This window comes from Benincasa hispida, chromosome 9 (genome assembly GCF_027475165.1).
Source record: "Benincasa hispida cultivar pf3 chromosome 9, pf3_genome.v1.1, whole genome shotgun sequence".
Lineage (NCBI taxonomy): Eukaryota > Viridiplantae > Streptophyta > Magnoliopsida > Cucurbitales > Cucurbitaceae > Benincasa > Benincasa hispida.
In genome coordinates this window covers 96204069-96276157 of record NC_143486.1, presented here as the reverse complement: position 1 = coordinate 96276157, position 72089 = coordinate 96204069, and the positions used below count along the sequence as shown (strand labels likewise).

At 35.7% G+C, this 72089-nt stretch overlaps 1 protein-coding gene and 1 non-coding gene across 2 annotated transcripts; one reads left to right on the top strand and one right to left on the bottom strand.

Annotated features, from left to right (window-relative positions):
• The first annotated feature begins 24260 nt into the window (after positions 1–24260).
• On the top strand, positions 24261–24363 carry LOC120087372 (small nucleolar RNA R71). The gene has a single exon (XR_005484510.1). It is a non-coding gene; the product is annotated as a small nucleolar RNA R71 (small nucleolar RNA).
• Positions 24364–51250: 26887 nt separating this feature from the next.
• On the bottom strand, positions 51251–55650 carry LOC120086854 (gamma-glutamyl hydrolase 2-like). Its single transcript, XM_039043672.2, has 10 exons — positions 55175–55650; positions 54646–54732; positions 54443–54532; positions 53835–53929; positions 53592–53652; positions 52652–52741; positions 52400–52462; positions 51760–51848; positions 51519–51611; positions 51251–51405 (listed from the first exon to the last, which is right to left on the bottom strand). The coding sequence occupies exons 1-10, from the start codon at positions 55577–55579 to the stop codon at positions 51372–51374; spliced, it is 1107 nt and encodes a 368-aa protein (XP_038899600.2). The 5' UTR covers positions 55580–55650; the 3' UTR covers positions 51251–51371.
• Positions 55651–72089: the final 16439 nt, after the last annotated feature.

Genomic DNA, 72089 nt, shown 5'->3' with positions numbered 1-72089 from the left:
CGTCAAAACATGAAACATGAAAATAAAAGTAACATGAACGTAAACCTGTCGGCTCACGCATGTCTAGCGGCCCGTAGGCATACTGTTATGCATGAAAATAACATGAACGTAAACCTGTCGGTTCACACATGTCTAGCGGCCCGTAGGCACACCGTCAAACATAATAATAACATGCGTCAAGGCGAGACAATAAACCGTTCTACTGGTCTATTCATGCATCGCATATATTATATTAGTACTGATTAGAAATTTGAACATGCTCATAATACTTGTAACTTCCATGCAACTAGCAAAACATAATGTCAAACAAAATCATGCTCCAGAGTCCACCAAGTAACTTGATAGGTCTAATCTAGGTCGCCTGGCACGAAGGCACCGGTAATAGTATCACTTACCTCAACTTGGTAAGAAACGCAAAACAAAATCTCCTTAGAACTTCTTTAGCACACTTGAATCAACCTAAAGTTGTGGCTTGGTCTAAGACAAATTCAAAAACTTGATTCAATTAGCCAATCTGATTAAGAATTAAATCCAAAATTAATAACTTAATTTTTGCACTATTACTCTCAATCCAAAAGAATAACCATCCAACAACTTACAAAACTTACCAATCTTCACCAATTTTCTGCAAAACAAAATTGTCTCTAGCTTGATGGTCAATGCCTCAAAACTTCCAAATCTTGAATCTAAGATTTTTCTCAAGATTCCGGCAAAGATCGGGCAGTGGCGGCTGATGGCGCGTCGGCTCATGGCTACCATAGATAGGCAGCGGGTGTTGCTGTTGGACGACATAAATTTTTAGGCTTGCGACTAGTAGTGAGGGTCTTGCATGAGGAGGGTTTGCGAGAGTGAGAGAGTAAGGAAATTTCTAGTTCTACAATGGATTCAAGTTGAGAATCAGTTTTTGGGTCAGTTTGAAGTGTTCAAATTGACAAGAGGGAGTTCGATTATATATGATATAATTGAACTGGTCAATTATATATTGACATAATGTATGAGATACATTAATTGGAGGAAAATGATATATATATGATTTATATCTAGTGGATGAGAAAAGACTATGGTTCATATGTTGCATTTGATGTGAATTAAACCATGGGTTAATAAATATAATATGATTATATTTATTATTTAATTTTGATAATTATAGGATAATTGTGCCGGCTTTTTCTCCATAATCGTGAGATAGTGGGAGGTGCATTCAGTTTTCGTAACTAAAGGATAAAATGAAAATAAAAATGAAAATAATTTTCATTTTGCAAAGGGATTAGACATTCGCTCACCTTTAGTGTATACTGCCTATCATATAGCAAATTGAGAGCCTACACAATAGCTCAACGTTTCTAAATGATCATATACACATGCGCAGTTTATTAAACGATCACATGGGATTTGCTAAACGATCGTCTAGCTTTTTCCTAAACGATCACATGTCCGAGCGTTTACTAAATGATCGTCTATCCGATTGCGACCCTTTTACTAAACGATCGTGTACCTATACCTAAACAATCAAGCATTGTCTATACGATAGACACCTAACTTCTCCCACTTGCTTGGTCGTGGTATACGATTGTCCTTCCTCCTTCCCTCTGCTGAATCCACAAGAGCCCACACCTCCTGGATTCTCACATCGAGAATACTGAGGGTTTTAAGTGGTAGTGTCTGCCTCGCTGCCGAGTTTGTGTGAAGTCCGTTCGTGGGTAGACAATTTGGTGGACGATTTACTTGGACATTCTCAGCGAGAGCGAGAGGAGTAGTCTTTGCGAGAACGAGTTTTTTTTGTAAAGAAGGGTTCTTCAACTGGTACGTATTTCGTTCTCTTTGTTGTTTAAGTTTCAAAGCATGCTTGTAATTTGTTGTATAGTGCATAACTAGTCTGTTGAATCGTGAATGCGATAATTTTGTCACAATGAGTTTGGAACGATCTTGCTTCCACTCAGAGGTACTCTTTGATAAGAGTTCCTTCACTTGCATTCTTAGAGTTGTATTATTGGGCTTATATTTTTGTTGCCACCCCAAAAGGCCTAGGTGATACGTGTTAAGTGACTGAAAGCTCAACCTAGTAATTCATGCCTAAGTTTTTGCCAAACTCTTATTTTGTATTGTAAAAGCCAAGTGTAGAGTATGTAAAAAGAAAGTTTGTAAAAGGCAGAGCGTGTTGTAAAGTAAAAGCAAGTATGTATGTTATTTTTTAAGGGGATTACTCCTCTTTCTTGGGTTATGATTAACTTGGGGTGGCTATGATACCCGTAGTGTCACCAGGATAAGGTATCCCTCATTTATCCTTATACTACAGACTATTTAGATTATTATTTAAGGCATGATCCACTTGTATGTCTTCACATACATGCTTAAGTTACATGAAATAACCACGAATCTTAGTTTATTGGATTGAGTAAATACTTATAAAATAACACTTATTTTATTAATAACAATATGTTTACAGAGTGTTTACAAACTACAAGACCACCAGAAGAATTAAGACACCAATCCCAACAATCTCCTACTTGTTCTTATGCCTCGGGAGATTAATGTACAATACAACAACAATACAATGTACAATAAGCTAGGGCATACTCTATACCTCAGTATCATCTCCCACTTGCTAAGCTAAACAACCTTTTTAGTAGCTTTACAAGCAGCTACGTATTTGGCTTCCATAGTGGAGTCTGTGATGCATCCCTGCTTGATGATTCGCCAAACTACAGCCTCTCCATTCAGAGTGAACATTGACCTTAATGTTGATTTTCGAGAATCTCTATCAGTCTGAAAGTCAGAGTCTGTGTATCCTGTAAGGATCAAATTCTTATCTCCATACATGAGCATATAATCCCTCATTCTCTAAAGATACTTGAGGAGTGTTTTGACCGTCATCCAGTGATCTAATCCTAGATTGGACTGATATCGACTGACAATCCCTACTGCATAGCAAATGTCAGGTCTAGTACATAACATTGCATACATAAGGCTACCAACAGCCGATGCATAGGGAATTCGTCTCATTTCCTCAACCTCTTGAGGTGTCTTAGGACACTGTTCCTTAGACAAAACAATTCCATGGCTGAAAGGTAATAAACCCCTCTTGGAATTCTACATCGAGTTCCTGATCAACATCTTGTCAATGTATGATGCCTGAGACAAGACCAACCTTTTGTTCTTACGATCCCTTAAGATCTAGATCCCTAGAACAAACTGCACCTTTCCCAAATCTTTTATTTGAATTTGGGCGGCTAGTCAATTCTTAATGTCAGTCAGAAAACCTGCACATTCTCAATGAGTAGGATATCATCCACATACAACACAAAGAAAGCTACTGAGTTGATGATTTTCTTGCAAACAAAAGGCTCATCAACATTCTAATCAAAGCCAAATGATTTGATCGCACTATCAAATCTAATGTTCCAAGATCTAGCTGCTTGTTTCAGTCCATAAATTGACCTATTAAGCTTGCAAACCTTTTGCTCTTGATCTGTATCATTGAACCCTTCTGGTTGAGCCATGTAGAAGATCTCCTCAAGATTACCATTCAAAAAGGCAGTCTTGATGTCCATTTGCCATATCTCATAATCATAAAAATGTGGCTATGGACAGGAGAATCCTGATAAACTTCAACATGACAACAGGTGAGAAAGTTTCTTCATAGTCCACTCCCTCAACCTGGGTATAACTCTTTATCAGAAGTCTAGCCTTAAAGGTCTGCACCTTTCCATCTACACCTCTTTTTCTCTTGTAGATCCACTTACAACCTATAGGTTTTACCCCATCAAGTTGATCCACAATTTCCCAGACGAAATTGAGGTATATAGACTTCATTTTCAGATTCATGGCTTTAATCCACTCATCTTTGTCAATATCCTCCATTGCTTGCTTATAAGACAATGCATCCTCAATCCCATCATCAGATATGATGCTTTCGGCTTCAGTCAAACCCATGTAGCATTTCGGTGGGTTTGCAACCCTCTCACTATGTTGAGGCAGTCTCAACTCTTGAGATGGTTGACTAGATGAACCGACGTCAACAACTCTTGTTGATTTATCAGTCTATTCAACAACTCTTGTTGAACTCTCAGTAGTCTCATTAGAAATCTCATTCAAAACAAGCTTACTTCATGGTTTATGATCCCTTATGTGGTCTTCTTCCAAGAAGATAGCATTTTTTGACACAAACACCTTGTTCTCACTTGGATCATAGAAGTATCCACCCCTCATTTCTTTGGGGTAACCTACAAATAGGAAAACTTTCGAACAAGGTTCCAACTTTTTAGGGTTAACCATAAGCACTTGGACCGGTCATCCCCAAATCCTGAAGTGGCATAAACTACCTTTACAACCTCTCCATAACTCAAAATTATTTCGGAAACACTCTTTGAGGGAACATTGTTCAAATTATGAACTGCAGTCTCCACTACAAATCCCCAAAACGAGTCTGGAAGATGAGCATAACTCATCATAGACCGAACCATGTCCAACAGGGTTCTGTTTCTTCTTTCTAATACACCATTCTACTGAGGTGTACCTGGGGCTAAGAGTTGGACGTGATTCCATGGTATATCATATAGTTGTGGAATTCTAAGTCCATAAACTCTCCACCACAAACAAATCGTAATGTTTTTACCTTCTTACCTAATAAGTTTTCAACTTCAGCCTTATACTCCTTGAACTTTTCAAGAGCATCAGACTTATGTTGCATTAGGTATAGATACCCATATCTTGAATAATCTTCTATGAAAGAGATGAAATATTCATACACACCTTGTTCTCTAACACTCATCGGACCACAGAGGTCTGAATGTATAAGCACCAAGGTTTCCTTGGCTCTATAACATTTTCCAATAAAAGGTCGTTTGGTCATCTTGCCTTCAAGGAAAAATTCACATACTGAAAAAGAGTTTTCTTCTAAACCATTTAGAAGTCCACATTTCACCTTTTTAATCCTATTGAGACTAATGTGACCTAATCTTAGATGCCAAAGATGGGCATTTTCCATAGAATAAACCCTTGGTCTTTTTGCAGTTATCGTTGTTTTGAACATTTCAGTATTAAACAAGGCTTTTATGATTAACGGCCTTAGTATATACAAGTTATTTTCCATTGAACCAAAATCAATCTCCATACCATTCTTAAAAATAAACACTTTATTCTCAGAATAGAAGATGAAATAACCTTGTTCAATCAGACAAGAAACTGAAATTAAGTTCCTCTTGATATGAGGAACAATATAAACATTATCCAGTAGCGTTTCTTATAAAAAAAAAAAAACAATAAATTACATATTGCTTCCTTAAAAGAATGAATAGAAAAGGGATAGAGTATGAAAACCTTTGAAGAACCTTTCTTCAAGTATCCCTTGATCGTTCAACAACTCGTTCAACAGTATGAACTCGTACACAACGATCAGAACATGATCTCTATGAATGTCTAGAAAAACCTCGATCACAATCGAGTTCAACTCGATCTTCGAAACTCGAATGGAACTAGAACACCACCACAAGAGTTACCTTGATATTCTTAGTGTGAGAATCCATGAGTTGTGGGCTCTGTGTGACTTTGGATAGAGGAATGAAGGAGGTAGACGATCGAGTAAGTGGTAGATGATGAAGTCTATTGTATAGACTAGATACTGTTTAGTAGGACGAAGCCTATCGTATAGACTTTGCTACTCGATCGTGTAGTACCGAGTAATTGAGTAACTATCGTATAGTAAACTCAAAACTCGATCATGTAGTCTCTCTATGCTATCGTTTAGTAAAACGCTTTTACTCAATAGCTTTTCTGGGAGATCAATCCGAATGAATACATCAACCTTTTGAATTTGGAAAACAATTTTCCTTTTATCTCACAGTTACCATAAAACTTCCAATAACCTCCCACTTAAATCGATTATTAAAGAAAAAGGATAATTATCATATAATTAAGGGTTGTTTTTAAATATAGAAAAATAAACCAAAATATTTACAAGATATAACAATATTTTAGAGCTATCAATGATAGACGCTGATAGACACTAATAGAAGTATAGACACTAATAAACTTCTATTAGTGTCTATCAATATCACTGATAGACACTGATAGAAGTCTATCAATGTCTAGCAACGTCTATCATTGATAGTTCTAAAATTAATTGAGAAAATTAATTATATATAATATAATATAATTAAATTAATTATATGTGATATAACTAATATAATGTATTCGATAATTTATAACATAAAGTTTATTTTGAGATGAATTAAATATTTGAATATGATTCAAATGAAGGAACTTTAAAACTAGAGAACCAATGAGCGGAAGCAGATCGTTCCAAACCCCATTGTGAAAGAACATACACATTTACAATCAAACAGCCACAGTTATGCATAACATCTAAATTACAACATGCTTCATAAAATTAACACTAAGAGATCGAGTGAACATACCTTTGAAGAACTTTTCTTCTTGTATTTCCTCGATCCAATAGTAAAGCGTCCAACAACACGAACGCAATGCGAACAACACACCAAACAACACGAACGGGTGAATCTCGAACACAATCGAGTAACACTCGACCCTTGACCCTCGAACAACAACTTGACACTACCACGAGGCTACCTTAGTATTCTCGGTGTGAGAATTCAAGAGGTGTGGGCTCTATATGGATTTGGTAGAGGGAAGGAGGAACTGAACAATCGTGTATAGAGCATCCCCGCTCGCATGTTTAATACATGAATGGTTAGGATAAAACCATTTGTAGCACTATACAACACTTGTAACATCTACAAAGTGGGTCACACTCGTAGCGTTACTAGGATAAGGTTTCCCTCCTTTATCCATATACTACAGGCCATTTAGGTTATCACTTAAAGCATGATCCACTTGTATGTCTCCACATACATGCTAAAGTTACAATGATAACCAGGGATCTTAGTTTATTGGTTTGTGGTTAATGAAACTAAAATATCTCACATTTCATAGACTAATGTGAATAGAAGATCTCATATTATAAATCACCAAATGTTTGTTCAATCATGTGTTTATAAACTACAGGACCTTACGAGATTTAGGGCATCAACCCCAACAATCTCCCACTTGTCCTAAAGCTAGTGGGGTTGTTACAAGTACAATCAACACCCTGTTTCCTCTTGTAGATCCATTTACAACCTATAGGTTTAACTCCATCAGGTTGATCTACAAGATCCCATACTGAATTCAAGTACATAGACTCCATCTCAAGATCCATGGCTTTGACCCATTCATTTCTGTCAACATCCTCCATTGCCTTCTTGTAAGACAATAGATCCTCAACCTCGCCATCGACTACCATAGCCAGGATTTAAGTTAAACCCATATAGCAAACAGGTAGGTTCGCAACCCTTCTACTACGTCGAGGTTCCCTCAACTTTTGAGGTGAATTTGACCTTTTAGATGAACTTCCATACAACTCTTGTTGATGTAGCAAACTCTTCAATAACTTTTGTTGAAGTTTCAGTAGTTTTGTTGGAAAGCTCACGTAACACGATTTTACTTCTTGGACTGTGCTCCCTTATATGATCCTCCTCAAGGAAGGTAGCATTTGTTGATACAAACACCTTGTTTTCCTTAGGATCATAAAAGTAACCCCCTTGTGTTCCTTTGAGGTAGCCTACAAATAGGCACAACCTCGAACGTGGTTCCAATTTCTTAGGATTAGGCTCAAGCACATGTGCTGGGCAACCCTAGATGCGGAAGTGACACAAACTAGCTTTATACCCGTTCCACAACTCTAAAGGTGTTATGGCTGTTGGAATATACCATTGTGCAACGAAAGTGACAATGATCCATAAACACTCTAATTCATTAATTTTGGCAGAAAAGAAAGCATGCTTCAGCAAAAATAAATGGGTTTCAAGACATACCTTTGAAGAATTTCCTCTAAGCCTGAAACCAGCTGTTAATCACCTCTGAATCTTGTTGTAGACCACCCCAAGTTCTTCCCTACTATCTCTTGGTGCTCTAGATTGAGTAGTGGGACTCAAAATAAGTATGAATTGTGGGAATTCAGAGAATGTTCACAACAACAACCCAACGTGAAGAACACCCTTCTTCTCTCAAAATTTTCAGAAAAAATTGATCGGTTGCATTTACTTCAAAACACTCCAATCTCTTCAATATATTACAGACTTTCATGCAAAGAGATTTGCTGCATGAGATGTAGCTCATGCTTGGAGTTTAATGAAGCTTGAAGTTGGTTGTTAGTGAGCTACTTTATGAAGAGAATGGAAAATGCCAATTTTCCAACTTTGTGATTTTTCTTCTTTTTCTTCTTTTTCAAATATTGATTTCATAAATCAATTCTTTTAATAAAATTAAAAATATTGTTAATTTTGCAAAATTAATTTCATAAATTAATTTTCTTAATAAAATTAATAAATAATTATTTAAACAATTTAAACAATTCTAATTAATTTAATATCAAATATTAAATTAATTTTACACAATTCCATCTTCAAATATTTAAATCATATTTAAATATTAATTCTCCAATTTCATTTAATTCTAATTTGAACACTTCAAATTAACTTATCACGCTACTCTAGAACTAATCCATTTATGAGCTAGTAGAGGGACCTCGCGAACCTACAGATCATGGGCTCCTACGATCCGAGATTAATCGGCTAAACTCATTAGACCGATCTAACCCCCATTTGTTAACTAATGGGTGATTCCACTAAATGCCATAGCTGAACTCCTCTCATTGTAGATATATTATGTCCACTCGATATAACCATGATTAGTAAGTTAACCCTTCACAGGTTGTTCGTAATAATGGCTGGGTCGAATCTCTGTTTTACCCCCAAAATTACTTCTTGTTCCTTATGTCCTACTGATCTCCTAATGAACAATTGATTTGTGATCCAATCAGCAAATCAAATTCCTCTTAGGCCAATGAGAGGGTGAGACCTCTTGTTCAAGACCTAGAACTAGTACTTGAAGGGAATAACCTCTCTACTAACCTTAATCGGGTATGAGTGAATTCCGTCTTGCACCCTATATCCCCAGCTATTTATCCGATCTTATCCCTAAAATGAGAAGCTTATTGAGCAGAGACAGTTGGTCTACTTACACTGTTTGCAGATCAAAGGATAATCCCAAGTAAACAGGAGTTCATAGTTAGCTCAGGATTAAGGTCAAGTTACCTAGGTCATCGCTTTGAAATGGTCAGTCTTAAACCGTAAACAACGTTATAAAGTAAAAGTGACTGGTTTCATGGTTCGATCTTGCACAAAACTCATTTGCATAGGACACCCCCACTCTTCATGTTCTAACATGAACGAATTAGGATCACTTCGTTTGTAGCACTTTACAACTCTTTGTAACAACTATAGAGTAGGCCACATCCAATAGTGTTACCAGAATAAGGCACCTAACCTTATTCATATACTATAGATCATTTTGACTATTTACTCGAACCTGATCCACTTGTATGTCTCCGCATAAAGTTCAAGTACTTATGCAATAGTCAAGGGACTTCGGTTTATTGGATTTCTAAAAAAACAATATATTCAATAACAACCCATTGAATTTTCAAAATTAGTTCTATTGTTTACAAACCACGAGTTTTAGGACATAAAACCCAACACGGGCAACACTCTTGGAAGGAACATAGTTGAGGATATAAGTTGCAGTCTCTACTGCAAAACCCCAAAACGAGTACGTAAGGAAGCGTAACTCATTAATGATCAAACCATGTCCAACAAGCTTTTGTTTCTCCTTTCCGATACACCATTCTGCTGAGGTGTACCAGGTGCTGAGAGTTGGGAAATGGTTCCATGTTCTATCAAATAGTTCTGGAATTTAGAATCCAAAAACTCTCCACACCAATTAGATCGAAGTGTTTTAATCTACTTATCTAATGCGTTTTCAACTTCAGCCTTGAACTTTTTGAACTTTTCAAAGGATTTCGACTTATGTTACATTAAATAAACATAACCATGCCTCGAATAATCATAAGTAAAAGTGATAAAATACTCGTAGCCTCCCCTGACTCGCACATTCATCGGACCACAAAGGTCTGAATGCACTAATTCTAGAGGCTCTTTGGCTCGATAACCTTTTCCAGTAAAAAGTCTTTTAGTCATCTTGCCTTTAAGGTATGACTCGCACACATGCAAATAATTTTCTTCTAACTCGTTTAGAAGTCAATTCTTCACCAACCTCTCAATCCTATTGAGATTGATGTGCCCTAATCAAAGGTGTCAAAGTTGGGCATTTTCTTTAGGAAAAACTTTTAGTCGTTTGTTTTAAGTTACGGCAGTTTTAAACATCTCTATGTTATGGAGGGAATTTGTTGTTAACGACCTTACATATACAAATTATTTTCCAAATTAGCTGAACATATCTCAACACCATCTTTCAGAATAAATACTTTATTAACTGAAAATTTGAAAGTGTATTTACATTCAAGCAAGGACTTTACAAAAATCAAGTTCCTCTTTAACTCGGGAACACATCATTCAAAATGATAAATCTATTATGTAAAGTCAACCGGAGGTACCCCACTGCCACAGTTGAGACGACGTGCCCGGTGCCAACTCGTATCGTCATCTCACAAGTCTAAAGCTGCTGCTAGGATTTAATCCGCTGAAAAGAAGAACAAACACGGTTAGTGGCCCCAAAGTCTATAATCCAAACAGAATCATCATTCTCCAATAAACAAGTCTCCAAAACCATTAAATCATAATTACTTTGATTGGCGTTGGCCTTCTTCTTCTCCTTCAACCAACGTGTGCAGTTCTGCTTCCAGTTCCCATCCTGGTTGTAGTGGAAACATTTTTCCTTTTCAACTGGTGATGGTCGCCTACCCCGAGGAGTGGTAGGTTGTAGGTTAACAGGCACTTTCCCCTTCCCCTTACTACCCTTCTTCTTCTTTCACTTCTTAGTGCCAGAAGAAAAAGATGCAGATTTAGTTCATGAGGTTGAACCTTTGAGGAACTTTTAGATGATGAAGCAACATTTTCCTCACCAACCTTCTTATCCTTGCTTTTCAGAAAGGATTGGAATGTCTACAACTCGTTGAGGAGAGTTGTAAGGGTGTAAACAACCCTGTTTAGAACAGCGTTGCTTATGAAGTGCCGAAAGCTTTCTGGTAACGTCTCCAGAATAATGCTAACCTGGTTGCCTTCATCAATGGGAGCCCCGTTCATCTTCGCCACATTAAAGTGGACCATCATGTTCAAAACATATTCTCGAACAGATGTACCCTCCTTTATTTTCGAGTTGAAGATGAACTTTAAAGCTTCATGCTTGAGCTGCCCGGACGGTTGTCCGAACATTCCCTTCATGGACTTCATGATCTCACAAGCAGAGACCATGGGCTTATGCTTCTTGGCCAAGATGTCGTTCAGGTTGGCCAAGATGTAAGCTGGGGCTTCTTGTTCGTCTATGTTCATTTCTCATAGACCTCTTGAACATTTTGAGTGGCGATTTGAGTTAGAATATGAGGACACTCCTCCGTAAGGATGAACCGAAGGTCATCGATTATATGTATTGTGTTTATCATGTTTTTCCAACTAACGTAGTTATCGCCAATCAATTTGTCATTTAAAGTTGCTAAAAACAAGAACAAACTTAATAAGTCTATTTGCATTTCCACTTTTAACACCAATTTGAGGTTTTAGCAAAATAGTTCTATTGTACCCTAAGATAAGTGACACCTATTTTGCAATGAAGCCCCAGTGAGGCAGGACAAAAGTCACCATTGGGGTGATCAAGTGCCCCTTCACTGGGATGAGACATCCTCAACCATTAGACAGAAACAACTCTTGTAACTGACTCTAACGGTCACCATTGTTTGGTCCATAATTTGTTAACAACCTTAACAATTCCTCGTAAGTGTAACCCCTCATTTTAGGCCCTAGAGTCCTGCTCCAATGCGCCCACTGTAGGGAAAAAGCATATTAAGGCAACAGACTAAAGCAACCTTATCCTTTTTAGGAGATCAGATAAAGAGTTGTGCAAGTACTGTCATCCTTTAGAGGGACACTCCCAAGGTGCCTCGAGACGATCACAAAACGTTATCCAACCTAATGAGAGAGACCGTGGGATATGTTGTCACATGTCCCACTCCCACTTATTATGAAATTCTCTCCATTCACCTTGGTATTGACCTATCCAAATAGCATCCTTTAGAGGGACACTCCCAGGGTGCTACGAGACCGATGATAGATCTCACGATGTGAACTTTTAGGAAGAAACGTGTAGAGGTTTAAGTGAAGTATCGTATACCCCAAGTACCTCCCACTGAATGTTTTACCTAGGTTTTCATTAACTTAGATAATCTGGCTACTGATTTTATCTAAGTATGAGTTTAATTTGCTAAAAAACAACTCTTACTTTTGATAATAAAATAAGTTCGATTCAAGTCATAATAAACAGTTTAACAGCCTATCATCAAATTTGCATGCATGCAGCAAATCTATCTAATTCACCTTTCTAGGTAGGTTCTCAGGTAGGGGTGTTCCGTTTCCGTCAGCTTAAATACCCCAGCCTAGACAAAACCCACCTTAGACAAAAGGTTCCTTATAGATAGATTTGGTAAATATTTAGTCTTTTATTAGTCAATTTAATCCTATTAAACTGATTAAAAGATTAAGTTTAGGTTTCTAATCTCATTAGAACTGTGATCTTAGGTCTATCTCAATCAAATTTTAAAACTCTTGTAAAACATGATTTAAGCCTAAGTTTGCATGCATGTCTTTCTTTTTTATTTTAGTTCTAATTTCTTTAATTATAAGTCTTATAAAGAAAGAAACAACTAAAACCATTCACATTGCTAAGCTAGACTGGGTATTTATTGTTGGGGTTGATGCCCTAAAGTCTCATGTCTTGTAGTTTGTAAACAGTTTGTACGAACGCTTATGTTGTTAATATATGATATTTACTTCACATCTTGTATTTTTGCTCAGTTACTTGTTTTATTTGTTTTACTACAAACCAATAAACATAAAATCCATGGTTATCTGTATGTGACTCAAGCATGTATGTGGTGGTATACAAGTGGATCATGTTTTCAGTGATAACCAAAATGGTCTGTAGTATATGGATATAGGAGGGAAACCTTATCCTGGTAACGCTACGGATGCGACCCGCTTTGTGGAATGGTCACAAGTGTTATGACTTGTCACAGATGGTCTGATCCTGATCATTCGTGTTGGGGACATGCGAGCAGGGGCGTCCTATATAAAGAGTTTGTATAAGACCTGACCACGAAGTGTTAATGTTTCGTTTATATAACACCGTTCATGACAGAGACTTCACTTCACTAGGATGACCATAGGTAACATGACCTCAATGCTGAGTGAGTTGGGAACTCCTGCCATTGAGGGTGGTTCTTTGATTTGTATGGGTGCGAGTGGCCAAGTCGCCAATTTAAACCTACCATTTTGGGGATTCATCTGATTTGGGAGCTGGGAACTCAGTTGCACAAGATGGAATTCACTCTTTCCTCGAAGTAGGGGTAAGTAGATAGATGGCTTCCTTAAGGGCTGATTTTGGGGCTTCAACGATGTGGCACCATACACCTTCTCCTGGCCCGAGAGGTGTTCACACATAATTGGACTATGTTGTATTGTTCATTAGAGGAATCAGTGGTACTTAAGAAGTGAGATGTAACTACAGAGGTAAAACGGTAAATTGGCTCAGCTGTACTTACGAGCATCTGTGAAGGGTCATCGTACTCATGATTGGTTATATCTGATGGACACAGAAATATATTTATGGTAAGAAGAGTTCAATTGTTAGTCTTTAGTGGAATGCCTGACAGTTAACGAATGGTGGATCTTGTGGCTAAAGAGTTTAGTCAGCTATTCACGTACCGTTGGAGCTTCGAGCCACAGATTGTTCGTTGCTATCGTGATTTTTTCTAGGAGTGTATTGTGGAAAATAAATTGGAGAAATAAGTTCTAAGTATAAGTGATGCGTTTATGCTTCGATGCGTTTAAATAATTGTAACGCGTTGGGCGTTAGATATATGCACAGAGCGCACACAACTCCTTCTAATGACGTTTAAGTTTTCCTAAACCAGACCCAAGATAAATCTAATTTAGATTCCTGGTAAGTCCAGGGTCGAACTTAGGGATTCAATTAACCAAACACAAACCTTACGTTGTATCTACTATAGGGGTTTTCCTAAATAAATGTGAGAAATGAGTTATTTACACTAAATTGCTGTGCCGGTGCAAGAGATGAAAAAGAGTTGAGTGGTGAATGATGGATTATGTGAAAATGGAGTTTAAGGTAAGTGGACGCGTCGGTGTAAGATGAGTGTATACAACTAGGATGTGATATGAATGAGATGTGATGATTTTCTTATCTTTTGTTTATGCGTCAGACTTCATTCAACATTTCTCAACGCGAATAACATACAAAGCCTATCTCTAGGATGCATGCGTCTAACACAAAATGCAATAGACACCAGTAAGTCTATCTCTAGCTGTACTAGGCGTCCTACTTAATGCAGCTTAGTTATTCTTTCGAACTATCTAAGTTAAAGATGCTTTTACCAATTTGTCAAGTTGGCTTGAGCTTTAGAATGAAGTTGTGCATAAAGTATTAATGCATTCAACATAAACAAGAAATAAATAATGGTAAGTATGATGGATCAAACATATGAATTTTATAACGAAACAGAGAGTCTTTACAAAAGCAATATTTAATCAAATGGAATGAAAGTGATAAATGAGAAGAAGGAAAAGCCAAAGAATACAATCTCTTGTATTTATTTGGCTCAATCTCGTTGTGTACAATCACTTGTTTAGGAATTGGATGAAGTGTCTTTCTCAAGATTAACTTCCTCCGCTCCCTGATCGGCGGTGGTGGTGGTTCTCAACCCTTCTGATCGTCTGGCACCACAACACAGCTTCTAAGAACTAAAACTATGACTACAATATACAGAGAGTAAGGATCTTGATAATTTTCGAGCTCTTTGACTCTAGAGGGACTTCATCTATTTATAGGCATTGGTCACGTCCACTTGGTGAATGGGCAGCATTAAAGTCCATGCCTTGGTCAGCATTAAAATTCATGCCCTGATTAGCCGCCTGACTCTCAGAAGCTTTTCAGACGCCACCTACTGCATGGAAGTTTTTCAGACGTGACACAATCAGCTTGGAACAATGAATCTTCTTTGCGTTGAACTCCCTCCAATGCATGACCCATGAGTTAGAGCTTTTCCTGTGGTACTTGTCTAATGCGTTAGCGTTAATCCTTACGTTGAAATCCTGCAATACAATGCGTTAGTGCCGCGATATTTAGTAATAAAACTTCTTTTGTATGAGTTTGCTAATGTTTGAATAAATCCATGCGTTTCTTCTAAAAATGAGGAGAATCTATCATTAAAAACCTTAGTTGTTCCAACTTAAGAGCAAAAATAACTTGTATTTCTACAAGTTATCACCACCCTCAAATTTGAACAATGCTTGTCCTCAAGCATTCCAAAATAATTCTTTGTTATCTCCTTTGTCTTAAGTGTGCAGAGTTCACCTCTCATCATATTTAGTCTTAAGCTTGAGATAAGAGTTTGGAAAATATAACTCAGATTGACTCTTTTCTAAAAGGACTAATGTTTAGTTTCAGGTGTAGCAAGCCTTTTTATCACAACTCCTTTCATTTCTCAAAACATTCTCGTTTTTTCTAAACCAACAATGCGTTAGATGCACTTTTTAAGATAAATGCCGGATAAAAAGAAAAAAAATAATTATGAATTTTTACTTTACCCATGCGTTGTTCTAGGTATCCCACTTTCGTTTTGGCTTGCCCCCACGGGTGTCATGCGAGCATCCAACTACGGGTGAGAACCTTTCACAACTAAACTCATATCTAATATTTATGCGTTTCAAGATATGATTTTTTCAGGCTAGATAGAGGAGTTATATGGGACGCGTTGGTCTAGGAGACTTAACTTCGTTTTGGCTTGTCCCCATGGGTGTCCGCGAGCATCCAACTACGACTAAGTGCCTGTTCCAACTAAACTCATGCCATTTTAAGGTTTTTCTTTTGAAGTAATGACAGAGGAGTCGCGTTTAATATTTTTCTTATTTTGTCCCCTTTTCTTTATGATGTATTGGTTTGATGCGTCTTAACTTGGATTTCCCTCATCCCCAAATTTGGAGATGAGCTACCCATCCCAAATTTGGAGACGAGCTAAATCCTCATTGCTAAAAGAGAAACAAAATTTCAAAAAGGCTTTGAGAGTCTGAAAGGAGTTTAAGACTTAAAGCTTGCACGCGTTAGAAAGTAGACATAACCTTTTTAGAGAAGTTTAGGCCTTGTTGATTTTCCTAACGCTTACTCTATACTTATAGATTTCATATAGTTGATATCATTGAGGTCAGGGAGAGCACAAGCTTAGAAAATATCTAAAGAACAAAAATCAAGTATGCCAAGGTCAAATGCAAGGAACAAAATGATAGGAATTTCTCATTCATTTTCATAAATTCACATGAAGTAAACAAACAAGTCAAGCAGATACAAAAGAACAATTAAATCAAAATACAAAAATAACCAAACACCCCAAAACTCTATTGTGCTGACGCATCATCTCTACGTTCTTCCTCAGGATCTTCATTCATAAAACGCAAGGGGTTTCTAAGATGGGCGGGCAGTGGAGGCAGAGCAAACATTCCAACCAAGACCTGATTGATGTATTGCATTGTGTAAACAAATTGGTCTCGCATCCGTCTTGTTTGTTAACTTAGATAATCCCTTAGAACCTGATTCTACTGCTGAAGACCTTCGATAGACGCGGCCAGTGGTTTGAGCTGATCACTGATAAAAGTTTTCAACTCTTCTAAGTCTGCGCTGTGTTGAGGTGGTGTTGGTTCTTCATTTCTTCCAACTGGGTCGTCAAAATTTGCTGCGTTGCTTGACCCTAGCTCAGTTGGCTAAAAAATTATTGGAGGATACACAAAGTTGGGAATTGGACTTGGTTGGGGCGAAGGAAGGGAATAAAGGATGTCTTGATCTATATGAGTTGGTTCTTGATGCGTTTGATCAAGACTCCCTTCTGGCGGGGCCAATGGTGAGTCATGGAAAGTAAGATTAAGGGGTGGTTGCGCTTCTTCAGCCGGAAGTTCAAGTTCAGCTTCATGTTCTTCGTGCTCTGAAGCTTCATCGCTGTGTTCAACAATCCGGATGCGTCTTCTTTTGGAGGCACGTTTGGATGATCGAGGCTTGGTTGCCACTTCCTTGGTAGGTAAGGGAGGTTAATGCGACGAATTGTGAAATAGACGCCTTACTAACTTTATGTCTATCAAGCCATCGATATCTTCATGATCATCCCTCAGAGGGATGCCCCTGCATTCGCATAGTGCACAGATCAGCCATGAAAAATAGAGTTCCCTCATGGCTTAGTCTTGATGGCTTTGATCTGATCCCTTATAATTCTTCCAACATCTAAAAGGATGCACTGCATGACGCAATAAGTAGCCAAGACGCGTTCCTTTGATAATGTCTTATCATGCGTAGTAGGCATGATGCTACGTTTGATCAAGTAATACAACAAATTCGCGTCTGGAGTTAAATTCCTGGAAGCTAACATTTTTGCCCCGTTTCTTGATGTTTGCCATTGCTTCCAGGTTTGGCCACCGTTCTTAACGCATCGTAGGCTGCTCCAAGATGCGATTTCCTTCCGCGTCCAGATTACTGTCAATGTTAAACACTTCGTTTATCTTATCAGCTGAGAAGCGCACTAACACCCCGTCAACAAAAGCTGTGTTCTTCTCCATATCAAACTCATTGTTGTAGAAAATGCGAATGAGGTTGGGCCAAATAAGGGTGTGCCCAATGTAGAACTGATTCCACCCTAATACGTTTATTATCTCAGTTATGTAAATTGGCAGGGGGTGGCGTTCGGGAAAGAAGCCCTTTTCTACGAGTATGTCACTAAATTGATGGTTTTTTCCCAAGGTCTTCTTAGGTAACGCGTCGGTTACCTTGCGTTTTCCTGCCACATGCTCTTTTGCTTCCCTTGCCAGTTCTCTTAGTTCGTTCTCCAATTCCCTTTGGAGATTCGTCTTCCTTCGCCCTTGCCTTGCGGGGTGGTAGTTTTTCAATTCTTGCTCTACGTCGTGCCTTGAGCTGTTTTCATGCATTGCACCCTCAGGTCTGGATACAGATTACTCATCTTCTTCTTCCTCCAATATCAATCTTCTTTTTCTTGTTACTCTTTTTTATTTTAAAGGCCCTTCATTCGCATCGGATGGGCGTGGTTGAGACGCGTTAGGGCCAATTCTCCTTTCTCTATTTTCTTCTTCCCTTTCTTCTTCTTTTAATTCCTCTTCAAGCATCATAGCATATCGCTCTGCTTCGTCTAACTCAAGTGATGTGTTAGGTGGGTCTGAACGCATCACCTGCTCTTCCTTTTGGCTTTGATTGAGGGACGCCAAGATCGCACCAAAAACCTCTTGTTCATCTAGTCGAGCCAATTCTGCCAACTCTTCAAGATTGCACTCTAACGCAGGACATTCAGAGGGTGGTATGGGTGGAGTAAATGGAGGGGTGCCCACTGGGGTATGAGGCGTCCCAGGGGAAGATATGAGGATGGGTGAATGAGGTGGTTAGCTCGACGCATCTGATTCCACTAGATAAATGGGGGCCAAGTGCTTGATAGAAAGTGAAGATGGTGGACGCACAGCTGGTGACGGTGCGTTGTGGACGTAGGCTGGGAGTGGATTATGCATTGCACGCACCATAGTGATGTTAGGAATGATTGGTGGTGGGGCAGGCTTGGTGTAGGGTTTGGAGGCGGCCGTAGATGACAAATGCGTCCTTGGTTTTGCAGGTGTCTTGGCCCTTAGCTTGGAGGTAGTTTTGGGTTTTGGTTGAGGGCTTTTAAGTTTAGGTTGAGGGATCTTGGCCGGAGGGGTAACGATGGCTTTAGAGGCTTTAGAAGGGAGTTTCGTGGGGGCTGTGGAAGGTTTCGAAACAGACGGCCGCTGGGAAGAGGTGGCTCCGTCGTGTGTGGGTTTGGTTTGGGTGAGGGTTTCGGTGGTTTTTCTAGGGCTCGGGGGAGGTGAAATTGAAATAGAGGACGAGGAATAGGAACTTACCGGTGAGTCGTTCCCAAAGCTCAGGGTCTGGTTCTGGCTATCTGAGGCAGACGACATTGTGGCCGGAGAAGCTCGAGCGAATCGGAAGTGAGGGAAACAAAGAGGTTAGGTTTTTTCCCTTTTTTTTGTTTCAGAGAGCTCGAGAGTGAAAATGAAGAAGAAGAAAACTTTGAATCTTGGGTCCTTCTATAGGCTGAGAGAAGGTTAGTGGTTGACGTCAGGCGGCGCCTGACGTCTGTAATAAATGTAACGCTGCAGAGATGTCTCGGTTATCTAAATAATCGAGTGTTTTTGTGTTCTCGAGATGCGTCCCTTCAATTGGGCCATGCGTTAGACTTGCGTCTAACGCGTCCGTTATTCCTAACTTGATCATACACAACTTTTAAAGAAAAACAAATAAGTTTCCAATTTTTATAAAAGCAAAAGCAAAGAACAATCTTAAAACAACCAAACAAATAAATCAAAAAACTCAAACGCATCGTAAAATACAGATTGTAAAAAGATAAGGATAGAGGAAGCGTCCCTGGAATATATGGCAATGAAAACGCAGGGATACTTCGACGCAGGCCTCAATTGGCCTCGCGTAGTGTGAGAGATGACTTTTGGCGTTCTAGTCTATCTTCAAAGTAAGGCTTCACTCTTTGGCCTTTTACTTTGAATGTGTTGGTGCCATCTTCTCGCCTTATTTCCACAACTCCATATGGAAAGATTTTCTTTATGATAAAGGGTTCTAACCACCTGGATTTTAGTTTTTCTAGAAACAAACGCAGACGTGAATTGAACAATAGAACTTTTTGGACAAAAACAAGTTCTTTCTTACTGATGCGTTGATCATGCCAACACTTTGTCTTTTCTTTGTACAACTTGTTATTCTCGTACGCGTTCAATCACCACTCCTCGAGCTCGTTGAGCTGAAGTTTTCGTTAAGCGCCCGCAGCGTCTAAGTTCATGTTTAACTTCTTAACTGCCCAAAACGCCTTGTGCTCCAACTCTAAAGGTAAATGACAGGCTTTTCCAAATACAAGACATTATGGAGACATACCTATAGAAGTTTTGTAAGCAGTCCTGTAGGCCCAAAGCACTTCATCCAGACTCTATGCCCAATCCTTCCGTGTTGCATTGACGACTTTCTCCAAGATAGACTTGATTTCTCAATTTGATACTTTTTCTTGATCGTTTGTTTGCGGGTGGTAAGCAGTGGCGATCTTGTGCCTGACATTATATTTTGCAAGTAATTTGGAAATGATTCGATTAATGAAGTGTGTACCTTAGTCGCTTATCAGGGCTCTTGGCGTTCCATAGCATGTAAAGATGTTCCTAGTAAGAAACTTAGATACAGTGAATGCATCATTCCTAGCGCAGGCTACTGCTTCTACCTACTTAGATACATAATCTACTGCAAGCAGGATGTACTGTTGGCCACAGGACAGGGGAAAATGTCCCATAAAATCTATGCCCCAAACATCAAACAGCTCAACTTCGAGAATATTGTTCAAGGGCATTGCGTCCCTTGAAGAAATATTCAAAGTGCATTGACAGGGGTCACATTTTCGAACAAACTCCCTCGTGTCTTTAAAGAGGATGGGCCAAAAGTATCCGCTTTGAAGGACATTCGCTGCGGTTCTTTGCCCACCAAAATGCCTTTCGTACGGAGAGTCATGACACTCAGCTAATATGCATTGTGTCTCCTCCTCCGGAACGCATCGATGCATTATGGAGTCAGGGCATTGTTTATATAGAAATGGTTCATCCCAAAAATGAAACATGTTGTCATGAATTAACCGTTTCTTTTACTGAGAGTTGAAGTTCCCAGGGAATTGCTTGGTGGTTAAATAATTGACCATGTTCGCATACCAAGGTTCCCTGTCTTCAACTCTAAACAGGCTTTCATCAGGAAATGCGTCCTTGATTTCACTTTCTTAGGTTTGCATTTCTTGATTCTCTAACATGGACAGGTGGTCAGCCACCTGATTTTCTGCTCCCTTTCTATCTTGGATATCAATATCAAAATCCTGTAGCAGCAGCACCCATCTTATTAATGCCAAACACTAAGTAAGATCGAAACTTTTCTTACTCATCAGGAATTTTATGGCTGAGTGGTCGGTGTATATGGTGGCTGACGCACCAACTAAGTAAGATCGAAACTTTTCAATGCCAAACACTACAGGCAACATTTCCTTTTCAGTAGTGGTGTAATGTTCCTGAGAGTCATTTAGTGTTTTGGACGCGTAGGAGATGGGGTGTATCAAATTACGCTTCTTCTGCCCTAACATTGTTCTTACTGCCATATCACTCGCGTCACACATGAGAATAAAGCATTGCGTCCAGTCCGGTGCTATCAATACTGGAGCTGTCGTCAACGCATACTTCAAGGTTTCAAACGCGTCAGTTCAGTCTTCATTAAAGTCATAGGGCCGGTTCGCCTCTAGTAATGTGCTCAGAGGTCGCGTAATATGAGAGAAACCTCTAACGAACCGTCTATAGAAGCCGACATTCCCTAGAAAACTTCGTAAAGTTTTAACATTCGATGGTGGTGGAAGTTTTGCTATGACATCTATTTTGGCTTCATCTACTTCCAAGCCAACCTTAGATACTTTGTGACCTAAGACAATTCCTTAAGTCACCATGAAGTGACATTTCTCACAATTCAGCACAAAGTTTGTTTCCTGGCATTGAGTGAGGAAGACCTCCAAATTATCTAGGCATGACTGGAATGAGTCTCCAAAGACTGAAAAATCATCCATGAAGACTTCAACAATCTTTTCTAGGAAGTCAGAGAAGATAGTCATCATACATCTTTGAAATATCCCAGGTGCGTTACACAGCCTAAAGGGCATGTGTCTGAATGCAAATGCTCCAAAGGGACAAGTAAACGTAGTCTTCTCCTGATCTTCCGAATCTATCAGAATCTGATTGTAACCAGAGTATCCATCGAGAAAGCAATAAAATTCTTTGCCCGCAAGTCTGTCAAGCATTTGATCGATGAAAGGAAGGGAGAAGTGGTCTTTCTTAGTTGTTGCATTGAGCTTCCTGTAATCCATACAGATGTGCCAGCACGACAGTCCTCAAGGGTATGAGTTCATTATTGCTGTTGACTATCACGGTCGTTCCCCCTTTCTTGGGAATGCATTGGACTGGACTTACCCAGCTATTGTTGGATATAGGATAAATAACTCCCGTGTCCAACCATTTTAAAATTTCTTTCTTGACCACTTCTTTCATTGTGGGATTCAGCCTTTTTTGAGGCTCGATTGACCCCGACTTCCCTTCTTTCAGCTTAATCTTATGCATGCAATAAGATGGACTAATGCCACGGATATCCGCAAACGTCCAGCCTATTGCACTCTTGTGCTTTTTCAGCATCTGCAAAAGAGATTGCTCATTAGGCTCTGTAAGATTTGTGGAAATGATCACAGGTAAAGTGTTGTTGGTTCCAAGGAATGCATATTTCAAGTGGCCAGGTAACTGTTTCAGCTCGAGTTCTGGTGGTTCTCCAAGTGATGGACGCGTTGGTTTTGTCCACCGCTCACTCAGACTTGGCAGCTCTGATTCTTTCAGATTCTCCTCCAACACGAGGACCTCACATACATGAGTCTCTTCTTCAAGCAACGCAATACTGTTTAGTTGACAATCTTAACTATCTGAGAACTTTAATGGGTTGAGCACATTAAACTTCACCTCTTCATTGTCCACGCGCATAGTTAACTCGCCTTTATGCACGTCAATTAAAACTTTCCCAGTAGCTAAGAAGGGGCGTCCAAGGATAATTGGTACCTCTCTATCTGCTTCATAGTCCAAGATAATAAAGTTTGCTGGGAAAAAGAGATTGTCAACCTTCACCAGAACGTCTTCAATCTTCCCTTCTGGGTACTTAATTGTTCTGTCAACGAGCTAAAGAGTAACAGAAGTATGTTGTGCTAAGTCAATCACCAATTTCTTAAAAATTGAAAGTGGCATGAGATTAATGCTGGCTCCTAGATCGCACAACGCATGACCCACATCCAATCCTCCTATCGAACAAGGAACTGTGAAACTCCCAGGGTCCTTCTGCTTTTTTGGTAGACTGTTGCTTACTAACGCGTTACACTCCCGCGTTAGCGCTATTACTTCCTTCTCGCTGACTCTTCTCTTCTTTGTCAAAATGTCCTTAAAAAATTTGACATATGTTGACATCTGCTCCAAAGCCTTTATAAGTGGAATGTTGATATTCAGCTGTTTTAGGAGCTCAAGAAAGCGCTTGAATTGTTGTTCATCATTCTTCTTCATCAGATGCCTAGGGAATGGTGCGTTCAAAGTCACCTCAGGCTTTCCCGCGTTAGACGTACTGGGTTCTGAATTGCTCGTAGTTTCGGGCATTCTTTCTTCCTGATCCATTGAATGTGTGATGCATTCTTTCAAAGGACTGCTATTTCTTTGATTCATTCTTCTTTTTTCAAGAGCTCTTCCACTTCGCAACGTCACCGCGTGACATTGCTCCTTCCCATTATTGTTCCCAAGTGTTTCAGTATTGCTAGGTAGAACTCCAGGCTGTCTGTTTTTCAACTCGCTCGCTATCTACCCTACTTGGATTTCCAGGTGAGATCCTGAGCTTGGCGCCTGTCCTCCTTTACTAAAAGGTTTTTGATGTTGCTGATGCATTTGTTGAAATGCAGGCGACGGTCCATTCCTTTGCTGATGGTTTGCCCTGGGTGATGCTCCTGATGATTTCCTCCTGTCTAAGAAAAATTCGGATGGTTTCTCCATCCAGAATTATATGTATTAGAGAATGGGTTATTTTTTATGAAACATACTGACTGAGGGTTTTATGGTCATTCAGCATAGGAGTGAGGATCTCCACAGCCCTTACAACTAACCATGGGCTGCCCAAACGCCTCTACTTGATTCACTTTCTGCTGATTTGATGCATTTCCCAACGTTATGTTCTGTAGAAGGCTCGTCATCATAGCCACTTGAGCAGAAAGTGTGGCTATTGCGTTGGAACCGATAGAATTAACGTTCTGAGATCTCTTCTTCCTGTCAGCTCTTCCATCATACGTATCATCCATCTATTCCATATTGTGTTTAGATATGTGGTCAAGTATCTCTTTAGCCTTAGTGTAAGATTTATCCATAAGTCCACCAGCTGCTGCTGTGTTTGTTGCCATCTGGGATGCTCTATTTAGTCCTCCATAAAACGTCTCCATTTAGATAGTTAGAGTTAGTCCATGGTTCGGGAAATTCTTGACCAAGCCCTTAAAACGCTCCCATGCGGCACTTAAGGTCTCAGCATCTTCTTGTTCAAAGTTCATAATCTCTCGACACCTCCTCGCGTTGGTGGTAGGTGGGAAGTATTTTTGCATAAATTTTTCCACCAACTTCTCCCAGGTGGTGATTTCACCAGGCTCCAGAGAGCTCACCCATTGTTTTGCGTCATCACGCAAAGAATAGGGAAACAAGGACAGCCTGATTGCCTCTGGGGTGATTCCAGGAATCACAAATGAATTACACGTTTCCAAGAAACGCTTCATGTGGGCGTGAGGATCTTCACCACGACCACCCCCAAATTGTCCAGTAGACTGGAGCATTTGGAGCATAACAGATTTCATCTCAAACCTGGTTCCATCTGGCATTGGGTATATGGTTCCTAGAGAGAAATCATACAGTACAGGGGTGCGTACTCCCTCATGGGACGCGTGCTGCTATTCGGCATCAGGATTGGATTCTATGCAGCATGAGCTAGTTGTAGATTTACTTATTCTTTCGCCATTGCTCATTGCCTGTTCTGTTGTCTAAGAAATTGCTGCCTCAGCCTTCGACGATGGTTGGATCGGTTCCTACTCCGGAAGTTCCTATTAATCTCGGGGTCGTATCTGAGTTTAGGAGTGCTCTCTTTGCTCATAAACGTTCACAAGCTTAGGCTTAACTCGTAATACTCCCTCGACCGAAGTATTCCTACAATAGATACAAACGAAATTTCTGTGTAGTTTTGTTTCTGAATCTCTGGAAACGGTGCCAAAAACGTGTTCATTGCTATCATGATTTGCTCTAGGAGTGTATTGTGTAAAATAAATTGGAGAAATAAGTTCTAAGTATAAGTGATGCATTAATGCTTCAATGCGTTTAAATAATTGTAACGCATTGGGCGTTAGATATATGCACAGAAAGCACACAACTTCTTCTAATGACGTTCATGTTTTCCTAAACTAGACCCAAGTATAAATCTAATTTAGGTTCCTGGTAAGTCCAGGGTCGAACTCAGGGATTCAGTTAACTAAACGCAGACCTTGCGTTGTATCTACTGTAGGGGTTTTCCTAAATAAATGTGAGAAATGAGTTATTTACACTAAATTGATGTGCCTATGCAAGAGAAGCAAAAGAGTTGAGTGGTGAATGATGGATCATGCGAAAATGGAGTTTAAGGTAAGTGGACGGGTCGGTCTAAGATGAGTGTATACAACTAGGATGTGATGTGAATGAGATGGGATGATTTGCTTATCTTTTGTTTATGCATCAGACTTCATTCAACATTTCTCAACGCGAATAACATACAAAGCCTATCTCTAGGATGCATGCGTCTAACACAAAATGCAATAGACACCAGTAAGTCTATCTCTAGTTGTACTAGGCATCCTACTTAATGCAGCTTAGTTATTCTTTCGAACAATCTAAGTTAAATATGCTTTTACCAATTTGTCAAGTTGGCTTGAGCTTTAGAATGAAGTTGTGCATAAAGTATTAATGCATTCAACATAAACAAGAAATAAACAATGGCAAGTATGATGGATCAAACATATGAATTTTATAAAGAAACAGAGAGTATTTACAAAACCAATATTTAATCAAATGGAATGAAAGTGATAAATAAGAAGAAGGAAACTGAGTCAAGCCAAAGAATACAATCTCTTGTATTTCTTTGGCTCAATCTCATTGTGTACAATCACTTGTTTAGGAATTGGATGAAGTGTCTTTCTCAAGATTAGCTTCCTCCACTCCCTGACCAGCGGTGGTGGTGGTTCTCAACCCTTCTGATCGTTTGGCACCATAGCACAACTTCTAAGAACTAAAACTTTGACTACAATATACAGAGAGTAAGGATCTTGATAATTTCCGAACTCATTGACTCTGGAGGGACTTCATCTATTTATAGGTGTTGGTCATGTCCACTTGGTGAATGGGCAGCATTAAAGTCCATGCCTTGGTCAGCATTAAAGTCCATGCCCTGATTAGCCGCCTGACTCTCGGAAGCTTTTCAGACGCCGCCTGCTACATGGAAGCTTTTCAGACGCCACCTGCTGCAAAGGCCCATACTTGCAAGTGGTGATGTAACACAATCAGCCTGGAGCAATGAATATTCTCTGCGTTGAACTCCCTCTAATGCATGGCCCATGTGTTAGAGCTTTTCCTACGGCACTTGTCTAATGCGTTAACGTTAATCCTTGCGTTGAAATCCTGCAATATAATGCGTTAGTGCCGCAATATTTAGTAATAAAACTTCTTTTGCATGAGTTTGCTAATGTTTGAATAAATCCATGTGTTTCTTCTAAAAATGAGGAGAATCTATCATTAAAAACCTTAGTTGTTCCAACTTAAGAGCAAAAATAACTTGTATTTCTACAAGTTATCACTGGTCCATTAGGTCCCCTGGGTAGCTTGGATAAAAGTCGAGAACCTGTATTTGGGTTAATTTGAAATGTTCAAATTGACAAGAGGAAGTTCGATTATATATGATATAATTGGACTGGTTAATTATATATGATATAATTGGAAAATGTATGAGATACATTTTTATGGAGGAAATTAGATATAAATATGATTTATATCAAGTAGAGGAGAAAATATTATAGTAGATATGTGATATCAAACTATAGGAAATAAATATAATATGATTATATTTATAATTAATTAATTGATTAATTATATGATAATTAATCATTTTTCCATGTTTGGACATGGGTTAGTGGGCAGTGTTGGTTATGGTACCGATGGGTTAAAATGAAAAATGTTTTCATTTTTTAGTAGTCATTCAATCGCCCGAAGAGAAAAGTGAAGTGTGCATTGGTGATTCAAAACGATCGCTTGAGAGCCTATACGATAGTGTTCTCCGCCTAAACGATCGTACACTGTCGCCTAGACAATCGGATAGCTTCTCTAAACGATCGTATAGTGTGTCCTAGCTAAATGATCGTATACCTTTTCCTAAACGGTCGTTCAGCAAATCCTACACGATCGTGTAGCTCCTCTATGCGATAAACACTTCTGCTATACGATAGCGTTGTTTTCTCTCCTACTTTCTTATCGCCTACACGACTCGTTTTTCCTCCGTCCTCTACCAAATTCAACAAAGCTCACCCTTTGGGTTTTCACTCCGAGAATACCTCGGGCTCATTAGTGGTGGCGTCGTCCCCGTTGCAGCATTCGTGTTCGCGTTGATCGTGCTGTTGCAGTCGACGTTCCCGCCAGGCATTGGTAGATCTCTTGGAGGGTTTCTGTTGCATTGAAGTTCTGGAGTGTGAAGTTAGTCTTCAACTGGTACAGAACTCTTTCCCTTATGTTTATCTTTGTTCGTACCATGCCGTTAATTAAGTTTTGATTGCATAACTGTATGTGTTGAATGTATTTTGTTATATTTCGGTCACGGTGAGATCGGAGCGATCTGAACGCACTCATGGAACTCTCGATATGAGATCCTTCAATTGGTATTAGAACTAGGTTCTGATACTCTGATTTCATCTGTTGCCAGGAAATGACTTTTACATTCAAGGTGGGTGCATTTCTATGATGTTTAAATGTTAAATCTACTGTGGATGTGCCAGATTAATGGATGTTTTCGTGATGATTAACCTCGGTTTGTTTAAGATCCTTTTACATTTGCGGTTATTTGTAAAGGCCCCTGCGTTTTTGGGCATTAATAATAGTTATCGAGACTGTATTCAAAGTCTGTTTGGAGTTTTGAGTTGTTCGTCGAAGTTCTGGGCAAACGTTGCGGCTCTTCGAGGAAGGAGGCGATCTAGGGTTGATCGCATCGTGCAGAAGAAGTTCTACACGATCGCTATCCATCGCATCGTAAAGATGAGGGAGTACGCGAGCGCTGATGAACGCATCGGTTAAACGATGGGGAATGCGATCAAGAGTTGGTTGCGTCGGGTTAACGATCGAGTACACGATCGCTGATTATCGCGTCATGTAGACAATGAGATGCTCGCGGATCGTTTAAGCGCGGGCGCGCTAGACGATCGTTTAGGTCAGCAAGCTTCATCGCTTAGTAACTAACTAAACGATCACTTAGTATCCAAGGTAAATCGTTTACCTGGTTGCACGCATCATGTAGATGATGAGACACTCGCGTATCGTTTAAGGCGCGTGCGCTAGACGATCGTTTACATCAGCAAGCTTCATCGCTTAGTAACTAACTAAATGATCGCTTAGTAACTCAAGGTAAATCGTTTGCATGTCGTCGCGATACACGATCACATGAACGGTCAGGCTCGTAGCCTCGTCGTCGTCTACGCGATCGTTTACTTATGCTCTTATCGTCTAGTGCGCGTTGAACGATCGTCTACTTGTTGAAGTTTGCTACACGATGAAGACCTCCTAGCCATTCAAGACCCGATATGCCTGTGAACCGGTTTGCTCGATGAAAAAGTAATAGATAGGTTTTTTCGTTCCGGTTTTATTGTAAAGGCTCATCCCGGTCCATTAATCCTTTTTTTCTTACATGTGATGTATGCTTTTTATATGTCATATGGTATGCACATATATAGTAAATCCCACATTAGGTTATGCAATGGTCATGCATCATCTCTTTATTTTAATTGTTATAATTTAAAGAAGCATGATTTTAATTATGTAAGAGCATGCTCATGCATCATATAATATAAGAGTTATATTTATGCATGAATAAAAAGTATTGACATGCATCATCTTTATATTATAATTGTTATGGTATAAGGGTGAATGATGGTATAAGGGTGAATGATAGCATGTTTGCTGGGTCGTTACGCTTTATATATAAAAGTTATATATAGTAATGACCAGGCATTGCATGAAGTATGACACATAGGTTACTTTATAAATGTTATAAACGCCTAGTTATGCGCAATGGTTTTAGTTGTTTCTTTTCAAAAGTTAAAGAGATTAGAACTAAAAGAAATAAGAAAGACATGCATGCTCACTTAGGTTTAATTCATGGTTTTAAAGTATTTAAAACTTGAATCACATAGACCTAAGATCACGGTTCTAATACGATTAACAACCCTAAGGCTTTAATCTTTTAATCAGTTTAATAGGATTAAATTGGCTAATAAAAGGTTAAAGTGTAGCAAATATATCTATAAAGGACCTTTTGTCTAAGGTGGGTTCTGTCTAGGCTGGGGTATTTAAGTTGACGGAAACGTAACATCCCTACCTGGGAACTTACCTGGAAAGGTGAATTAGATAGATTTGATGCATGCATGCAAGTTAAGGACAATCCATTAAAGTGTTTAAATGTGACTACTTGAACTTGTTCATATTTCATAGACAAACGTTGTTTATGAGCAGAGTTTAAAAAGATGACTTAGACTAAAATTAGTAGTCATATTGTCTAGGTTAATGAATCCCTAGGTAGAACATTCAGTGGGAGGTACTTGGGGCATGAGATGCTTCACTTAAACCTTTCACTTTTATCCTAAATAGTCCACACTGTGAGATCTATCCTTGGCCTCGCGGCACCTTCGGCGTGTCCTCCCAATGGATGGTGTTTGGGTAGGCCAATATCAAGGTGGATGGAGAGAATGTTCATAGTAAGTAGGAGTGGGAAGTGCGATAGGATATGCCTCGGTCTCCTTCGTTAGGTTGAATAAAGTTACTGCACATCGCCTCGAGGCACCCTGGGAGTGTCCCCCTAAAGGATGGTAGTATTGCACGTTTCTTTATTTGATCTCCTGTAAGAGGATAATGTAACTTAGATTCTTACCCTATTCTATCTTTTCCTTATAGTAAGTACATTAGGGCGGGACTCTGGCACCAAAAGCGAGGGGTTACACTTACGCGGAATAGTTAAAAGTTAACGTTTCTGGACCGAAAAATGGTGGCTGTTAAGTTTAGTTCCAAGAGTTGGTTCTGCCTAATGGTTGAGAATGTCTCATCCTAGTGAAAGGTCAACTGATCATCCCACCGGTGACGTTTTCCTGCCTCACTAGGGCATCATTGCAAAATAGAAGTCTATAATTTAGGGTACTTGAAACTGTTTTACAAAACTGATTGGTTTAAAAGTGGTTTAGCAAAATCTAATAAAGTTTTGTTCGTATTTTCAGCAACATTTTCAAATGGCAACAACCACGTTATCGTTGTTAAGCGCCGAAAAACTTACTGGCGATAATTTCTCAACATGGAAACACATGATCACGACGATCCTGATCATCGAGGATCTCATGTTCGTTCTCACGGAGGCTTGTCCTCTTATTCTAGCTCTAAATGCCGCTCAAAATGTTCGGGAGGCATATGAGCGATGGACAAGGGCGAATGAGAAGGCTGGAGCCTATATCTTGGAAAGTCTTTCTGAAGTCTTGGCCAAGAAACATGAACCTATGGTCTCAGCGCGTGAGATCATGGAGTCCCTGCGGGGGATGTTTGGACAACCGTCTGAACAGCTTATGCATGAGGATCTTAAATACATATTCAACTTCAAAATGCAAGAAGGCACCTCTGTTCGTGAACATGTGCTAAACATGATGGTGCACTTTAATGTGGGAGTTGAATGGGTCTACCATCATGAGGGCAGCCAGGTTAGCATAATCCTGCATTCTTTGCCGGTGAGCTTCCTGCACTTTGTTAGCAATGTGATTCTTGACAAAGTGAAGTATAACCTTACAACTCTCCTCAATGAGTTGCAGACATACCAATCTTTACTGAAAAGTAAGAAGAGGCAGAAGGGTGAGGCAAATGTTACTTCATCCTCTAGGATGTTCCATAGAGGTTCAACCTCAGGAACAAAGTCTGCACCTTCTACTTCTAACTCTGCAAAGGGGAAGAAGAAGAAGAGTGATAAGGGAAATGGGAAGACACCTGCTAACCCACCGCCTGTCGCCCCAAGGAGGCATCCACAAGTTGCTAAAGAAAAGTGTTTCCACTGCAACCAATATCGACACTGGAAGAGGAACTGTCCTCGGTATCTAAAAAAGAAGAAAACAGCCAAGACTAAGGCCAAGGCCGATAAAGTTAAATATGATTTACTTGTGCTTGAAACTTATTTAGTGGAGAATGATGATTCTGCCTGGATAATTGATTCAGGCGCTACTAACCATGTTTGTTCTTCTTTTCAGGGGATTAGATCTTGGGGATAGCTGGAGGCTGGTGAGATGACGATGCGAGTAGGCACTGGGCACGTCCTTTCAGCTGTGGCAGTGGGAGGACTCCAGTTAGCTTTGCAGAATAGGTTTCTTATTTTAAATGATGTATATATTGTTCCTGAACTAAAAAGGAACCTTATTTCTATAAAGTGTTTATTGCAATGTAAATATACTGTCTCTTTTGATTTGAATAAAGTGTTTATTCATTAAAATGGTGTTTTTATTTGCACAGCAAATCTGGAATCGAATTTATATGTGCTAAGGTCGTTAGCCATTAATTCCCTTCATAATACTGAAATGTTCAAAACTGTCGTAACTCAATTAAAACGTCGACGAATTTCTCCAAAAGAAAATGCCTAACTTTGGCATCTACGTTTAGGGCACATCAATCTCAATAGGATCGAGAGATTGGTGAAGACTGGACTTCTAAGTGAGTTAGAAGAAAATTCTTTGCCAGTGTGTGAATCTTGCCTTAAGAGTAGGATAAATAAACGACCTTTTACTGGAAAAAGTTCTAGAGCCAAGGAACCTCTTGAGTTAGTACATTCTGACCTTTGTGGTCCTATAAATGTGCGAGCCCGAGGTGGCTATGAGTATTTTATCAGTTTTACTAATGATTACTCCAGGTACGAGTATGTTTATCTTATGCAACGAAAGTTTGAATCCTTTGAAAAGTTCAAAGAGTTCAAGGTTGAAGTTGAAAACGCATTAGATAGACGGATTAAAACACTTCGATCGAATCGGGGTGGAGAGTTTTTGGACTTTGCATTCCAAGACTATTTGATAAAATATGGAATCGTTTCCCAACTCTCAGCGTCGAGTACACCTCAGCAGAATGGTGTAGCGGAGAGGAGAAATAGGACCATGTTAGACATGGTTCGCTCGATGTTGAGTTACGCTTCCTTACCGGACTCGTTTTGGGGTTTCGCAGTGGATACTGTGGTATACATACTCAATTGTGTTCCCTCCAAGAGTGTTGCAAAAACACCTCTAGAGTTATGAAGTGGGCGTAAAGCTAGTTTACGTCACTTCCGCATTTGAGGTTACCCTGCACATGTGCTTAAGGCTAATCCTAAGAAGCTGGAACCACGATTGAGGTTGTGCCTCTTTGTATGCTACCCCAAAGGTACACGAGGGGGTTATTTTTATGATCCAATGGAAAATAGATTGTTTGTTTCAACAAACGCCACTTTCTTGGAGGATGATCATATAAGGGAGCACAGTCCACGAAGTAAAGTCGTATTGCGTGAGCTTTCCAATGAAACTACTGAAACTACAACAAGAGTTGTTGAAAAGCCTGCTACATCAGCAAGATTTGTTGATGGGAGTTCATCCAGTAGGTTATTTCCACCTCAAGTGTTGAGGAAACCTCGACGCGGTGGGAGGGTTGCGAACCCACCCGTTCGCTATCTGAGTTTCACAGAAATCCTTGCTATGGTAGTAGATGGCGACGTTGAGGATCCGTTGTCTTATAAGAAGGAAATAGAGGATGTTGACCAGGATGAATGGGTCAAGGCCATGGATCTCGAGATGGAGTCGATGTACTTCAACTCAGTATGGATATTATAGATCAGCCTGATGGGGTTCTCTCTATAGGTTGTAAATGGATCTACAAGTGCAAACGGGGTGCTGATGGGAAGGTACAAACCTTCAAGGCTCGACTTGTGGCAAAGGGTTATACCCAGGTAGAGGGAGTCGACTATGAGGAGACTTTCTCACCTGTTTCTATGTTAAAGTCGATCCGCATCCTCCTATCCATTGTAGCTTATTATAATTATGAGATCTAGAAAATGGACGTCAAGACGGCCTTTCTGAATGGCAATCTTGAGGAGACCATTTATATGGTGCAGCCCGAAGGATTCATAGCCGAAGGTCTAGAGCAAAAGGTTTGCAAACTGAATCGGTCTATTTATGGACTGAAACAGGAGTCTCGATCTTGGAACATACGGTTTGATACTGCGATCAAGTTGAATGGTTTTGACCAAAACGTTGATGAATCTTGTGTCTACAAGAAGATTATCAACACTTCAGTAGTCTTCTTAGTGTTGTATGGAGACGATATCATACTCATTGGGAATGATGTAGGTCTACTAACTGCAGTTAAGAACTGGCTAGTGACCCAATTTCAAATGAAAGATATGGGAGAGACTCAGTTTGTTCTAGGTATACAAATCTTTCGGGTGATGGAATACAAGACATACGCAGTGGATTTGGGACCTAATTACACTCTAATTTCTTCTAAATTAAAGGATAATAGCATGCAATTGAAGGAAAAATAGTGATTAAAAATGATGAGATGCTAGCTTTGAAGCTCCCGAACAATGCTTCTCCTCGCCGAATCTTGACCCGAACAAGGACGGACCACCACTAGAGTTGACTTACTATCCTCTGGACTCAGAACCGAGTTGTAGGACCCAGTGGATGAAGAGAACCGAGAGAGAGAGAGAAGAGAAGAAAATAAGGTATGGAATTTTGAGTAGGTTTGGGTGTTTCCTTTTTTTCACAAAGTTGTAATTTTCCAGCCCAAATATCAAAAAACTAATTTTCAAAATGGAAAAAGTCTTTTAACTAAATTGAAAAGCCCAATTTATAGAAAAAAGGCATGTAACAATTGCATGAAAAAACTTCACAAAAACCCAACACCTAGAATCCACTTACTTAGTGGGCTTAATGTCTCCACTATAAGCCCACACCTAGCCCACTATTTTGTTAGTGGAATTATCCATCAAAGGTTTGGATCTTCCCACTAACTATAGTCAAAGGGCAAAATAGTCATTTGGACTTTGACCAAAAAGTCAACATTTTGACTTTTTATGATTTTTTCCGTTTTGACTAATTTTGACCTCCTGAGCATGAATCCGCATTAATTTTCTCGAAATTCAAATCACATTTGAATATAAGGTCGGTCAAAGTTTTGACTTTTCAAAGTCAAAAATTAACTCTTTGACTTTTTACAACTTTAACCATTTCCATCATTTTCGAGCTTCCGAATATGAACATATTCATATTCTTGATATTTAAATCATTAAATATTAAAGTTGTATCTCTAAGCTAAAAAAAAACCCGACCACTATATCACATATACATGTCGGTTTCTATCTCTACCTAATTAGAACAATTCAAATTATTTTATCATACTGTTCTAAGTTTATTCCATATGAGCTAGTAGGGGAACCTAATGAACTTATAGATCATGGGCTCCAACGATCCAAGATTAGCTAACTAAACTCTTTAGACGGAGCTATCAACATTCGTTAACTAACGGGTCATTCCACTAAAGTCCCGTAGTTGCACTCCCCTCACTATAGATATATTTATGTCCATTTGATATAACCATGATGAGTAAGTTAATCCCTCACAGGTTGTTCGTAATCTTGGCTGGGTCATAAAAATCGTTTTACCCCCAACCCTACATCTTGTTCCTTAAGTTCCACTGATCCTCTAATGAACAATTGGTTTAAGGTCCAACCTATAAACCGGATCCCTCTCGGGCCAAGGAGAGGGTGGGGCCTTTTGTTCAAGACCTGGATTCAGTATTAAAGGGAACAACCTATCTACTATCCCTATAACGGGTAGGAGTGAATTCCGTCATGCACCCTATGTTCCCAGCCATCCACCCGATCTTACCCCTGAAATGGGAGGCTTACTAGGCCAGCGATATTGAGCTCCCCTCACCTATACAGATCTAAGAATAATTTCGAGTGAACAGGAGTTCATAGTTAGCTTAGGATTAAGATTAAGTTACCTAGGTCATCAATTAACGAAATAGTAAGTTTTATACATAAAACGGCATTTAGAACGTAAAAAATGACTATTTCATGGTTCAGTCTTATGTAAACTCTTTACATAGGATACCCCCACTCACATATCTCTATATGAACGATTCAGGATCACATTGTTTGTAATATCTACAAAGTGGGCTACATCCATAATGTCCCCAGAATAAGGTGCCCAACCTTTATTCATATACTATAGACCATTTTGGCTATATACTTGAACTTGATCCACATTTATGTCACTACATAAAGTTCAAATTACATTAAATAGCCTCGGAACCTTAGTTTATTGGATTCAAGATTACAATTTTAATAACAACTTTATCGAAAAACAAAACAGAATATATTTATTAAATTACAAACTATGAGTTTTAGGACATAAAATCCAACATCGGGATTGTAAGAACAAAGTGCTAGCACTGTCTCAGGCATCGTACATTGACAAAATGTTGCTCAAGTACTCGATGCAGGACTCCAAGAGGGGCCTATTGCCATTTAGGCATGGAGTCACTTTGTCTAAGGAAATGTTTCCTAAGACGCCTCAAGAGGTTGAGGAGATGAGACGAGTCTCATATGCGTCTACCGTTGGCAGTTTGATGTACGCGATGCTCTCTACTCATCCAGACATCTGTTATGCTGTGGACATAGTCAATAATTTCCAGTCTAACCCAGGCCAGGGTCACAGTACCGCAGTGAAGAACATCCTCAAGTATCTTCAGAGAATGAGGGACTACATGCTCGTGTTTGGTACGAGGTATTTGATCCTTACAGGATACACGGATTCTAACTTTTAGACTGATAAGGATTCTCACACTAAGCAGAGGTGCATCGTCGACTTTACTATGGAGGCGGAGTACGTAGCGGCTTGCAAACCTGCTAAAGAGACCTCTGGCTCAAGAAGTTCTTGACAGACCTGGAAGTTGTTCTAGATATGTATAGGCCCAGGGTCCGTGGCGAACTCCAAAAAGCCAAGGAGTCATAGGCGCGGCAAACACATAGAGCGAAAGTATCATCTGATTCGCGAGATAGTGCATCGAGAGGACGTGATCGTCACGGAGATCGCTTCGGAGCACAATGTTGCTGACCCATTTACGAAGGCTCTCACAGCTATAGTGTTTGAGGTCACCTACGGAGCATGAATCTACAGGATCGCCCGCGGCTGGACTAGGGCAAGTGGAAGATTTTCTAGTACTGGGCTTTTATGCCATAGTTTATTGTTTTGTAATAAGTTTTTTGTACACCCCACTTCGCTTTAGGAAAAGTGGGAGATTGTTGAGGTTGATGCCCTAAAGTCTCGTGTCCTATAGTTTGTAAACAATTTGTATGAACGCTTGTGTTGTTAATATATGATATTTACTGCACATCTTATATTTTTGCTCAGTTACTTGTTTTATTTGCTTTACCACAAACCAATAAACATAAAATCCCTGGTTATCTGTATGTGACTCAAGCATGTATGTGGTGACATATAAGTGGATCATGTCTTGAGTGATAACCAAAATGGTCTGTAGTATATGGATATAAGAGGGAAACCTTATCCTGGTAACGTTACAGATGTGGCCCGCTTTGTGGAATGGTCACAAGTGTTGTGACTTCTCACAGATAGTCTGATCCTGATCATTCGTGTTGGGGACATGCGAGCGGGGGCATCCTATAGAAAGAGTTTGTATAAGACCTAATCATGAAGTGTTAACGTCTCGTTATATAACACTATTCATGATAGAGACTTCACTTCACTAGGATGACCATAGGTAACATGACTTTAATCCTGAGTGAGTTGGGAACTCTTTCCATTGAGGGCGGTCCTTTGATTTGTATGGGTGCGAATAGCCAGGTCCCCGATTCAAACCTACCATTTTGGGGATTCGTTTGATTTGGGAGCTCAATCCTGAGTGAGTTGGACAAGATGGAATTCACTCATTCCCCGAGGCAGGGGTAAGTAGATAGATGGCTCCCTTAAGGGCTGATTCCGGAGCTTGAATGATGTGGCGCCACACACCTTCTCCTAGCCCGAGAGGTGTTCACACATAGTTAGATTATGTTGTATTGTTCATTAGAGGAATCAGTGGTACTTAAAGAGTGAGATGTAACTACAGGGGCAAAACGGTAAAACGGCCCATCTGTACTTACGAGCATCTGTGAAGGGTCATCGTACTCATGATTGGTTATATTCGATGGACATAGAAATATATTTGTGGTAAGAAGAGTTCAACTGTTGGTCTTTAGTGGAATACCTAACAATTAACGGATGGTGGATCTCGTGGCTAAAGAGTTTAGTCAGCTGTTCACGTACCGTTGGAGCTTCGAGCCACAGATCCATTAGGTCCCCTGGGTAGTTTGAATAAAATTTGAGAACCAGTATTTGGGTTAATTTGAAATGTTCAAATTGACAAGAGGAAGTTCGATTATATATGATATAATTGAACTAGTTAATTATATATGATATAATTGGAAAATGTATGAGATACATTTTTATGGAGAAAATTAGATATAAATATGATTTATATCAAGTAGAGGAGAAAATACTATAGTAGATATGTGATATCAAACTATAGGATATAAATATAATATGATTATATTAATTAATTAATTATATGATAATTAATCCTTTTTCCATGTTTGGACGTGAGTTAGTGGGCAGCGTTGGTTATGGTAACCGATAGGTTAAAATGAAAAATGTTTTCATTTTTTAGTAGTCATTCAATCGTCCGAAGAGAAAAGTGAAGCGCGCGTTGGTGATTCAAAACGATCATTTGAGAGCCTATATGATAGCATTCTCCGCCTAAACAATCGTATACCTCGTGCCTAAACGATCCCACACTGTCGCCTAGACGATCGGATAGCTTCTCTAAACGATCGTATAGTGTGCCAATTTAGCTAAACGATCGTATACCTTTTCCTAAACGATCGTTCAGCAAATCCTACACGATCGTGTAGCTCCTCTATGCGATAAGCACTTCTGCTATACGATAGCATTGTTTTCTTTCCCACTTGCTTATTGCCTACACAACTCGTTTTCCTCCATCCTCTACCAAATTCACCAAAGCCCACCCTTTGGGTTTTCACTCCAAGAATACCCGGGGCTTATTAGTGGCGGTGTTGTCCCCGTTGTGGTGTTCGTGTTCGCGTTGATCGTGTTGTTGCAGTCGACGTTCCCGCTGGGCGTTGGTAGATCTCTTGGAGGGTTTCCGCTATGTTGGAGTTTCGGAGTGTGAAGATAGTCTTCAACTGGTACGGAACTCTTTCCCTTATGTTTATCTTTATTCGTAGCATGCCGTTAATTAAGTTTTGATTGCATAACTGTCTGTGTTGAATGCATTTTGTTATATTTCGGTCACGGTGAGATCGGAGCTCCGAACGCGCTCGTGGAACTCTCGGCATGAGATCCTTCATTTATAACTTTTATAAATTAACCTAAGTCTCATGCTTCATGCAATGTTCATTCATTACTATATATAACTCTTATATAACTTGTAATGATCCAAGCATACATGCTTTCATACACCCTTATACGATAACACTAATAATATAAAGATGATGCATGGATATGCTTAATGCATTCATATATTATATGATGCATGAGCATGGTTTAAAATAATTTAATCATGAAAACTACTATATTATAATTTTTATAATATAAAGATGATGCATGAAAAAATGCATAACCTATGGTGGGTTTTAAAACTATATGACATACTTTATGACATATAATTAAATATACATCACGTGTATGTATATAAAAAGTTAATGGACCAGGATGATTAGCCTAAAAAACTGGAAATAAAACTATTTATTACATAAGTCATCAAGTCAACGGGTTTAAATAGGCAAACCGGGTCCTGAACTGCTCAGATGAAGCCTCTCTCCTTAATCGTATAGTAGCTCCTAGTGATCGTCGAGTAATGTTGATCGAGTAGAGAGGATCATGTAGCATGGATCGAGTGCCTTTGACTATGCGATGAAGCATGATCGTCTAAATGATTGTGGAGCAAGCGTTGAGTAACTCATACCGAGGATCGAGTAGCTAGTGACTATGCGATGAACATGTTGGCCTACTCGATCATTTAGTGTGCGTGCCTTCCATGCAACGAGTATCATATACTCAACGATCATTTACCTTAGCGTCCATGCGATCGACTAGCCAACATTACATGATTGAGTAAACTCTTGACTCAATAGTGTAGCATTAGCCATGTGATCGTTTAATAAATACTACACGATTGAGTAGAACTTTTTTACACGATCACGTAGCCAAATCTAAACGATCATTTAGCCCGGGCTACACGATGCGACCAACCCTTGACTCAATAGCCATGTGATCGTTTAATAAATACTACACGATTGAGTAGAACTTTTTTACACGATCACGTAGCCAAATCTAAACTATCATTTAGCCCGGGCTACACGATGCGACCAACCCTTGGTCTTCTTCCTCAATGAGAACGGCATCTCTTTGTGTTGAAGCTTCATCACGAACCACTCTTACAGACTCAAACACTTTGAATACATACTCGATAGCCAAGTAATAATGCCCAAAAACGCAAGGGCCTTTTCAAATTAACTTTGAAATGTAAATAAAGCTTTAAAACCAGAGGTAATCTTCCCGAAACATCCATCAATTCACATCTACAACTACATCTAATGTTAAACGCATTGCAGATTCATAAAACCCACCAAGACTGCAAATGTAATTCAATGCATCAATGGAATTTGGAATATCTGAACAATCTGGCTCTGATACCAATTTAAGGAACTCTAAAACTAGAGAACCAATGAGTGGAAGCAGATCGTTCCAAACCCCATTGTGAAAGAACATATACATTTACAATCAAACAGCTGCAGTTATGCATAACGTCTAAATTATAGCATGCTTCATAAAATTAACACTAAGAGATCGAGTGAACATTGAAGAACTTTTCTTCTTGTATTTCCTCGATCCAACAACAAAGTGTCCAATAGCATAAATGCAATGCGAACAACACACCAAACAACACGAACGGGTGAATCTCAAACACAATCGAGTAACACTCGACCCTTGACCTTCGAACAGCAAATTGACACTAACACGAGGCTACCTTGGTATTCTCGATGTGAGAATTTAGGAGGTGTGGGTTCTGTATGGATTTGGTAGAGGGAAGGAGGAACTGAATGATCATGTAGATGATCGAGTAAGTAGGAGAAGACGGAAGTCTATCGTGTCGAATTATGTACTCGATCGTTTAGCAGCGAGTAGCTATCATATAGTATACTCTTTCTTTGATCGTTTACTCTCTCAAGGCTATCGTATAGCTTTTTCTTTCTACGTGTTGTCTTATGAAAAAAATGAAAATGATTTTTATTTTATCCGTCAGTTACCATAACTAATTACAACTTCCCACTAAGTCAGTTATTAGGAGAAAAAATCGAAACCAATTATCTCATAATTGATTTAATTATAAATAAATATAATAACTAATTCATCATATTATATTTATAATGTATAGTTTTAATATCACATCTCATGCAATATATAAATCATAGTTCCTTTTCTCCTTTATGGCATTTAATATAAATCATGTTTATATTAATTCCTCCAAATAATGTATCTAATACATCAAATCAATTATATCATATACAATTGAATCAATTTAATTATATCATATATAATCAAATTCTCACTTGTTAATTTGAACACTTCAAATTAACCCAAAAACTGATTTTCAACATGAATCCATTGAGCTACCAAGGGGACCTTATGAACCTGTAGCTTGAAGCTCCAACGGTACGTGAATAACTAACTAAACTCTTTAATCACGATATCCACCATCCGTTAATTGCCAGGCATTCCACTAAAGACCGACAATTGCACTCTTCGCACTATAGATATATTTTCGTGTCCATTGGATATAACCAATCAACAGTACGATGACCCTTCACAAATCGCTTGTAAGTATAGCTGGGCCAATTTACCGTTTTGCCCCTATAGTTACATCTACCTTCTTAAGTACCATCGATTCCTCTAATGAACAATACATCATAGTCCTACTATGAGTAAATCCTTCTCGGGCCAAGAGAAGGTGTGGTACCACATTGTTGAAGCCCTAGAATCAACCCTTAAGGGAGCAATTTATCTACTTACCCCTGCTTCAGGGAAGGAATGAATTCCATCTTGTGTAGCTGAGTTCCCAGCTCCCCAATCAGATGAATCCCTAAAGTGGTAGGTTTGAGTTGGCAATCTGGTCACTCGCACCCATTCAAATTAAAGGACCACCCCCATAGGTAGGAGTTCACAACTCACTCAGGATTAAGGTCATATTACCTATGGTCATCCTAGTGAAATGAAAGTCTCTTTCATGAACAGTGTTATATAACGAGACTAAATATTTCGTGGTCCGGTTTTATACAAACTCCTTTGTATAGAGCATTCCCGCTCACATGTCTAATACATAAATGGTCAGGATCATACCATTTGTAGCACTTTACAATAGCCACACTCGTAACATCACATGGATAAGGTTTCCCTCCTTCATCCATATACTACAGACCATTTAGGTTATCACTTAAAGCATGATCTACTTGTATGTCTCCACATACATGCTTAAGTTACAACGATAACCAGGGATATTAGTTTATTAGTTTGTGGTTAATGCAACTAAAATATCTCACATTTCATAGATTGAAGCGAATAAAAGATCTCATATTATAAATCACCAAATGTTTGTTCATACATGTGTTTACAAACTACAGGACCTTACGAGATTTAGGGCATTAACCCCAACATCAAATACTAATTATATGGATGAGATTCATATAATTAAATTTAGTATAAATGTGATTTGTAATAAATACTATGTATTATTGAGAGTAATAAAACTATAGGTTATATTGTATTTGATACAATAAAATAACTATAGATTATGTATTATATTTGATATAACATATAGTTATATACATACATACATACATACATACATACATACATACATATATATATATATATTAAATTTATTTTAATTTATTAACAATTAAAATGAGGGAGTTACAACTTCCTTCCCTTAATTTACTCTCAGAAAAACGTGGAGTGGGGTTCAGTTTTTGATGCCTTCTTCATCTTCTTTACAGGGTGTCTATGAGGGCTTCTTCTGGTAATTCCCAAGAACACAAAAAGTTTGTTTTTCTACTTCCTCTCAAATTTCTCTCCCTCTTCTCAAAGATCTTAGCAGAGCCCATACCTCCTATTAATTCTCAATCCCTGAGGAGAATACAGGTTCATTTGTGGTGGTGGCCATTTGGGATTTCAATTTTGGAGATCATTTTCCCATATGGAGATTTTATGAACGGAGAAGGTATTACGTGAAGATTATTGGCTTCCAGGGTAAGTGGTATTTCTTTTCCCTAATTCCTTCCTTTTCAGCATGCAGTAAAATTGTATAATGCATAAATGTTTTTAGTTCTGTAAATTTTGATTCCGTGTAAAATTGTAAAATTGGGACGTTCCCCTTCCATTGTTCCTTCATAAAGTAATCCATACCCTTGAAGATCCAATCTTCAAGTTTCCTCTCCGGTTTGATCATGAACATGAATTCATTCCTCTCAAACCCAAACAAAAACAACGAACGCAACAACAAACTTTTTGCTCCTTTGGACACCACTACAAACGAATCTTCCATGTTATCTTCAAGGAGAGAATTAAAGACGGAGTTGTGTGAGCATGCCTTTTGGTAAGAGAATCGAGAGAAAAACCATAAACGAATCTTCCTTGTTATCCTTTGTCAAAAATCACATTGAACAACCTAATCCTCCACTTCTCTATAATTGGTTGTTAGATCTATGAGAGATAAGGGAATAACTCACAATTTTGTGAAAATAACTCCTAGGAGTTATTTAATTTGAATTTAAAATTCAAATTCAAATTTAATTATGTTAACTATTAATATAATTAAATTGAAACTATATATTATATCCTATATAATACATAACCTATAGTTTATTATATCACATATAATATAACCTATAGATTATTTTCTCTCACATAACTTATAGTTTTTATATGAATCATATTCATATAATCAATATTTGATTCATTTTAAAATTTTTAATTTCTCAATAAAACTTTATATTATAATGCATCATATGTTGGGGTTGATGCCCTAAAGTCTCGTGTCCTGTAGTTTGTAAACAGTTTGTACGAATGCTTGTGATGTATAATATATGATATTTACTTCACTTCTTGATTTTGCTCATATGAATGTTTTATTTGCTTTCCCACAAACCAATAAACTAAAATCTCTAGGTATCTTTATGTCACTTAAGCATATATGTGGTGACATACAAGTGGATCATGTCTTAAGTAATAACAAAAATGGTCTGTAGTATATGGATATAGGAGGGAAACCTTATCCTGGTAACTCTATAGATGCAGCCCGCTTTGTGTAGTCACAAGTGTTGTGACTTGTCACAGATGGTCTGATCCCGATCATTCGCGTAGGGGACATACGAGCAGAGGTGTCCTATAAAAAGAGTTTGTATAAGACCTGACCACGAAGTGTTAATGTCTCGTTATATAACACCGTTCATGACAGAGACTTCACTTCACTAGGATGATCATAGGTAACATGACCTCAATCCTGAGTGAGTTGGGAACTCTTGCCATTGAAGGTGGTCCTTTGATTTGCATGGGTGCAAGTGGCCAGGCCGCCGACTCAAACCTACCACTTTGGGGATTCATCTGATTTAGGAGCTGGGAACTCAACTACACAAGATGAAACTCACTCCTTCCCCGAAGCAGGGGTAAGTAGATAGATAGCTCCCTTAAAGGTTGATTCCAGGGTTTGAACGATATGACGCCTCACACCTTCTCATGGCCCGAGAGGTGTTCACACATAGTTGGACTATGTTGTATTGTTCATTAGAGAGATCAGTGGTACTTAAGGAGTGAGATATAACTATAGGGGCAAAACGGTAAATTGGCCCAACTGTACTTACGAGCATCTATGAAGGGTTATCGTACTCATGATTGGTTATATCTAATGGACACAGAAATATATCTGTGGTAAGAAGAGTTTAGCTGTCGATCTTTAGTGAAATGCCTGACAGTTAATGGATGGTGGATCTCGTGGCTAAAGAGTTTAGTCAGCTATTCACGTAACGTTGGAGCTTTGAGCCATAGATCCATAAGGTCCCCTTGGTAGCTTGGATACAAATTGAGAATCAGTTTTTGGGTTAGTTTTAAATGTTCAAATTGATAAGAGGGAGTTCGATTATATATGATATAATTGGAGTAATTAATTATATATGATATGATTGATTAAATGTATGAGATACAATATTTTGGAGGAAATTGGATATAAATATGATTTATATCAAATAGAGGAGAAAACGCTATAATTGATATATGATATCAAACTATAGGTTATGAATGTAATATGATTATATTATTATTTTATTAATTGGGTGGTTATGAGATAATTGGCCGAAGTTTTCTTCGAATTCGTGCGATAGTGGGAAGTTCAATTCAGTTTTAGTAACTGAAGAATAAAATAAAAATAGTTTTCATTTGCAAAAGACACTCTAAATCGCTCATGGTGTGAAAATCCTTGTATTGCTTAGTGTTGAGAGCCTATACGATAGTGGCCGCCTAATAAACGATGGCACACTCGCGCATTCCTAAACGATCGCCCGCGATTTCTTAAACAATCGCTTACCTTTACTAGACGATTGCTTAGCGCCTGAGCGTAACTAAACAATCACTTACCTTTTCATAGACGATCGCTTAGCTTTTGTTACACGGTCATGTACCCGACCTCGATGATCAAGCACCCGACTACACGATAGTCTTCCCTTTCTCCCACTTGCTTGTTCTTAGTACATGATAGCCTTTCCTTCTCTCTTCTACCAATTCCATCAAAGTCCACCTTTTGGATTCTCACTCCAAGAATATTAAGGGCTTCGAGTGATGGTGTCGTCCCCGTTCGCTGTTGTTCGTGCACTGTTGTTCATGTAGATGACCATTGTGTTGCTGGCCAATTACTTGCTAGACGAGAAAGAGCGAGAGGAGTTCGTTCATGGTGGGACTGAGTTTTCTGAAGAAAGTCTTCAATTGGTAAGTCTCTCAATCTCTTGTATGTTATCTTTTAAAATATGCTAGTAATTAGTGTTTTCAATGCATATCTGTATATTAGAATATATGTATGGAAATTTTTTCACAATAAATTGGAAAGATCTGCTTCCGTTCATAGGTACTCTTGTATAAGAGTTCCTTCATCATATATATTATACGTTATAATAATGTTTAAACATACATTATCTTAATTGTATCTCATATAATTAATTCACTTTAATTAATTTAAACAATTCAAATTAAACCAAAATTAATTTGATTCCCATTGATCCTTATTAAGCTAACAAAGGATCTTCTGGACCTACAGATTAAAGCTTCAATGATACAAGATTAATTGATTAAACTTTTTCACCAAATTAATCAACATTTATTAACTTTCGATCACTCCACTAAAGACCAATAGTTGCACTCTTCACACTGTAGATATATTTCTATGTCCATGGGATATAACCAATCAATAGTGTGCCGACCCGTCACAAATTGCTCATAAGTATAGTTAGGTTAAAATCACCGTTTTACCCCTGTAATTACATCTAACTTCTTAAGTACTACCGATTCCTCTAATGAACAATTAGTCATAATCCAACTATAACTAGACCTCTCTTTGGTCAGCGAGAGGGTAAGGGTCTTCATTGTTCAAAACCCAGAATCAGCCCTTAAGGGAGCAATCCGTCTACTTACCTTAACAAAAGGGAAAGAGTGAATTTCATCTTGTGTAGTTGAGTTCCCAGCTCTCCATTCAGATGAATCCCTAAAATGGTAGACATATTAAGTCGGAAAATCTAGCCACTCTCACCCATACAAATCAAAAGATTGTCTTTGTAGGCAAAAGTTCGCAAGTCACTCAGGACTAAGGTCAAGTCACCTATGGTCATCCTAGTGAAATATAATTCTCTTCTAATAATGGTGTTATGAAGAGAGACTAATCATTTCGTAGTTTGGTCTTATACAAACTCTTTGTATAGGATACCCCGCTCACATGTCTCCACATGAATTATCAAAATCAGATAATTTGTAACACTTTACAACTATTGTAACAATTACAAAGCAGATCATATCCTAGTGTCACCAGGATAAGGTACCCAGTCTTATCCATCTACTATAGACTGTTCAGGTTATTACTTAAACATGATCCACCTGTATATTTTCACATACATATTTAAGTTACATAAAATAACCTAGGATCTTAGTTTATTGGATTGAGTCAGTGCAAATAAAATAACAATTGTTTTATTGATAACAATTTGTTTATAGATGTTTACAAACTATGAGAATATAAGAGATTTGGGACACTAATCACAAAAACATCCCTCATCATCTTAGCAACCAATGGAATGTCACCACATTTCTCCAACAGGTTTACTTTTAATTCCTCCAAATTTGGAGGATCATCAGAGAACAAATCTCTATTTTTCACTAATTATTGCTAGAAAATGTTCAGGAAAAAAATTCATGATTTTTTTGTTATACTTTACATACTTTTCAACTATACACATACTTTTTTTATCTAAATATTCTAAACCCTCATTTAATATGTGAATTCGATTAAATAAAAATATATATTATAAATTTTTATGTATAAACATTGCATTTAATGTAAGAAAATTAGTATTAAGTATATAATCAACAACTCTACAACATACTTTAATAGTCATCGGTCTCATAATAGTTGGAAGTGGTTGTCAAAGTTGATTTATCGATGATGATTTTCGTAGGATTTTGTAGTCAAAGGTGGTTGTCGGGACTTGAAGTTGGTCGTGTGAAGGTGGTATTAGAGTTGGTCATCGAAGTTTGTCGTTGGAAGTGGTTTTCGGAATCTGGAGTTGACCGTGAGAAGGTGGTCGTCGAAATTGATAACGAAGATGATTTTCGCCAGAGTTTGTAGTTGAAGATGGTTTTCAGAGCCCGAAGTTGGTCACATGAAGTTGGTATTAAAGTTGATTGTCAAAATTTTTCATTAGAGGTGGTTGTCTAAGCCCTGAATTGGTCATTAAAGTTGTTCACTCGAAGGTGATCATCAAAGATGATTTTTGTCAGATTTTGTAGTCGAAGGTGGTTGTCAGAGTGGTTATCGGAGCCTGAAATTAGTCGTTGGAGTTGGTTTGCGCGAAGGGGGTAGTTAGAGTTTGGTCATCAAAGTTGTCATCATTGGTGGTTGCCGAAGACTAAAATTGTTGTCAAAGTTGGTTACATGAAGGTTTTGAAGCTCGAAGTTAGTCACCATAGTTGTCATCAGAGGTGGTTGTCGGAGCTCGGAGTTAGTTCCCAGAGTACGACAGCGACAGTCACCAACAGTGACTCGTAGGTGGAGCCATTAAAAACATTGGAAGAATGGAGAGTTGAGGTGAGTTGGTAAAATATACCAACTCAATGTTGGCTTTTTGATCCTTAATCTCAAATTAATTAATTTTAGTTAATTAAATAATATTTTGATGATAACAAACCTAAATTAATTTATTCACAATTTGAGTATTTTTAAGTGTCTTTTGCTTAGAATTTTGAACGATGATTTTATTGCAATTTGAATCACTAAAGTCGGAGTTTAAACGAAGAAGATATGACCGAAATAAGCTTAACGGAAAAAATTTGAGCTGATGACGTGACAGGATTTTTCTCATCAAAGTTGACCAATTGAAAGGTGCTCTTGGAGCAATGATGGAGTGACACATGGCGGGCTTTTGATTTTTGGATTAGTTTTAAAAGGGAAATGGTTTTAAAAATAAAATGAATTTAATATTATTTTATGTTTGTGTCTAACTGCTAGTTTTGGACACATGATAGGCTTTTGTTTCTTTTTCTTTTTCTTTTTTCGTTAGGTTTGAAAAGAAATGATTTTAAAGATATATATTATTATATTATTTTTGTTGGTGTCTAACGACTAATTGAGTTTAAATCTCCACTATGTTGAGGTTAATGTCCTAAATCTCGTGGGTTTTGTAGTTTGTAAATTATTTGTAGATAAATTGTTTATTTAATAAACTAAAGTGTTATTTTTTGACATTTAGACTTCATTGACCCAAATCCAGTAAACAACGATCCAAGGTTATTTAATATAACTTAAACATGTACATGATTGATCATGTTTAAATAATAACCTGAATGATCTATAATATATGAATAAGGTTGGATACCTTGTCATAGTGACACTACGAATACGACCCACTTTATAATTGTTACAATTGTTGTAAAGTGTCACAAAGGATCTAATCCTGATCGTTCATGTGGATATATATGAGTGGGGTATCTTATACAAAGAGTTTATATAAGATCGAACCGTTAAATGATTAGTATTTCTTTATAACACCATTACTTGAAGAGACTTACATTTCACTATGATGACCACAGGTAACTTGACTTTAATCCTGAGTGAGTTGTGAACTTCTGTCCTATGAAGGTGATCCTTTGATTTGTATGGGTGAGAGTGACAAGATTCACTGATTCAATATGTCTACCATTTTGGAGATTTGTTTGAATAGGGAGCTGGGAACACAACTTCACAAGATGGAATTCAATCTTTCCCGTCTTAAAGGTAGGTAGATGAATTGCTCCCTTAGGGGCTGATTTCGGGTCTTGAACAATGAGGTGCCTCACCGCGGTCTAGTTTATAGTGGACTATAACTAATTGTTCATTAGATAGATCAATGGTATTTAAGAAGCTAGATGTAACTACATGGGCAAAACTATAATTGGACCCAATTGTAGTTATGCGCAATTTGTACTGAAAGTCAACTTACTATTGATTTGTTATATCCATGTAAATAGAAATATATTTGTAGTGCGAAGAGTGTAACTGTTGGTCTTGAGTGGAATGCCCGACAATTAATAAATATTGATTAATTTGATTAAAAAGTTTAATTAATTTTCTCATATCATTGAAGCTTCTAATTTGTAAGTCCATAAGGTCCCCTTGCTAGCTCATTAAAAGTTAAATAATAATCAATTATTTTCTTAATTAATTTGAATTGTTCAAATTAATTAAGGAAATTAATTAGATGAGATGTAATAAATATAATGTTTATGGATACATTATAATATAAAGTTTGATGAGAGATATAATATTTGAATAGGATTCAAATATTAATTATATGAATGTGATTCATATAAAATTATAGGTTAAAATTAACATGAATAAGATTCATATTAAAACTATAGATTATTTGAGAGAATATTATTTGAATATGATTCAAATATGTTATATTTAATTTGTTATTTAACTAATTTTATTTATTTAATCATATATTAAATATAATTTAATATATAGTTAAACTAAAATTAGTTTAATTACATTAAATTAGATTTAGTGTATTTAAATTAAGGGGTCTTTTTAAATATATAAAAAAAATTGAAATATTTACACTTTATAGCAAAAAGTTCTAAAAGTACAAGCATTTTTTTTTATTTTTTTTTGCTATAAAATGTAAATATTTTTTTAGATTTTTCTATTTATAAGAATTTCCCTTAATTTTTAAAAGTGAAATAACTCCAAGGGATTGAGAGTTATTCAACTTGATGGAGAGTTATTTTGAATAACTCCCTCATTCTCTCTTACACATAATAACAAGTTCTCAGAAGAGTTTCTTGTTGTGTTCGTAGAAGGCAGTAATTGTAACACTGGAGAGGAACATCACGAAGAAGGTTATTCTACAAGGGTAAGTGCATTTTCTTCTTCCCTTCTTCTTTGTATACAAAAGCATGCCTATAGGTAAATTTAATGTGTATCTATAAATTTTTCTATGTTTTTTTTAGTTTTTCCAAAACGAAATTCATTGGCACAAGGCGTTTACTCACTTTCAATGAGGATTCAAATCCTTCACACCATTCAATTTTCTTTTACTAACATCCTGTGGCCCAAACTGAATGTGATTTTCACCCACTTTCCTCTCTTTTTAAACACTTCATCTTCTCCAAATTTTTAACAATAATTACATATTTTTACAATTCTCAAAGCCACCACTGCTATTCTCTCCAAACTCTTAATTTTTTTTTTCTTTTCATCTTACTCTTGAGAGATTTATTGTATTGTGAGGATTTAATTGTTGAATGCTCAAATTTTCTACTCTTTAAGAGTTTTTTCTCCTTTTGTTCATTTCTATTGTAAAGGGTTACTTTTGAACCCATAACAAGAGTGTTATAACAGTTTGATCCTTAATTGTGGAAAGAATTGGATTTGTTCTTGTGCTCGAAAAAAAAACGCTGTAACAGTTTGACTCTAAGCCGTGGAAAGAGTCAAGTTCGCAGTGACATATCCAAGAGGAATTTGAGAAGTGGATGTAGGTCGGTTGTGTCGAACTACTGTAAAATTGTCGGTGTCAATTTCTCTATCATTCTCATATTTGATTTTGCAATTAATTTGTTAATATATTTTATTGCATAAAATTAATTGCTATAATTTGTTCTTGAATCTATTTATTTCAATCTCTTGATTATTTTGAATTTATTTTCATATGTATGAAACTATTGTTTAAATTACTTGTTTTTAAAAAAGTTTATTAATTTATTTAATTGGGTCCACACTAGAGAAAAAGTTTCATTAATTTAAATAAACCACTCTCTCTAGGGTTGTCATATCGATCATACACTTAACTCTACCAATATTTAAAGTTGGTAGGCCAAACATTGAATTGGTATATTATATCAATTCAACTCATATTCGTGAGCTAAACACCCCTAAAACTTAATCGAACATTTCAATGCTAATTAAATAATTTCATAATCTTTGTATTGGCATGAGAGTTATGGGAAAAGCCAATAGCATAGTCCTGGGACTTTAGGCTAAAATAGATAATATCATGCGATCATGAAAAGTGTAAATAATAATAATAACGACATCAAAATACGTATCTTTTTATGTCCTAACTTTTTCTTTTATGTGGATTGTAATTACTTAAACGCTCCTAAAATGTGTTGGGAAATCACATCCAGAATAAAATTAAAAAGTCAACTGGAAACATATCCTAAAATTAGAAGGTGACATTAAAAAAAAAAAACCATATAAAGTGTTTCCAATAAATAAAAGTAGTTGGAATTTCCCATTCCTTTTATTTTATTTTAGATGATAAAGTTATTACAACATTAGTCCTCAAGATAGATGGAAATTCCAAATTATAACAAAGGGGATGCAACCTATCTATTCAAAAAGGTAAACTTGATCATATCCCTTCCTGCATTCACACAAATTAACAAAAAAACTATTATTATTAAGGCTTTAAAAAAACCAATATTGTTTTTATTAATTAAAAAAAATGCAAGGTTAAAATAGTAAATTTGTAATTACCCGGCCTTGCCATTATAAATTGGGCTGTACTTGTAGATTAGTTTCTCAAGAACCTGATTTACAGGTGGCTTGTTTATTGATCTCCTGGCCTCACTGCATTAAGCAACACACAAAAATATTTTTTTTTTTTCCATTTTTGTCCTCGTTTAAATATCGACTTCGATAAAAAAAAAATTATTGTATATATTTTTTTTTAAATCTCAAAAATTAAGAAATAAACAATTTAGGTTATAAATATTACCTGACCAAGTGATGGGCTACTTTGTGTGTCAATTCAATGGCATATTCAGTGTGTGGGATAGTAGAAATGCCCCATTCATATGAGTTTTTCTGCAACATTTACTCGAATATTAAATATAAAATTTCAAAATTTTAGAAAAAAAAGTTGGATGGTATTAATTAAAACATTTGAACTAATAATTTTATCAATTTAAATTTTGAACTTTCGTAAGTATCGACTTAGATTTTGTTCGTAAAAGTATCCTGGAAACTTAAAAATTGTTTCAATTATATACTTAAATCATCATGATTGAATCAATTTAGACTCTTTATTGAAAATTACCTTTGAAAATTGTTCGTACATTGATTATAATAATCCATTTGTTAATCTTACATTTGAAAAAGTTTATAGATGTATTAATGATTGTCAAAGATAATCTTAGCAAATGATCTAAATTGATTCTCTCATGTTAAATTAAGATTTTAATCAAAATGGTTATAAATCTCAGGCGATATTTTTTCAAACGAGATCTGAACGAGAGTGTAAATGGTCATACTTCTGAAAGTTCATGATTTAAATTGATAAAATCATTAGTTTGGGGTATAAATTGGTATTTAAAAATTATTCAAGAAAAATTAGTATATATTTAAAGATAATTTACCTCAGGACTCCATTGAAAGATGGTAACTGGATAATTGCGAGCATTTGCAGTAGAAACATAGACCTAATTACAAAGGTACAATTACCATAAGAATATCTCAAAAATTAAAATGCTAAAAATGAAGTTGATTTTTTTTTTCTGAAACAAATTTGAGAAATTCATAGTTGTTCTTGAACATACAAATATAAATAATAGGATATAAATAATGAGATACAAATAGAATTACCTTTAAAAAAAAACAAACAAAATTACCTTGTTGTTCTTATCAATGCTAGTCGTCAATATTTGGAAAAAACTAGATAGCCCCTCATTTTGTTCAAATGTTTCAGGTGAAATGCCATACTGTATTGAACAAATTAACAATAAGATAGTTAATCAGCATGTGTAATTATTTTAAATGGTAAAAACGTTAAAAATATTTTTAAGTATAATAAAATATCAGTCTATCGCAGTCTATCACGGGAAGACAATGACATTTGTTATATTTGTAAATAAGTGAGTTCTTTTTCTTTTATTTGAAAATAATCTAATCAACATTAGCATATACTATCTAATTTGAACAATTATCCTAGCAAAAAAATCGGAAAAAAAAACCACTTTAGTGTCTAAATTTTAAAATGTTACACATTTATTCTTGAGTTTTGAGTTTATTTTCATTTGGTTAATAGAATTTAATATGCTATAATTTTACGATTGAATTTTAAACTTAATTTTCATTTAGTCACTATATTTCAGTATTTTACACTTTGTCCTTAATTTTTTACTAATACTTACTTTGGTCTCTTTGACATAAACTTTATAGTTAATTAGCTTTTAGAAAATCTATGAAGTGAAATTTTAAATTAATTCTAACAACCCAGAAAAAACAGTGAAAACTAATTAATTATAATTTTTAAAATAAGTAATAGGCTACATTAAAATTCAAAAGTAAAATCAATATATAAAGGTATAAATCTTGAAGCCTAAGTACCAAATGAACTCATAACTCAAAAGTAAAAGTTTAATAGTTTGAATCTTAAGAAACAAATGAAAATTAAATTAAAAATTTTAGAGATACAAAATATAACTTTTCAACCAACATATATATAATTAAACTGATATAAAATTTATACTATCAATTTTGAGGCCAAACGTTTAATTTCTCACTTCACATATTGTAAAAAAAATAGAGAAAAAAAGCTTTGAAACTTACTTTATGGTCTTCCCATGTAATACAATCCTTGGTTGTCCTTATTCGTAAAGAAAGTGGAACTCTATAAAGGGATAATATACAAATCAATCATCATAATTTATAAAAAAAATATTGTATTTATGGAGCTACAATTCAATGATCAGTGGCTAAAACGATTATTGTTCAATTGATATAGTACTATTAATTCGAGATCAGATACGATATATTTAAAATAATTAAAAAAAATCAATGATAGATACTTGCCTTTCGAAGACGGTTCCTCTAATATTTGCAAAGTCGTTAAATTTCAAGGCAGATGGAAAACGTGTGGCATTAAATGGCTCGATAATGTCAAAGTTCTATAAAGAAAATAAAAGTATATCAATATGTCAGTGAAGTAAATTATCCCAATTTTTACCTAAGCAAATTTTGGTCTAATTTTATAGGATTTTTATAGCATTTAAAAAGATTGAATTTCAATATTACGATATTTAAAATTATTTCTTCAATTTTCTTAGTTCTAAATAGAGGGTATATATGTATATATAATTTTTTTATTTTTTTATTTTTACTAAGAACTATGTGTTACATTCAGGTTGGAGTTTCAATGTCATCTTGTTGAGATAGTAGTAGATCCATAATTTTTGTTGACGGAAGACTTTATATCATTTAGTAAAAATAAATGTAATGAGTAAGTCTAATCTAAGACTAAAAGGAGTTGGAAAGTAAATTAATCATTGAACTCGCAAGTGATTTTGATACTAGATCAATTATTTATTTATATATTATATAAAGAACATAAAATTGATGAACTCTGAACCTATACTAAATTGTGTCAACAGGTAAATGAATGGGTCCCATTCAATAGTTACCTTGCCGACCATTGTGCTAATGAGCTGAAAACCCAAGGAAATGCCATATAAGGGGACATGATCCCCAGCCTCATTCCTACTCAAAACTTTCTGCACCCAAAATTAGATAAAATTATTATTCTATTAAAAGAGACACACAAGAGTAAAGAGAAAATTAAATAAATTTTCTTCACCCAAAATGAAATAAATATATGAAATATTACCTGGAAAATTTTCTCAGCCACTGAATAATATAATCCATCTCTAACCCTCCCTCCTGTGAAAATCACTCCATTCACCAAACCCAACTTCTGCAATAATAATAATAATAATAAACTTTGTTCTTCAAAATCTTGATTTGTTTTTAGCAAAATCGTATATATATTTTTTAGGTTGGAGTTGTGGTTGAATGAACGAATCTTGTTAAACTAGTTTAAGATAGTTATCTTTAATTTATTTAAACTTACATGATTTATTCTTTAATTTTTACTTTAAAGGTCTCGTGTCATATCGTCTTATCCATATTGTACATATACTTGTATCCGTCAAAAATAGATAAATTCTTTTCGAAATTTTGTCTTGAGAAATGGACATAATGTTTCTTGTTCCACTAAATTCATTAGTTTGAGTGTGCAGTTTATACTGTCAATTGAGCATAACTTAAATGAGTATGACATCAATTATCATTTTAAATATCGATGATTTGTCCTGTGGTGCAGTTGATTTCTCAACATAAAATCGTCAGTTTGTTACCTCTTCAAGAACATCAGTCGGGTCATTATAGATAAGAGGAATAACTCTAGCACCGGCGGATTCGACGAACTTGACGTATGACGCCGGAATATACGATGCGGTGGTGGCATTACTGAGCCTACCAGAAGCACCTTCGCCGGGATGAGAAAGGATTCCGATCACCGGCTTGTAGTAGAGCAAGGGATTGACTCTAGTACAGGTACGCAATTGGAGGTTATGATCTCTCTCATTGTTCTCGATTTCAGAAGGTAAGAAAATGTTGTTAGAGAGAGGATCGTGAATGATGGCTTTAACGAGACCGATTTGGAAGGAGGAGGAGATTAAGAGAGAAAACCAGAGGAAACTGAGGATGGCAATGGCGGATCGGCCACCATTGGAGAAATGAGAGAGAGCTGAATTGAACATTGTGAGAAGAAACACGGGAGGGAATTAAACAGATGAAGATGAAGATGATGAAATGAAGGAAGAGATTGGTTGATTTTATAGAGAATTTGTGGATTTGTTTAATATTAATAATAATAATTAACAATATTATAATTTTTAGTTCAATCACTTTTTTTCCTTTTTAGTACAATTAAAAATATAGAGATTCGAACTACAAATTTCGTGATTATTAACACACTCGAATGCAATTGAGCTATATTCGATTTAATAGTTCAATAACATTTTTAGTCTAGGTCCATATACTTTTTGATAAACAACTTTTTTTTTTATCATAAACTAATTATTTTGAATTCCATACCTATTCTAATTGTTACTTTATATATAGAGAAGAATTTTCATGTAAAGAAAAAATATCAAACTATTTAGAGAAACAGCAAAAAAAAATATCGATAGACACTGGCCAACCACTATAAAAAAAATTAAAATTTTACTATTAGTTTTCCTTATTTTTCTATTTTTGAAAATCCTCCTATATATATATATATATAAACCTATAATCAATATTAAAAATATTGATGTCAATGAAAATATCGAAATCTTAATTTTACAGAAATTCTGATGAAAATATCAATAAAATTTTGATTTCAATATTTCTAAAAATTTATAAAAATAAAAAATTCAAAAATAAATTTAAATTAGTAAATCAACCTCTTATAGTTTTTAAATAAGTCAACATGTCTATTATATATATTTTTATTTATATTAGTGATATTACGTTACTTAATTATTACATTTCATAGATTTCTCTACGATAAATGTGGAAATATTGTTATCACTCTTTATGTCGATATCGAACACACAGAAATATGGAAATATCAATATGTCGAAAAAAAATTAATACTATACTTATCATGTATTATCACAAAATGGATTTATGTAAACAAAAAATGGAAAAGAAACAAAATAGAGACCACTTTTTTCCGATCACTCTAATTACACAAAAAAAAAAAAAAAAACAATTATAAAATAAAATAAAAAAGAGGCGATGGTTGGATGATTTAGAAATACAGGCTTAACTTAACTGGTCACTATAATAGTAACATTTTTCAAAATCTTAGTTTTTATTACATGAAAATAGACTGAAGAAATGGTACACAAAAATATTAAATCCTACTCATTTCTTAGACAATTTATTCGTATTTGTCTATTTGCTTTATTTTATTTTTATATTTATAGAAACCACAGTTAAAAATAAGCACTCTAGAGTAAAAAGCTCCCCAATAATTTAATATAACGTAATCGGTTAAAATGATTAATTTAATAATAAAAAACAAAAAACAAAATAATTATTAAACATAAATGGTATAAGTGATTTAATAAGTTAATAGATACTTGATTTAAAATTATATGGTATAATGTATAAGTATCTATTAACTTGTTAAGTTTTTCTTTCACGATCCACCATACTTTTGTTAAATAAAAAAGATATTTAGAATCAATACGTACATGAACTTATTTCGATAAATTATTGTCATTGAACTAATACATTTTAAAATTATGTGGATGAAATTAAAACAAATCATACATTAATCATATGATCATGATTATGTTCAACTACTATTCAGATCTAGGATTATGTGGTTTGAGATTTTTTTTATAAAAAAGGATGCATACACATTAAACTCATATTTGCAACATAATTTTCAACGTTTTATTTATGGATAACTTATTCTCAAATATCATTTTTTTCCTTCATGTACTTTACCATCTGTAACAATATAATTCTTATTATACTAAATTTTATATAACAATTCAGTCTTTATAGTTTAAAAATAAATTTGATTTCCAATCAGTTTATTAACTTTTGCGTGTAAAATTTTTTTATTAAATCACATTAATATTTTTTACGACATTGACTAAATTGTAACAAATTGTAAAATATAATGACTAAATCATTACTTATTAAAATCCATAGACTAAATTGTTACAACTTTAAACGTATATGAACTAAGGACTTGTTTGGTAGAAAATTTAAAAAGACAAATTTGAAAAAAATGGATTCAAATAAGAATAAAGTTATATTTCATATTTTTTTATATGTGTTTGACGGTAAATGAATTTGATTACAATTTAAACAATTATTTAAAATTTGTTTGATATTATATTGATGAATTATAAAATTAGTTGTAGTTCGTAACTTAACATTAGTTAAAATTAAACTATTATTAATTTAATTTATGAAAATATTTTATGTTAAAAAACATGTATAATTATTATGTTGTAATATTATATGATTTTATATATACATATTTTAGTTTTTTAAAAATAAATTTAGTTCATAACATCCTATACTATATTTACAGATTTTTTTTTTTTATCTTTATTTAATTTAATTCTACATTTCAAAAATTAAAATCTGGATACATAAAATTTAAAAATACAAGATTACATAATCAGAAAAAAAAATTTAGAAATAGAATATAAAATATCTAGCTGAATTGAATGAATTTGAAAACGTAAAACTTGACAACCAAACAAGCTATAAATCTTTTAACCTATAAGTTTCTAAGGCATTCAAACGGTGTCGTTTCTATTTATTATCTTGGATTCAGTGGATCATTTTTGTGGGCCCTTGCAGTCTTGTCCGACCCATTTCTGTAGCCACACAATATCAGAACGTGCTTCAATCCTAACTACCCAAACCAATCTTATATTTATTATGTTATCCATTTTTTCCCGTTTAAAATATATACATGGGATCGAAGTCAATAATACAAATTTTATGCTAATCGATTATTAAATTATATTCATGTTAACAAATTATTATATTGTTAAACTAAAAAATAATATGTATATATAGTCTTATCAATTTATCTTTGTTTTGAAAAAATGTTCAAATTCAAATTCAAAAGACACATATAATATTATATTTTAGGGAAAATATTTTTTTGGTTCATAGGTTTTGAATGTCGTTTTTATTTAGTCTCTAGGTGTTCAAATGTTACACATTTGGTCATTAAGTTTTAAAATTTATTTCAATTTAATCCCTAAGTTTCAAAATATTATAATTTTACCCTCGAGATTTGAGTTCTATTTCAATTTGGTTCCTAGATTTCAATATTTTATATTTTTAAAATTGATTTTTCATTAAGTACTCAATGTCAATTTCTATTAATTGATTAAAATTAATTATGAAGTGAAATTTTAAAAGTGATAAAAAATAGTGAAACTTAATTAATTATAATTCTTTTAATGATTTTTAATTTATTAATGTAAAGTAATACTAAAGATGAAAAATGGGTATTTAGTGAATAATCGAGATCAAAAGTATAAATCTTGAAACATAGAGATCAAATTGAAGCAAAACTCAAATGTCAAGGATAAAATTGTAACATTTTAAAATTTATAGACTAAATTGAAACATAACTCAAAAGTTAAGGACTAAATATATAACATTTTGATACCCATGAATTAAATAGGAACTAGATTCAAAACCTAGTGACCAAAAAGATATTGTTTTCCTATATTCTAAGATATTACATTATTTTAAAAAATTTGTATTTTTAATTTTTAATTTTGAGGTTAATTTTCACTTGATTCAAATATTATATTTTTTAATAATTACTCCCAAGTGTTCACTCATTTTAACTTTTTTTATAATTATTCATGAGTGTTCACTAATGATTACTTTAATTTTTAATATAAACTATCATTTATTTAATTAAAAATAATTATGATATGAAAATTTTAAATTAATTTTACAAGTGAGGAAAAATTAGTGAAAACGTATTCAATTACCATTAATTTTTTAAATTCATTAGTAATAATTAAATATTGATGATTGGAAGAATAAGGATGTATTTAGTTTGAAACATCATAATCACAAAGTTTGGAGTTCGATTCTTTTTAGTCTCAATTATAATTAAAAACTCTCCATTTAGTTTAACGTTTCAAATAAAAAGTTTTGACTAATTGGTTTATTTTTAGAACTGTAAAAATTTGACCAAATATCAATCATGAGAGGATGGAGGATAGGATGAAGTGGGGATACTATCTTAAATTTTATTTTTATTTTTTGAAAATTTTATAAAGCTACGAGCACTATCAAACAAAACAGTGCCATATCCTGATCCTTGCTTTTTTTTCTTCCGTATACCGTTTCTCTGTCTTGGCTTCATTATTGCTCAATTGTTTTTGTTCCTCTCTCTAATCTATCATGTACCATTTATAATATTCTTTTTTCTTTTCTTTTATAGAAGATTCATTTCACGAGATTCAAATAAAATCCGACCTACTTCCTAAATATATAATCTTTTACTTGCTCAATTACAAAGTAAAATTACGAAATTTACCATTATGTGTACATAAATTGATGAGATTTTTACGAAAAGCATCCTCTTTTAGCAATATATTTTTAAAAAATGTCTTTAAATTTTAGTTTTTGAAAAAAGACTTTTAGTATTATTTTTAGACAAATATACTTTTTTTTTATTTTTTTATTTCGATTTTTATATATATTTTCCTATTTACAAAGCTTCATGGAGAGAAAAATTACATTTATTATGGAGAAAGAAAATGCATTTAATACGATATTTTCTCATTTTCAAATGGAGAGAGAACGTGCATTTAATATAATTTATTTTTCATTTCAATTAGAGAAAGAAAATGCATTTAACATTTGATGTTGATATATGTGATATATTCCATTATTTGTTTTGAGTACTATTTGTTTTCATATAATATATTCTATTATTTATTTGATATATATCTGAGGTATTCTGATATTTATGTCTGTTGAATGAGAAATTTTGGACCAATCACAAATTGTTACATCATTTACGAAATTACAAACAATTGAATTTGGGACTAATTAAAAAATAACATGTATCCCAAATTGAAATTAAAGTCATAAATTAGCAAATTCCAATGTTGTCATGTGTTTTCATTTCAACCATTGGATCAAATTAATTATTTTGATTTAATTATATATTAAAATTTTGGGTTAAAGTTAAATTGAACTCAAGAATATGCTTAATTTGACCTAAATGTCAAAGAAGTTCCAATTCCAATTAATGGGGCCCAAGGACCAAGTCTATGGACCAACTAAACCCAAGCCCACAAAGCCCACCTGAGAGCTTTATAAATAGAGTTCTCTTTATTTGTGGGGGTCAACAATTCTAGGTTCCATAGAGCCTAGAGAGAATACTCTACATTTAGAAGACTTATTGACTCCGGAAGACCGAACTACTCCTTGAAGCTCAAGTTTTGAAGATACAAAGATTCTTTCAAGACTTCAACTTCAAGAACATCACACGCTCCACTTTCCCAAGTCAAGCATATGCATTCAACTGAGAGAGAATCAAAGGATCAAACACTAGAGATCTAACCACATCACATCAAATCAACACAAAACACAAGTCAAACTCCACGAAACAAGTTTATCCAGAAACCTCATGTGGATAAATTGGCACGTCTGATGGGACATCTCTACCTCTCATCTCTCTCACTCATCCAAATCACCAAATCAACAAATGGCACCAAAGAAAGCCGCATCTAGAGCATCTTTTGCAAGCAACGCCTACACAGGACCTATTACTCGCAGTCTTTCGAAAGAGATCATGCAAAAACAAGAGCAAGTTTCCATCATCGCACATAGCATTCTGAAACAATTAATTGAATCTTCAAGAGATGGGATCTTCATTAAGAAAAAACCCTTGTTTGACAACTCTACTCCTACTTCTGACCGAGCAAAGAAAGAATCATATATAAATGTAATATCTATCATGATGGCGAATGTAACAATCGATGCGGCCATGGCAAAGATGGAGAGGAAAATAAACTTTCTGTTGAAAGCTGTTGAGGAGTGATCACTTTCGAAAATCGATGTCATTGATTTGACCTTAAACCAAAACAAAAAAATATTTTTATATCACTAAAACCTACTTCTTACATTAATAAGTAGTATAAATGGCAAATACGGGGTCGAACCACAAAGAGGTCAAGAATTAAGTCTTCTCCTAAGCTAAATTTGACTATGAAAGCGATAAAAATGGGGTTTTGTTGTTTGATTGACAAGAAAACTAAATGTGGAAATTAAAATGCGAAAAAGTAAGATAGATGGCGAAAGAGAGAGATTGAACACAAGATTACCTTTGTCGATTTAGAGATTGTAGGGTTTTCTAAGAATTTAATCATCGATTAATTATTAAAAACTACTTGAATTAACTCTTTCTTGAGTTTAATCGAATGTAGGGATAATCCATACAAACTCCTTAATGAAAATCAATATGTCGTTAATTTCTAAATTAACTGAGCTCGTTACAAAGGCTATTTACTTAGTTAATTTCATTATGTACAAGGATTGATTAAGACATTAAACAAGAATGACCAATTCTATCCTAAAGCATTTCCAATCTTTATGTTTTTTTTATCAATTAGATGATCCTAGATAGTCTAGAAATCATGCCATAAATCAAACTAAAACTATTACTACTGAATTAAGCATGCTTTCAATGCAATTCGGACATCAAAGAAACATATAGAGAAGAAAAACATACAAGAAATTGAGTCGTCAATTCATCAATCCTATATGCTTGTACTAGAGATTAATTGAAAGAAAGGAAATCACAAAGAAACAAAAACATCCAACCAAAAATCCATAAAAAATCTCAAAGAGTTCAAGAAAATCCCTACAAACCTTAAAAACTGATGTCGTGACCTTTAATCGTTCATCGAATCTGATTCATGATGCCAAGATATATAAATACAACTCAAAAGGAAAAGAAATCTCATGAACTTTGGCCTGGAATGGCCAAAACTGCAACATACTCTCTAAGAAGGCCTAACTCTCCTCCCTTCTTACCTAATTCGGAAAGAAAATATTTATAATACAGCCACAGTGTTGCAATGTTAGGAAGAACATTGCAACACTCTTGTTGATCTAACCCTCAAGCGTTGGGCATGTGTTACAATGATGGTATGACTCTCCCTTGCTATAGGTGCACTCGTGGAGATGCTTGGCGTTCCGTTAATCATCGCAACGTTAGAATGCTAAGAGCAGCGTTGCGACGCTACTCTACATACTTAGCTTTTGCCATTCAACGTTGCACTTAGGCATGTATGAGCATTATGACGCTTCAATCAAGGGCAGTTGTCATTTCCTCTTCTTTCAAGCCCAGATGCTCAAATTACCTCCAAATTACTTCAAATTAACCCTATTTCTAATCAAATGGTTAATTCTACCTCTTGTTTCTCAGTATCTACAAAATAAGATAATTAACACATAAAATCCATTAACAAGCCTAAATTAAGCTAGAAATTATAGCACTTTTTTAGAGTTGTCAAACACCCCCAACTTAATTCTTGCTCGTCCTGAGCAAGGTATGAACATATATTCAAACAAATATACTCATTCATTCAAAAACATGCTTGATAGAGTTGAAAAAGTTGTTACTCTAGTCTCAACAGTAAAAAAAGGATGAAATTTGCAATCAAGAATGAAATTCGATTACAATCAATCAATGAAGCACATTTTTAAGAATGATTCTAAATCTATTCATGCATGAGTGGGCTTAGAGTCTTACTAGTTAAGCTTGCATGACCCGAGAATTTTTTATAAGGTTCTCAATCTGTTTTACCCCCTACTCTGGCTCGGTTATCGACTTCAGACATACCAAGCTTGCAAAAAAGGGCAACACTAAGACAAGGGTGCCTAAACTCACGCACACAAAACATAGAAAGCATTTATTTTACCTAGAGGGCTAGCTTTCATACTCAACTGCCCCGAATCTATCCACTATTTTCTCGCGAGGCCCTAACTAGACACGGCAGAGGTAGCTCTTTTCACCTCTATCCATGCACACAAACACACTTTTTTTTTTTTTTTTTTTTTTTGCAGGCAAGCCGACGATTATCTCATTTTTAATTTTTTTTTTCAAGCAACTAATTTGCTTTTTTTCTTTTTATCCACACTAGGTCCTTTTTTATCTACATTGTCTAGTTTTGCTCTAAAACAAGGGAGGTTACTTCTAAGTGAAAAGGGGTCCATTTGGGGTAGCAACTGAAATTTAAATCAGATAACCCAATTCTAAGCATGCAAGACTTTTATTTTGCAACAACAATGGCTTAAAGATGTATAAGAGAGAAGAAAAATTTTTAAAATTGGGCTAAAAATCATGATTATGCTCTCCTAACATTATTTCATGCAAGTTTTATCACAAGAAGAGTGTGTCATAAACTATCATCATAACAACCAAGCAACAGAGCAAACAAAACAATTGAGCACAAAGCATTGTCCAAGCACAATGCTCAAGGACCCCAAGCTAAAATATACTACCACGGGTACCCTACCCCCAACTTAAAATGATACATTGTCCTCAATATATCTCTAAATAAAGCTTTATGAAAATAAAGACAAGGAAACAGAAAACCTCCCCTCTACGCGTTTTCGTGCACTGTCTTTGAGGTGTGGTAGGAAGGCTCACCTCTCAAAAGATGTTTCTTTCTTCTTTAGGGACCAAGGAGAGGAACCTACAAAACAAAAAAAATAAAATAAAAAGAAAGCTAATCTAGAAAGCAAATAAAGAAAACAGAATTTTTTAACCTAGCTCCCTCCAAAAAGGGAAAATTTTTAACATCAGTTACTCGACATGATCTGTCCGCAAGCACAAAGTGTTAGACTTATGAAACATGCAACGGAAGAAAATAGGATCATTAAGCATTCTAATTTGGCTTCAAATTTAGCATGCTTATAAACTAAAAAGAAGGTTTCATACTAACCTTTGAAGATCTACTTGAATCTCGAATTTCAGCTACAATTTTCTCTTCCTTTGGATGTGAACCACCACAAGGTCTTCCCTACTATTCTCTATGTGGCTTATATTGAGTCGTAAGACTCAAAATAAGCTTGAATTAGGGGAAAATGGAGAAGAGGTCACTGGATCACCATGGTTGAAGACTTTCTTCAACCTCAAGATTTTTCAGCAATTTTCAGTCAATTGCATGCCTCATTTTCACTCCAAACTGAGTGATATATACAAGTCATTCATGCAAACACTCAAATGTCTGAAAACATTCCAGCTTCAGCTTCAAATTTGAGTTGGAAAGCGAGTGGTTTGGTGACTAAACTACTCCAAGAAGAAGTGGGAAAATCCCATTTTGGGATTTTCTCATTTTTTCTTTATTTTTCCAATTTTGAAACAAATTTCAAAATTACAAATTAATTTCAGTTTTTAATTTTACATTTAAAACTGAAATTATATTAATTTTACAAAAATTAATTCAAAATTAATTTTTCTAATAAAATTAATAATTAATAATTAATTCTAATTAATTTTATATCAAATATTAAATTAATTAATCACCAATTCCACTTCTATGAACTCCCATCCATGAATTTAATATTTAAATCATATTTAAATATTAATTGATTCTCCAATTTCGTTTAATTCCAAAATTAAACATGTAATTATATCACATATAATTACTAATACCCTTAATTCTAATTTGAACATTTCAAATCAACTTATCATGCTACTCTAAGGTTAATTCGTTTGTGAGTTAGTAAGGGGACCTAGTGGACCTACAGATCACGGGCTTCAACGATCCAAGATTAATCAGCTAAACTCTTTACATCGAATTAACCCTCATTCGTTAACTACTGGGTTACTCCACTAAAACCCAGAGTTGCATTCCCCTCACTGTAGATATATTGTGTCCACTCGATATAACCATGATTAGTAAGTTAACTCTTCACAGGTTATTCGTAATAATGGCTGGGTCAAAAAGCTGTTTTACCCCCGAGATTACCTCTTGTTCCTTAAGTCCCACTGATAGTTTAATGAACAATTAGTTTGTGATCCAATCATCAAATCGAGTCCCTCTCGAGCCAATAAGAGGGTGGGGCTCTTTGTTCAAGACCCGAAGTTAGCACTTAAGGGAACAACCTCTCTACTATCCCTGAAAGTGAGTATGAATGAATTTCATCTTGCACTCTATGTCCCCAGCTATTACCCGGTCTTAAACCTGAAATGGGAGGCTTATTGAGCCAATATTGCTGAGCCAACCCTCACCCATGCAAATCTAAGGATAAGCCCGAATAAAAAGAAGTTCATAGTTAGCTCAGGATTCAGGTTAAGTAATCTAGGTCATCGTTGTTGAGGTTGATGCCCTAAAGTCTCATGTTCTATAGTTTGTAAATAGTTTGTACGAATGCTTGTGATGTATAATATATGATATTTTACTTCACTTCTTGATTTTGCTCAGTTGTTTGTTTTATTTGCTTTACCACAAACCAATAAACATAAAATCTCTAGTTATCTGTATGTAACTTAAGCATGTATGTGGTGACATACAAGTATATCATGTCTTAAGGGATAACCAAAGTGGTCTGTAGTATATGGATATAGGAGGGAAACCTTATCCTGGTAACGCTACGGATGCGTCCCGCTTTGTGGAATGGTCACAAGTATTGTGATTTATCACAGATGGTCTGATCCTGATCATTCATGTAGGGGATATGTAAGCGAGGGCGTCCTATACAAAAAGTTTGTATAAGACCTGACCACGAAGTGTTAATGTCTTATTATATAACACCGTTCATGATAGAGACTTCACTTCACTAGGATGACCATAGGTAACATGACCTCAATCTTGAGTGAGTTGAGAACTCCTACCATTAAGGGCGATCCTTTGATTTGTATCGGTGCGAGTGGCCAGGTCGCCGACTCAAACCTACCATTTTTGGGTTTCGTCTGATTTGGGAGCTGGGAACTCAACTACATAAGATGGAATTCACTCCTTCCCCGAAGAAGGGGCAAATAGATAGATAGTTCCCTTAAAGTTTGATTCCAGGGCTTGAACGATGTGGCGCCACACACCTTCTCTTGGCCCGAGAGTTGTTCACACATAGTTGGACTATGTTGTATTGTTCATTAGAGAAATCAGTGGTACTTAAGGAGTGAGATATAACTATAGAGGCAAAATGGTAAATTGGCCCAACTGTGAATGGTCATCGTACTCATGATTGGTTATATCTGATGGACACAGAAATATATCTGTGGTAAGAAGAATTCAGCTATTGGTCTTTAGTGGAATGCCTGGTAGTTAATGGATGGTGATCTTGTGGCTAAAGAGTTTCAACTATTCATGTACCGTTGGAGCTTCGAGCCACAGGTCCACAAGGTCCTCTAGGTAGCTTGGATAAAGTCGAGAATCAGTTTTTGGGTCAGTTTGAAATGTTCAAATTGACAAAAGAGAGTTTAATTATATATGATATAATCAAAATGGTTAACTATATATGATATAATTGACTAAATGTATGAGATACATTATTTTGGAGGAAATTAGATATAAATATAATTTATATCAAGTAGAAGAGAAATTATTATAGTAGATATATGATATCAAACTATAGGTTAAAAATATAATATGATTATATTCATTTATCAATTAATTAGTTGATTATGTGATAACTGACTGGAAATTTCTCCTAAATCGTGCGATAGTGGGAAGATCAATTTCGGTTATTGTAACTGAAGAATAAAATGAAAATTGGTTTCATTTTGCAAAGAGTTCGAAAAAATCGCTTAAGGTGTGGAAACGTCACAATGCTTAGCTGAGAGCCTATACGATAGTGCCTTGTCGCCTAAACGATCACACACCCTGCGCACTAAACGATCACTTAGCGCGCCGAGTTTTCTAAATGATCGCTTAGTAAAACCTACACGATCATGTGCCTTTCTCTAAACGACGAGCACCCGACTATACACCTACTATCTCCCACTTGCTTGTTGTTCTACATGATCATATTTTCCTCCTTCCTCTACCAATTCCATCAAAGTCCACTCTTTGGATTCTCACTCCGAGAATACCAAGGGCTTCAAGTGGTGGTGTCATCCCCGGTTGCTGCTTGTTCAGTTGTTGCCGTTTGTGTAGACGATCATACTGTCAGGTGACTGATTGCTGGACGATTTAGACTATGGAGGAGTTGCTTCAGCTAGATTGAGTTCGAAGTAAAGATAGTCTTCAACTGGTATATTTACTCAATCTGTTGTTTTTTTATTTGTCAAAGCATGCGTATAATTAGTGTTAAAATACATACCTATTTGTTAGAATGTGTGTGTGGTAATTCAGTCATGATTAAATGGGAAAAATTCGACCATGCTCATCAATGTTCTTGTTTAAGAGTTCCTTCAATCGTTGTGATAGTTAGTCTTAAACAGTAGACAATGTTATAAAGTAAGAGTGGCTTATTTCGTGGTCCGATCTTACACAAACTCTTTGTACAGGACGCCCCCACTCCTCATGTCATTACATGCTCGAATCAGGATCACTTCGTCTGTAGCACTTTACAACTCCTTGTAACAACTACAGAGTGGGTAGCATCCGATAGCGTTACCAGAATAAGGCACCCTACCTTATTCATATACTATAGACCATTTTGATTATTTACTTGAACCTGATCCACTTTTATGTCTCCACGTAAAGTTCAAGTACTCATGTAATAGTCATGGATCTTTTAATTTATTGGATTTATTTAAAAAATGAAATGAGCAATTCATATATTCAATAACAACTTTATTGAATTTTCAGAATAAGTTTTATTGTTTACAATCCACGAGTTTTAGGAGATAAAACCCAACAAACTCTCACTTGGACTAAAACTTCAATGGTAACATACATATGAATACATAATGTTGAGTTTTTGAGTTTTACAGAGAAAAACATTTAACTAGGGCATCACATACTCATGGTTTACCTTTAGGTATCACATACCCATGGGTTTTTCTCCTACTTGCCCTAGGTTATATACCTCGTAGTCCTAGTCTTACTAGAAGATTCTGAAACACTTTAGCCAAGAGAATCGCTGTAAACATGTTAGTATACAATGGATCTTATTAAACTATATAGGGAATGCATCTAATTTTCACAACTCTTTGTTTTTTTATGTTGTCACCTAAACTTGATGGCATGAGTTTCTAATAAACTCAAAACATGGCTAGGGTGTCATACATCCCTCCTATTATATCGAAACACCCTCAAATCTTGAGTAAGATGACATCTGATCTGCCCAAACAACTTTTGTTACAGTATCAGTTTTAATCAATAACTCTTTATTGATATATATATGCTTTTATGGAATACAAATAATACATGATGATCTCGTAAATTTTTCCAGAAAATTTGGTATTTGTCAACACAAACACTTGATTTTCATTTACTTGAAAATATATTACTTTTGGATGTCCTACAGATAGGCATGTCTTTTGAACAATATTTCAACACTTAAGGGTTCAACACTAACACATGTGTTGATCTTTTCAGATTTCTGAACTATGTAAACATTTTTTACATATCATAAACAACTTTTATGAGTTCTCCATATCTTATATGGATTTTCAGAAATACCTTAAAATTAAAATAATGTTCAAAATAATTAAGGCAATTAGGTGTAGAAAGTTTTCACTCGATTTCATGTTCTATCAGAATAGCCCCAGAAATCTCAAACTTTCTATATTTCTTACTTTGTTCCAATTGAAGTATTTTGGATTTTATTTTACCTAACAAGTTTTATACACCTTGAACTTCAAGTGTTCTGAACTTATTATTTAGGTCAAACAACTATTTGCCTTTATTGTTTTCTAGCTGTTTTTAAATATCTAAATATTTGCAGATGGCTTTTAGCTTGGTTGGTTCTAACAAAAGTTGCTATAGAGTAGAACAAATATAACCTTTTGCTAATGAACATTTAATTTATAATAAAAGGTTTATACAATATGTTCTATACAAAAGATAAAATAATTTTTATTACAATAACAAAAAGTAAACAAGTTTATCTTTCAACAACTCCAACATCTCCCACTAGTCATTTTGAGATATGTTCCTATATTCACAATCTAGAGTATTATCTCATAGCGAGTAACCCTCAGGAACTAGTTTCCTATTTTGCTTTCTCTACTCTTTTCTCCGCAAGGTATTGTGGGTAGTTTCTCTTCCAGTGCTCTTCTTCACTACAGTGGAAAAATTTTCCTTTATCTGTAGCTTTTGCCTTGCCTTTTCTGCCAGTAGGTTTCTTCTTCCCTTTCCCTTTTTTCTTCTTTACTGTAATACTTTTATTCTGTGAAGAAGAAGCAAAAGACTTCTTAAAGGACGATCCTCTTTTCTCAGCAGTAGTAACATTTACTTTTGGTTCCAATCCTTTAGTCCTCGTCATGGTATGGTAAGCCTATAGCTCATTTAGAAGAATAGTCAAGTTATACTCTATTTTATTCATCAACGCGTTTGTACAGAACTGCAAGAAACTCTTCGGAAGAGATTCAAGAATAAAACCAACTTGACTCTTCTCATCAACAACAACACTATTTACTTCAGCCACGTTAAAATGGACCATCATGTCCAAGACATGTTCTGTAATAGAGGCCCCTTCTTTCGTACGACAGTTGTAAACATATTTGATTGCATCATGCCTCGGGGAGAAGGACGGTTGTCCAAACATCCGATGCAGAGATTCCATAATATGTCTGGCAGTACTCATGCTCTCATGTTTCTTAGCTAATACATTAGATATGCTAGCAAGAATATAGGCATGAACTTTCTCATTAATCCCGATCTATCTGTCGTATGCATCCCGAACATTTCGGTTTACATTTGAGCTAAGAATGAGACATTCCTCTGTTAAAACAAATCTTAAGTCATCTATCACCAGTATTGTATTTAAGTTTGATTTTCATGTAGCATAGTTATCCCCAGTAAGTTTATCAGAAGCCAATAGTTGTACTAAAGAACTCGTCATTCTGAAAATATAAACAAATTTTATTAGTAAATTGCTTTTAAACCCAATCACATTTTAGCAAAGTAATAATGTACCCAAAATTCATTATTTTTCAATGATACTATAGTGAGTCATAATAAGTTCTACCGAGGGACAGTCAAATACTCCTTCACTAAAGCAAGACATTCTTGACTAAATACTATCTCCAAAATAACTCATATTCCAATAGTCATTTAGCTACTGTTTTTTGTCAGAATTTACTAAAACTTTAGTAATTCTATAAGTGTAACCCTCCATTTTCAGACCTCAAAGGTCGACCCCAACGATGCTACTGAATAGAAAGTCAAGGTTGGAAAACGACCAAAGAAATCCTATCCATTTTTGGGGTTTGAGTTGTTTTGAATCCTATGTTACAGCCCCCCGTGGGGATAGTCGTCGTTAAACGACTAACAAGGCAAACTTAAAGGTGACAAGCAGGTGCAACATAAGAATCTCACGGTCCAAACAAACAAAAGAGATCGCAGGACACGTTGACACATATCCTTCACCCACTTACTATGAACTACTTCCCCCATTCACCTTGATCTTGACCCATACGAACACTTTTCGAATGAAGCATCAAGGTATAATCAACACAAAGCGTTGTATCGACCTCACGGTGTGAACTTTCTAAGGACGTGAGAGTTGAAATCAATATATCGTATATTTGATTTTACATTGAACAACTTCCCCTCATGCACCTTAATATTGATTCATGCAAACACTTTCCGAATGAAGGTCACTCCCAGGGTGACACGAAATGTTGCATGAACCTCATGGTGTGAACATTTTGGGACATGAGAATTAAAATCAAAACATCACATTTGATTTTACGATGAACAACCTCCCCTATTCAGCAAAATCTCGTTTCATGTAAACACTTTACGAATGGAGGTCACTCTCAGGGTGACACAAAACGAAACATGAATCTCGATTGTGAACTTTTAGGGACGCAAGAGCGAAAAATAACATATCGTATATGTTATTAATCTCCCATTGAAGCATTCTTAAATACCCAATGAAATGTTCTAATAATATATCATATATGCTATTAAACTCCGACTGAAGTGTCCTGACAATTGTTTGGATATATTCTTTATTTTGGTTTGTTCCGGCTAATTAAACAACCAAAGTTTAGGTGTTTATACAAGTACAATGTTTATATTTGGATTTAACCTATGATATCTAGGTGATAAACCAGTTTTAAAACCTCACACCGCTCGCGTATTTCTTATAAAACCAGTTAACAATGCTCAATTATCCGGCCATAATCCCCAGGTAGGAGGTGTTATGTAAAACGCCAACTTAAATACCCCCAATCTTAGACAGGATTATATACCGGTTGAGTTTGTAATATTAGTTTAACAAGATAACGACCTATTTTAACTATTAAAACAAGTGGTTAACCTACGTGAGCATACGACTTATCTTTGTTATGGATTTTAAATGTCTAACCCAATTTTATAACTTAGACATGCTAAGCATCCATAACATACATCAAAGTCATTCAATATTTAATATAACACTTATATTAAATAAAAGAAACCTTATACATGCATATTATATATTATAACATTTTATAACATACTTTCAATGCATGTAACATGCTTCCTATGGTGGGATTTTAAATCTACAAGGTATGTTTTATGCACTACAAGATTTATTTAATTATAACATGCATCACATGCATAAATAATTAAACACGGACTGATATGATTTTAG

What these genes read in the sequence shown, in the direction of transcription:
- LOC120086854 (XM_039043672.2), bottom strand. Translation starts at nt 55,579, where the DNA reads ATGTTCAATTCAGCTCTCTCTCATTTCTCCAATGGTGGCCGATCCGCC. An exon ending in AGAGGAACCGTCTTCGAAAG is followed by an intron (nt 53,653 to 53,834) that starts GCAAGTATCTAT and finishes ATCCCTTTATAG; the next exon opens with AGTTCCACTTTCTTTACGAA. An exon ending in TTACATGGGAAGACCATAAA is followed by an intron (nt 52,742 to 53,591) that starts GTAAGTTTCAAA and finishes TGTTCAATACAG; the next exon opens with TATGGCATTTCACCTGAAAC.